The sequence below is a fragment of the Ranitomeya imitator genome, chromosome 6 (assembly GCF_032444005.1).
Source record: "Ranitomeya imitator isolate aRanImi1 chromosome 6, aRanImi1.pri, whole genome shotgun sequence".
NCBI lineage: Eukaryota > Metazoa > Chordata > Amphibia > Anura > Dendrobatidae > Ranitomeya > Ranitomeya imitator.
In genome coordinates this window covers 471169555-471241643 of record NC_091287.1, presented here as the reverse complement: position 1 = coordinate 471241643, position 72089 = coordinate 471169555, and the positions used below count along the sequence as shown (strand labels likewise).

Sequence of the window (72089 nt, the reverse complement as noted above, 5' to 3'; positions counted from 1 at the left end):
ATGCACCAGTTAGAGATGTGCTGGAAAATGTGGGGGGAGGTGGGGATTGTTAATAGTGTGTACTACAAATGTTGTTTTTGAAATCTCTTTACTTTACTGTTTATTTGTACTGTTAATGATTAATGTAAAGAGATGTGGTTCTGAGGGTTGCGGGAGCCAGTTGGAGGAGGTTACTTAGGTGAGAGTGTCTCAAACGGGCCGAGGAGCCCCACTCTTGATGAGAGGAAAATGCTTTATCTTGGGAGGATGGGAGGGCAACAGGTGGGGGGGAAGGGTTAGACAGCACAGGTTAGGGAGTAGGATTTCCTGGTTGACTGTTCCGCGTCATGATGGGGGACCGTATTAAAATACTAAGTTGGAACGTTAGAGGCCTAGCGGACAAAACCAGACGATCGGCGGTGCTGCAATACGCACGAGACCAAAGGGCCTCACTGATATGTCTGCTGGAGACACACTTGGTTCGTGAAAAGGTGAACGTCGTACGTAGTCGCTGGTTGCAAAAAACGTATCATTCCACCTTCTCTACATACTCAAGGGGAGTATCGGTATTGGTCCCAACAGGTGTGCGCTGTGAGGAGGTAAAGGTGTATGTTGATGTGGATGGACAATATGTGGTAGTGAAATGCAGAATGCAGCTTAGTGATAGAAAGCAGAGGGTGGTTATAAATGGTATAGTCTCTAACTGGGTCGCTGTGACCAGTGGGGTACCGCAGGGGTCAGTATTGGGACCTGTTCTCTTCAACATATTCATTAATGATCTGGTAAAAGGTTTACACAGTAAAATATCGATATTTGCAGATGATACAAAACTATGTAAAGCAGTTAATACAAGAGAAGATAGTATTCTGCTACAGATGGATCTGGATAAGTTGGAAACTTGGGTTGAAAGGTGGCAGATGAGGTTTAACAATGATAAATGTAAGGTTATACACATGGGAAGAGGGAATCAATATCACCATTACACACTGAACGGGAAACCACTGGGTAAATCTGACAGGGAGAAGGACTTGGGGATCCTAGTTAATGATAAACTTACCTGGAGCAGCCAGTGCCAGGCAGCAGCTGCCAAGGCAAACAGGATCATGGGGTGCATTAAAAGAGGTCTGGATACACATGATGAGAGCATTATACTGCCTCTGTACAAATCCCTAGTTAGACCGCACATGGAGTACTGTGTCCAGTTTTGGGCACCGGTGCTCAGGAAGGATATAATGGAACTAGAGAGAGTACAAAGGAGGGCAACAAAATTAATAAAGGGGATGGGAGAACTACAATACCCAGATAGATTAGCGAAATTAGGATTATTTAGTCTAGAAAAAAGACGACTGAGGGGCGATCTAATAACCATGTATAAGTATATAAGGGGACAATACAAATATCTCGCTGAGGATCTGTTTATACCAAGGAAGGTGACGGGCACAAGGGGGCATTCTTTGCGTCTGGAGGAGAGAAGGTTTTTCCACCAACATAGAAGAGGATTCTTTACTCTTAGGGCAGTGAGAATCTGGAATTGCTTGCCTGAGGAGGTGGTGATGGCGAACTCAGTCGAGGGGTTCAAGAGAGGCCTGGATGTCTTCCTGGAGCAGAACAATATTGTATCATACAATTATTAGGTTCTGTAGAAGGACGTAGATCTGGGTATTTATTATGATGGAATATAGGCTGAACTGGATGGACAAATGTCTTTTTTCGGCCTTACTAACTATGTTACTATGTTACTATGTTAGAATGCTTGGTGTTTTGATGTGTGTAGTGGCTATACCTCCCCCCCCCCCTTATTCGAGCAAACAACTTAGAAAAGTATTGGAATTGATTGGACAGGGAGATCTGATGCCGCTTTTAATTATTGGAGACCTCAACAACATATGTGATGATTTCTGGGATAGAAACAAAAATATACAGAACAGGTCGGAAAGCCATACTACGCTGTTTGAAACATATATTCTAGAGATTGGTTTGACTGATTTGGGGAGAGTGCGACACGTTGGGGAGAGGGGATATTCTTGCTATTCACTGGCTCATGATACTTTATCCAGAATAGATATGGCGCTCGGAAACAATGTTTGATTCTATGGTGGGAGAAGTGAGATACTTGCCACGGGCGTTCTCCGATCATAATCCAATAGAGGTAGAGTTACGGCCAATGGGGACACAAACACGACATACGGGAGAGTGGAAAATTCACCCTAATTGGCTGCATAGTGTGAGTTTGGAGGGCATACAGCGGGAGGTGTTTTTTGAGATTAACAAGGGCAGTTCGGACATACACACTATATGGGAGACTATGAAGACATATTTGAGAGGTTTGCTGTTCAGGGACATCAGTAGATGTAAGCGGCGATCAAAGCAGTCTGAGAATGCCGCAAGGGAAAGGCTGAGAGTTGCTGAAGATGAGTTGGCCAAACTGGGTACCCCTGAGGCTGGAAAACGGTTAAGAGAAGCCCAGAATAATATGGATAAAATTCTTTTGGAGAGGGCAGGGAGAAAGCGAGAGTTCCAATGACTAGCCTTTTACCAGGAGGGGGAGGTAGTGGGGCATATGCTCTCATTGGTGGCTTCTGCCCAGAGAGGTCCATCATTCGTTCATTCACTGGAACTTGTCAATGGTACAAAAGTATCAGAGACCTCTGAGGTCTTAAGGGTCTTTACGGACTTTTACGCAGATCTGTACTCCTCTGGTGTGGTCCCACCTAGGCTGAGTGAGGAGGATAGGGAAAGTTTGGAGGGACCTATCACGGATGAAGAACTAAGTCGTGTTTTAAGGGCAATGGCAAGAGGTAAGGAGCCAGGAGCACATGGACTGCCAGCTGAAATTTATAAGGAGATGGAAAAAGTGTTGCTACCCAGATTACGAGCAGTCTTAGAGGAGGCTAGGAATCGGGGGATTCTTCCAGCCACCATGAGGGAGGCCATAATAGTTGTAATCCCGAAGGAAGATAAAGATCTACGACTGCCTGAATCGTATGGCCCGATTTCTTTGCTCACCGCGGATGTTAAACTTCTGGCTGGGGTGTTAGCGACCAGATTGTCGGGTGTTATTTCTAAGTTGATTCATCCAGATCAGTCTGGCTTTATGCCTGACAGATCCACGGCAGTTAATCTTAGAAGGCTCTTTTTGAATTTACAATTGGGGGGTTGATAACGATGGGCATCTCGTTGTTGCTTCCTTAGATGCGCATAAGGCATTTGATAGTATGGAATGGGGATACTTGTGGCAGGTATTACAATGCTTTGGCTTCGGACCACAATGTGTGTCCTGGGTTCAGTACTGTACGCGCAACCATCAGCTAGAGTGATAGTGAATGGGGAGCTTTCTCATACGATAAGGCTACATAAAGGAGGACGAGACAGGGGTGTGCGCTCTCCCCTCTTTTGTTTGCTTTAGCCGTGGAGTCGTTGGCCACCAAGATTCGACAGTCCACTGAGGTCTCTGGGTTTAGATATGGATCGAGAGGAAAAGATAGCGCTTTACGCGGATGACATACTGCTGTTCTTGAGTGACCCACATAATTCATTGAGTAATGCAATTCAGCTCATCGAGGGATTTGGTGCTTTATCGGGGCTTAAAATAAATTGTAATAAATCAACTCTGCTCATGGAGGATGATGCAGGTGGTGAGCTGGGAGATTCCATGGAAGGGGGTAGACTTAAAGTAGCAGATTAATTCAAATATTTGGGGATACTAATCTCTTTGCCGATCACGAATTACTTGCATACAAATCTTACACCGGTGATGGGAACTCTTAAGGCAAAGGTAGGGGCTTGGTCTAAGTTGCATTTATCTGTTGTAGACCGAGTTAATCTCATTAAGATGATTCTGATGCCTAAGATAGTGCATGTTCTCCATAACTCACCTATCTGGATACCACGTTGGAAATTCAAACTGATTAACTCTTCATTTAGAAGCCTGGTATTGGGGAGGCAGCACCCACGAATCTGGTTGGAGACCTTTCAACACCCTAAGGATGCAGGAGGTTTGGCTCTAGCTAACCCTGAAATATACAGTTAGGTCCATATATATTTGGACAGAGACAACATTTTTCTAATTTTGGTCATAGACATTACCACAATGAATTTTAAACAAAACAATTCTGACGCAGTTGAAGTTCAGACTTTCAGCTTTCATTTGAAGGTATCCACATTAAAATTGGATGAAGGGATTAGGAGTTTCAGCTCCCTAACTTGTGCCACCCTGTTTTTAAAGGGACCAAAAGTAATTGGACAGATTCAATAATTTTAACCTTCGTCCGGCTGAGTAGGTACAATTGTAACTATTCCGTTTTAAAATTGCAATACCTTTTTTTTTTTCGAAAAGCCGTAGAGGGCAAAATTTCGTGACATCTCTGCAGTTTTGGTCCAGAATATAAATTTCAATAAAATGTATATGAAGGTACAATTGTACCTCTGCAGCCTGTTAACATTGTAAAATTATGCAGCCTGACGAAGGTTAAATAAAATGTTCATTTTTAGTACTTAGTTGAAAACCCTTTGTTGGCAATGACTGCCTGAAGTCTTGAACTCATGGACATCACCAGACGCTGTGTTTCCTCCTTTTTGATGCTCTGCCAGGCCTTCACTGCAGTGGTTTTCAGTTGCTGTTTGTTTGTGGGCCTTTCTGTCTGAAGTTTAGTCTTTAACAAGTGAAATGCATGCTCAATTGGGTTGAGATCAGGTGACTGACTTGGCCATTCAAGAATATTCCACTTCTTTGCTTTAATAAACTTCTGGGTTGCTTTGGCTTTATGTTTTGGGTCATTGTCCATCTGTAGTATGAAACGACGACCAATCAGTTTGGCTGCATTTGGCTGGATCTGAGCACACAGTATGTCTCTGAATACCTCAGAATTCATTCGGTTGCTTCTGTCCTGTGTCACATCAACAATAAACACTAGTGACCCAGTGCCACTGGCAGCCATGAATGCCCAAGCCATCACACTGCCTCCGCCGTGCTTTACAGATGATGTGGTTTGCTTTGGATCATGAGCTGTACCACGCCTTCGCCATACTTTTCTCTTTCTATCATTCTGGTAGAAGTTGATCTTGGTTTCATCTGTCCAAAGAATGTTCTTCCAGAACTGTGCTGGCTTTTTTAGATGTTTTATAGCAAAGTCCAGTCTAGCCTTTTTATTCTTGATGCTTATGAGTGGCTGCACCGTGCAGTGAACCCTCTGTATTTACTTTCATGCAGTCTTCTCTTTATGGTAGATTTGGATATTGATACGCCGACCTCCTGGAGAGTGTTGGTCACTTGGTTGGCTGTTGTGAAGGGGTTTCTCTTCACCATGGAGATTATTCTGCGATCATCCACCACTGTTGTCTTCGGTGGGCGCCCAGGTCTTTTTGCATTGATGAATTCACCAGTGCTTTCTTTCTTTCTCAGGATGTATCAAACTGTAGATTTTGCCACTCCTAATATTGTAGCAATTTCTCGGATGGGTTTTTTCTGTTTTTGCAGCTTAAGGATGGCTTGTTTCACCTGCATGGAGAGCTCTTTTGACCGCATGTTTACTTCACAGCAAAACCTTCCAAATGCAAGCACCACACCTCAAACCAACTCTAGGCCTTTTATCTGCTTAATTGAGAATGACATAACGAAGGGATTGCCCACACCTGTCCATGAAATAGCCTTGGAGTCAATTGTCCAATTACTTTTGGTCCCTTTAAAAACAGGGTGGCACATGTTAAGGAGCTGAAACTCCTAAACCCTTCATCCAATTTTAATGTGGATACCCTCAAATGAAAGCTGAAAGTCTGAACTTCAACTGCATCTGAATTGTTTTGTTTAAAATTCATTGTGGTAATGTCTATAACCAAAATTAGAAAAATGTTGTCTCTGTCCATATATATCTGGACCTAACTGTATGTCTTGGAGGCCCAATGTCAGCATTTAAAGGGCTGGGAGCACGAGTCGTCTGCCAATGTAGCACAGCTCTTGATAGAAAGGGTGGCAAAAGAAGTCCGGTGGTACAGTGCTTAGAAGATGGCTCCCTAGGGATACTGGGGAAAACATACCCAACATTATTTCTGATATATAAAGTATGGGGGAGAGTTAAACAAATTTGTGGTTTAATAATAATCTACTGGAGTTTTTGGCGATGGGATATATACCAGAATGGCAAGTCAGGGGGATGCAGTATGCCTGTCAGATTTTAGAACGGCGGGAGTTCAAACCCTTTTCCCAGCTACAGTCAGAGTATGGTCTTAGGATATCTGGGGGGTTCCAATATGCACAAGTACGGCATGCTTTTGTGGCTCAGAATGAGGGGGAATGTTTCCAAATTCGGACCCCATCAGTCAGACATCAATAACCTAGCCTAAGGGTCGTCCATCAATGTCAACCTCTTTAAAGTATATTGCCACCTGAACATCTTCGTCTGGGTTCATTCCTGACTTGTGGGAATGAGCACCCGGAGACATTTTAAGTTTTTATTATTATAATAGATGCCAGCAAATCTTTTTACCCATTGACTTCCACGGTAAATAACACGTCTTGTTTTTGGTCACGATTTGTGCTCGGCGGCTGTGACGTCGCCCATCTCTGCAGATCAAAAACACAACGACCTGCGCATTTCACCATTGAGAATACTCCCTCATTGTCTTGTCTCTTAATGTTTTATATCAGGAAAGTGTAATAAGTGCACGTAAAATAAATCCGCACACAATAAGAGTGTCTTTGGTTGTGAATTTCACTGATTGGGAAACTCATGGGAGAGAAGGAGAATTCCGAGGTTCTTACAGATTGTGGGAAAGTCTTCACATCTTGGCCCCGAGAGCTGGAAATACTAAAAGCCCTTAAGACTTTAGATATATTTAGTTCTGTTTACAAACCCTGTGAGAACGCGCTGTACAGAACGGCCACAAAGACCGAAACTCTGCGCTCTCTATACATATTTACTTCACCTAATCCCAAAATCAGCAATGGAGTTACTCACACCTAGAAGCTGAGCCTAGCGCACAGATACGCAGCACATCACGCACATGGACGTATCGGCCTATCGCTTTCTTTTAGCTTTAGGGATGGGACGAGTGCTCTCTGATGTTTTCTTATCAGAGTTTGAGCAGTGTCAATAACATAATCGACGTCCTTGTGAGCGAGCCCTTATACACGGGAAGTGTATTGTTATTGAGTATGAGATGCCATACTAAGGGCATTGGGATTGTCCACATCCGCCGTAATCGTCTTTGGTATATACAGAGATGAAGAATCAATTTAGTAAGTCTGTCTTCTCTTGATCCTCAGTAGCTAACTCCCTGATACCAATATTTAAGGGACCCCCCTGTTTGGCCCTCGGCTGTAAGCTAAATAATTTATTGGGACTTGTAGTGCTTGCCCTGGGGGGGTGCTCATACCCCTCTCTTGAGCTACTTTTTAAAAAAAAATATTTAATTTACATAGTAACATAGTTAGTAAGGCCGAAAAAAGACATTTGTCCATCCAGTTCAGCCTATATTCCATCATAATAAATACCCAGATCTACGTCCTTCTACAGAACCTAATAATTGTATGATACAATATTGTTCTGCTCCAGGAAGACATCCAGGCCTCTCTTGAACCCCTCGACTGAGTTCGCCATCACCACCTCCTCAGGCAAGCAATTCCAGATTCTCACTGCCCTAACAGTAAAGAATCCTCTTCTATGTTGGTGGAAAAACCTTCTCTCCTCCAGACGCAAAGAATGCCCCCTTGTGCCCGTCACCTTCCTTGGTATAAACAGATCCTCAGTGAGATATTTGTATTGTCCCCTTATATACTTATACATGGTTATTAAATCGCCCCTCAGTCGTCTTTTTTCTAGACTAAATAATCCTAATTTCGCTAATCTATCTGGGTATTGTAGTTCTCCCATCCCCTTTATTAATTTTGTTGCCCTCCTTTGTACTCTTTCTAGTTCCATTATATCCTTCCTGAGCACCGGTGCCCAAAACTGGACACAGTACTCCATGTGCGGTCTAACTAGGGATTTGTACAGAGGCAGTATAATGCTCTCATCATGTGTATCCAGACCTCTTTTAATGCACCCCATGATCCTGTTTGCCTTGGCAGCTGCTGCCTGGCACTGGCTGCTCCAGGTAAGTTTATCATTAACTAGGATCCCCAAGTCCTTCTCCCTGTCAGATTTACCCAGTGGTTTCCCGTTCAGTGTGTAATGGTGATATTGATTCCCTCTTCCCATGTGTATAACCTTACATTTATCATTGTTAAACCTCATCTGCCACCTTTCAGCCCAAGTTTCCAACTTATCCAGATCCATCTGTAGCAGAATACTATCTTCTCTTGTATTAACTGCTTTACATAGTTTTGTATCATCTGCAAATATCGATATTTTACTGTGTAAACCTTCTACCAGATCATTAATGAATATGTTGAAGAGAACAGGTCCCAATACTGACCCCTGCGGTACCCCACTGGTCACAGCGACCCAGTTAGAGACTATACCATTTATAACCACCCTCTGCTTTCTATCACTAAGCCAGTTACTAACCCATTTACACACATTTTCCCCCAGACCAAGCATTCTCATTTTGTGTACCAACCTCTTGTGCGGCACGGTATCAAACGCTTTGGAAAAATCGAGATATACCACGTCCAATGACTCACCGTGGTCCAGTCTATAGCTTACCTCTTCATAAAAACTGATTGGATTGGTTTGACAGGAGCGATTTCTCATAAACCCATGCTGATATGGAGTTAAACAGTTATTCTCATTGAGATAATCCAGAATAACATCCCTCAGAAACCCTTCAAATATTTTACCAACAATAGAGGTTAGACTTACTGGCCTATAATTTCCAGGTTCACTTTTAGAGCCCTTTTTGAATATTGGCACCACATTTGCTATGCGCCAGTCCTGCGGAACAGACCCTGTCGCTATAGAGTCACTAAAAATAAGAAATAATGGTTTATCTATTACATTACTTAGTTCTCTTAGTACTCGTGGGTGTATGCCATCCGGACCCGGAGATTTATCTATTTTAATCTTATTTAGCCGGTTTCGCACCTCTTCTTGGGTTAGATTGGTGACCCTTAATATAGGGTTTTCATTGTTTCTTGGGATTTCACCTAGCATTTCATTTTCCACCGTGAATACCGTGAAGAAGAAGGTGTTTAATATGTTAGCTTTTTCCTCGTCATCTACAACCATTCTTTCCTCACTATTTTTTAAGGGGCCTACATTTTCAGTTTTTATTCTTTTACTATTGATATAGTTGAAGAACAGTTTGGGATTAGTTTTACTCTCCTTAGCAATGTGCTTCTCTGTTTCCTTTTTGGCAGCTTTAATTAGTTTTTTAGATAAAGTATTTTTCTCCCTATAGTTTTTTAGAGCTTCAATGGTGCCATCCTGCTTTAGTAGTGCAAATGCTTTCTTTTTACTGTTAATTGCCTGTCTTACTTCTTTGTTTAGCCACATTGGGTTTTTCCTATTTCTAGTCCTTTTATTCCCACAAGGTATAAACCGCTTACACTGCCTATTTAGGATGTTCTTAAACATTTCCCATTTATTATCTGTATTCTCATTTCTGAGGATATTGTCCCAGTCTACCAGATTAAGGGCATCTCTAAGCTGTTCAAACTTTGCCTTCCTAAAGTTCAATGTTTTTGTGACTCCCTGACAAGTCCCCCTAGTGAAAGACAGGTGAAACTGCACAATATTGTGGTCGCTATTTCCTAAATGCCCAACCACCTGCAGATTTGTTATTCTGTCAGGTCTATTAGATAGTATTAGGTCTAAAAGTGCTGCTCCTCTGGTTGGATTCTGCACCAATTGTGAAAGATAATTTTTCTTGGTCATTAGCAGAAACCTGTTGCCTTTATGGGTTTCACAGGTTTCTGTTTCCCAGTTAATATCCGGGTAGTTAAAGTCCCCCATAACCAGGACCTCATTATGGGTTGCAGCTTCATCTATCTGCTTTAGAAGTAGACTTTCCATGCTTTCTGTTATATTTGGGGGTTTGTAACAGACCCCAGTGAGAATTTTGTTACCATTTTTCCCTCCATGAATTTCAACCCATATGGACTCGACATCCTCATTCCCTTCGCTAATATCCTCCCTTAAAGTGGACTTTAGACAAGACTTTACATAGAGACAAACCCCTCCTCCTCTCCGATTTTTACGATCCTTTCTAAACAGACTGTAACCCTGTAAGTTAACTGCCCAGTCATAGCTTTCATCTAACCATGTCTCGGTTATTGCCACTATGTCAAAGTTACCTGTAGATATTTCTGCTTCTAGTTCTTCCATCTTGTTTGTCAGGCTTCTGGCGTTTGCGAGCATGCAGTTTAGAGGATTTTGTTTTGTTCCAATCTCCTCACTGTGGATTGTTTTAGAAATGTTCTTACCTCCCTTCTGAGTATGTTTTCCTGGGTCGTCTTTGTTCGAGTCTAATGTTTTTCCTTCCCGTCCCCTCTTCTTCTAGGAAGAAATTTCTTGTATTTCATAAAGTTTGAAAGCTATGTGTTACGTTGTTCAGCCCCACCTTCCCTTTCTTTTTCATCAGTTTATTTATATTTTAAGTGGGTCTCCATTATTTCGCCTGGTTACACTGGCTGTAGGAATTTTGGGTGGTTTTTCTATTCAGCACTTTGACCCCGCACGTAGATTTATATATTTTTAATGCCCTTATTTGCCATTAATGTCCTAACAATAATTGTAAGCCATGTGGGGTATCATTTTTATTGTCTGTACATTTTGCAGTCTGATTGACCCATATAGATGTGAGGAGCGCCAAATTTATCCTATGTATCACTGTCGGACAGTAGCGGCTCCCAGTCAATGTCCTGAAGTGCAGCCATCAACATGGGAAAAAAATTTTTTATACGGTATGGCCATACACTGCCTCTAAGACGCCGCCATACAGGCCAAGTTTTTCACATAGAATACACTTCAGGAAACCGCTCGGTGTGTTTCTTGAAGCATCTACTTTGGCGTATTTTCTGCACTTTCTTGAGGTGGATTTGCCACCAGCTATTTTTTACTTTGTGTAGAAAGTAGTGAGCTGATATTCTCCCTATGGAGCAGAACCATGACCCCAGTCAATATCTTGGTTACAGTTTCCCATGATCACTACAACAGCAACCATCTGATCCTACAGCCGACGTCCCAACTCCATTTACGATTCCACCCAGAAGGTAACGTCACAATCGTGCCAGGTGGACTTGGCAGCAAATGATTCTATCTTTCCTCTTGGTCATATAATGCCTTGGTATTGTGCCTGGGGTGCGCTTGTCTTGCGAGATGTGCCTGGGGTGCGCGCTTGTCTTGCGAGACGTGCCTGAGGTGCGCGCTTGTCTTGCGAGACGTGCCTGAGGTGCGCGCTTGTCTTGCGAGACGTGTCTGAGCTGCGCGCTGTACTAGCGCGACGTGTCCAAGTTGCGTGCTGTGCCTGCAGCATTCATATGACAATGTCATAAGATCAGTGAGGAACACATCACTCAGAATGGAGCGGGTCTAGGAGGGCAGTTTAACTTTCTTTACTGGGCACATTATGGACATTGAAAATGGGCGCTCCAGTAGTGGACAACCTCATTATTGCCAATGCCTTGAAATTTTTAGAAGAAAAATAAAAGTCAGATAATGCTGACAATTGAACATCGCCTTTCTCTTCTGCCGTAAGCAACTACAATTTGGCAGTCACCGTACAAGTCTCTTTCATTCTTTCGACGAGAACTACTGAACTAAGGGTATGTGTCCACGGTCCGGAATCCCAGCACTTTGGACGCAGCGGATACCCCGCTCCGCCCAAGCGCTGCCCGCTTTTGTACACTCGGTGATTCCGCCTGTGTTCATTGAACACAGGTGGAATCACCACATCCTATACAGTGTTATTTATTTTGCAGAGACTGAGTATCTCCGAAAGATAAACAGACATGATGTGGTCTAGAAAGATGCGCCGCATGTCTGGTTATGCAGTTCTGCCGCCTGCGTGTTTGTATGCACAGTGGAGATGAGATTTCATAAAATCCCCTCCACTATGCTGTAAAATCTGGACGCTGCGGCTGTGCGTACCGTCCAATCCACAGCAAATACTGAAGGAATATGCCCCATGGAAACATACCCTAAGATTATGTGCAAACGATCAGGAATTGGCAACGCCTTGGATGCAGAGCATGTGCGCTGCATCCAAAGTGGTGCCGGCTATTGAACGCAGGTGACTCCGCATGTGTTCATTGAACCATGCGAATTTACCACGTACAATACATTGTATGTGTGACATTTCTCTTGTGAAAACTCTTGTCTCCACAAGAGAAATCGATATGCTGCAGTCTGAAGACGCGTCGCATGTTCGTCTCCGCAGGTGATCCGCAGGCATCTCTGGACGCAGTGGACATGGGATTTCTTTCTGTAACATCTGGCCACTACGGGTTGGATGCTGTACAAGTACGCAGCGTCCAACCAGCGTTTCCTGATCATGTGGACATACCATTAAAGGGGAACAGTCACAATTAATTTTGCTGAAACAATAGGGATAAATCACAGTCTGGATGCACAATTACAGCTGGGTGTGGTTTTGTCTGAAACTGGTCAGTGTTTCAGGGAAAACAGTTAGTTGAATCGGATAGGGCCCTTAGGCAGAGATAAGACTAGTTCACCAATCATTCCCGGCCATATTTTCCCCGGACAGTTCCAGGTGACTGTACAAACATGGGAGAGAAATGTCAATCACCTAGATAGCAGCGGGGAGAATCCGGACCAGATAAGTCTCCGACAATGGTCCCTGGACAGATCTCGCTGCAATCGTGCAATTCTGTCTCCATAGAGAATTCTCAGATGATGTTACCTTCTGTGCATCCTCCATCGCTGTATGCACAGCATTAACCCCTTAGTGACAGAGCCAAATTTGTACTTAATGACCAAGCCAATTTCTACAATTCTGACCACTGTCACTTTATGAGGTTAAAACTCTAGAAGGCTTCAATGGATCCCACTGATTCCAAGATTGTTTTTTCATGACATATTGTACTGTATGTTAATGGTAAAATTTCTTCAATATGACTTGCGTTTATCTATGAAAAAATGGAAATTTGACAAAAATTTAGAAAATTTTGCAATTTTAAAACTTTTCGTTTTTGTACCCTTAAATCGGAGTGTTGTCACACAAAATAGTTAATAAATAACATTTCCCACATGACTACTTCACATCAGCATAATCTTGTAAACATGATTTTTTTTTGTTAGGACGTTAAAAGGGATAAAGGTTGACCAGCGACTTCAAATTTTTCTAACAAAATTCACAAAGCCATTTTTTTAGGGACCACCTCACATTTGAAGTTAATTTTTTTGGGGGGGAGGTCAATATAACAGAAAATACCCGAAAGTGACTACATTCTAAAAACTGAACCCCTCAAGGTGCGCAAAACCACATTCAAGAAGTTTATTAACCCTTCAGGTGCTTCACGAGAACTACAGCAATGTGGGAGGAAAAAATGAACATTTTTTGTTTTTCACAAAAAAATTTACTTTGGAACCAAACTTTTTTATTTTCACAAGGGTAGCAGGAGAAAATGGACTACAAAATTTGTTGTGCAGTTTCCCCCAAGTACGCCGATTCCCCGTATGTTGGGGTAAACCACTGTTTAGGCTCATGGCAGGGCTCAGAAGAGAGGGAGCACCATTTGACTTTTTGAACGCAAAATTGGCTGGAATCAATGGTGGTGCCATGTCGCGTTTGGAGACCCCCCAGATGTTCCTAAACAGTGGAAACCCCCCCAATTCTAACTCCAACCCTAACACAGACCTAACCCCAACACACTTCTAACCCTAATCCCAACCCTAACCCTAGCCCCAACTCTAATGGAAAAAAAATACATTTTTATTACCTAAATAAGAGGGTAACAAAGGGGGGGGTTTGATTTACTATTGTTTTATTTTGATCACGGTGATAGGGTCTATCACAGTGATCAAAATTAACCAATAGGAAAAATCTCCTATTGTTACCATGTGCCGGTCAGCAGATCTTGACGTGCACACTGCGCATGCGTCCGCCATTTTCTTCCCAGAAGAAAATGTGGAAGGCCGGGGGAGAGAGCTGGAGGGACCAGGGACACCATTTCTCTCTTCTCTGATGTGCTAGATCATATCAGAAAGAGAAATAAATGGGAAATCGGAATTTTTTAAAAATTGAGGTTGCCGTTATACAGTAGAATAATGTCGATTGCAACAGTGAGGACTGTAAAAACCCACCCGAATCATTTTCCAACATTGGGGAAACACTATAACATTAATTTCTCAGCACCGTTGAAAAGTGAGTCTAGCCAGACCATCATGGATCTGGCTGTGCATGTAGCAGCCACCGCCGGTCTTAAGGCACCAGCTGACATTTCATATGTATATATATATATATATATATATATATATATATATTATATTATATTATATAATTGCCTAGAATACTACTTCCTGCAATTTGTGCCAACTTCCGTGGCTTTGTCCGGAGCTAATGTCCGGAGCTAATGTGCGGAGCTAATGTCCGGAGCTAATGTCCGGAGATAAGTGACGTCAACAGTGTCCAGTGTCTGATTGGTTGCCGCCTGCTGCGAGCGACCAATCAGAAACGTGCCGTACTGTGACACACTCCGCCCGCCATTTTGGTGTGATTTTTGAATTTTTACCTCACAGCAAGTTTCTACTGCGTGGAGGCGGGCCCAGTGACGTTGCTCTTCAAGCTCCTGCCGAATTTCGTCAAAAAAATGATAATACCATTTACCAAAACTATATATATTTAGTTGTGAAGTGGTTCAGTGACATTTTCACACCAATTTTGAACTTTTGTTTGGTGTTTTCTCCATATACTGCCTATTATTTTTGTTCTTTCTTACTATTATTTAATTGTATTATTCTTACATTTGAATAAAGTATATATGGATTCTAGACTCCCGATTCTTTAGAATCGGGCTGCCATCTAATATATATATATATATATATATATATATATATATATATATATATATATATATATATATATATATATATAAATAATCCGCGCTGGGTTCTCTAGTTTTGTGACCACTAAATACCTCCAAAAAACAATAAATATTTGCACCTTTTATATGACAATAAAAAAACTATTAAAAAATAATAAGTTTGTGCTGTGTTTTAAAATTGCTCCACCGTGGAGCACAACATTACCATAAGGAAATTCTGAGCGAGATAATAAATTGATTTTTTACCTAGTGCGGTATAGCACGGTGGACCAATTTCCTACTAGTTTCGGAATAGGACGTATTCCTTCATCAGGGATGATGATGATAATCCCTGATGAAGGAAATTGGTCCACCGTGCTATCTGTAGCAAGTCACGTGAGCAATCACATGACCGTGACGTCACGCAAGGTCCTGCAGAGGCAGAGAACCAAGAGCTGCACAACAGCGCTTAGTCGCTACTAGCAGGGAGCGAGCATAGGGCTGTTTGCCGCCGGCCGGGGCACTGCCTGGAGCCCGCTCACGTGAAAGCAAAAGAGGAAAATAACTCCACCGAAGCCGCATTTTTCCACATTTGGACTTTTACAAAGACCGACTAAAGGGAACTGTGGATATTATCGACTATACCGCACTAGGTAAAAAATCAATTTATTATCTCACTCAAAATTTCCTTATGGTAATGTTGTGCTCCACGGTGGAGCTATTTTAAAACACAGCACAAACTTATTTTTTAATAGTTTTTTATTGTCATATAAAAGGTGCAAATATTTTGTGTTTTTTGGAGGTATTTAATGGTCACAAAACTGGAGAACCCAGCGCGGATTATTTTTATATATATATCTGTTTATAGCTACTAATACAGAAGGGTGGCACTGTATTTGTATCCGCTGCAGGATTCACAGTTTCTGAAGCGCTACTGGTGTGCTTAATTATATCCCCTTCTTTGGACATTTCATATGTCCCTTTCAGAAATGAGTCCGCTTTCTTATCCAGCGGATCTTTTAAAGGAGGCCATATCATCAAACGGAATGGAGGATTTTTTCGGAGGCTTTAGCTACAGGTGCGTCCAGCTTTGGGGCTGTATCCAATCTATTCACCAAGGGGTCCTCGAAGGGATATCTCCGTTTGAAGGCTGGTGGTAAAGAGCCCTTTTTTTTAGCTTTTTCCACTATTTATCAAGCCCTGAACTTTGTCATTTAGCGGAAAAGATTTGTGTTTCCTAGGGTCAAGGCCGCCGAACATCTGATCTTGGGGAAAGATCCGGTTTTGTGTCATTCACCCCCATAGTGGACCTTACTGATTTGACCAATTTGTCCATCTGATCTAGGGGGAAGCAAAAACGGTTGGCGTCCTCTTCTGAAGATGATGCAGAAGAAGAGGCAGAGGCCTCTGAAGAATTATTGCCTTTCCTAGGGACAGCTGAGGACTCTGACCCTTAGAAACTCCCTCCTCTTTTCTTCTTAGAAGATTCCCCTTGAGATAGGGACTTTAGGGAATCCTTAATTTCCATCCTAATAATTTACCTTAGGCTTGCGGTGAAGTCAGCGGTTTCTTCCGCCACCTGTATTAGTGGGGGAAAGAGTAAGGGTATGTGCACACGCTGCGGATCCGCAACGTTTCCGCAGCTGCGGGTCCGCAGCAGTTTCCCATGAGTTTACAGTTCAATGTAAACCTATGGGAAACAAAAACGCTGTGCACATGCTGCGGAAAAAACGGCGCAGAAACATTCCGAAGCATGTCACTTATTTCTGCGGATTCCGCAGCGGTTTTACAGCTGCTCCAATAGAAAACCGCAGTTGTAAAACCGCAGTGAAATGCGCAGAAAAACCACGATAAATCCGCAGCGGTTTTGCACTGTGGATTTATCAAATCCGCTGCAGAAAAATCCGCTGCAGAAAAATCCGCAGTGGACCTGAATATGTGTGCACATAGCCTAAAGGACTATGTCTTATCTATGGACTACCGCTCCCCTTTATTTAACCCACCGTCTGTCGCAAACATGACTGACACAACTATTTAGGGCAGTCCATCCCACCGTGCTCCGCCACCCCCCGCCGCGCCCGCAGCCACACTGCCGCGACCCGGCAGTGCCCACAAGTATGTCCCCGGGGTCCGTCCTGGTCCTCCTGGGGTGTGGTCCGGCCATCTTGGGCCTGCACGGCTCAGAACCCACGCGCGCCGCCACGCTAGCCGGACCACACCCCAGGAGGACCAGGAAGGACCCAGGGGCATACTTATGTACCGGCGCTGGCTCTGAAGACGGCTATCCTCCGGACCCCGCTCCACCTGCTCCGCACACTGTTGTGGACCCTGCCCGGGCCCACTGTGGTGCTTCCATGGACCCCGCACTGACCGAGGTAGGAGACCAGGGATTCAAGCTTCAGGAGGCTAATTTGCATATTCCAGGTGCCTTCTGGGAGAAGCGAAGTCTCCCTAAGCTAGAAGATCGTTGGGTACAGCCGGGACCAGCTGCTTCGAAAGCATCACCAAACCAGGGATTCAAGCTTCAGGAGGCTAATTTGCATATTCCAGGTGCCTTCTGGGAGAAGCGAAGTCTCCCTAAGCTAGAAGATCGTTGGGTACAGCCGGGACCAGCTGCTTCGAAAGCATCACCAAACCAGGGATTCAAGCTTCAGGAGGCTAATTTGCATATTCCAGGTGCCTTCTGGGAGAAGCGAAGTCTCCCTAAGCTAGAAGATCGTTGGGTACAGCCGGGACCAGCTGCTTCGAAAGCATCACCAAACCAGGGATTCAAGCTTCAGGAGGCTAATTTGCATATTCCAGGTGCCTTCTGGGAGAAGCGAAGTCTCCCTAAGCTAGAAGATCGTTGGGTACAGCCGGGACCAGCTGCTTCGAAAGCATCACCAAACCAGGGATTCAAGCTTCAGGAGGCTAATTTGCATATTCCAGGTGCCTTCTGGGAGAAGCGAAGTCTCCCTAAGCTAGAAGATCGTTGGGTACAGCCGGGACCAGCTGCTTCGAAAGCATCACCAAACCAGGGATTCAAGCTTCAGGAGGCTAATTTGCATATTCCAGGTGCCTTCTGGGAGAAGCGAAGTCTCCCTAAGCTAGAAGATCGTTGGGTACAGCCGGGACCAGCTGCTTCGAAAGCATCACCAAACCAGGGATTCAAGCTTCAGGAGGCTAATTTGCATATTCCAGGTGCCTTCTGGGAGAAGCGAAGTCTCCCTAAGCTAGAAGATCGTTGGGTACAGCCGGGACCAGCTGCTTCGAAAGCATCACCAAACCAGGGATTCAAGCTTCAGGAGGCTAATTTGCATATTCCAGGTGCCTTCTGGGAGAAGCGAAGTCTCCCTAAGCTAGAAGATCGTTGGGTACAGCCGGGACCAGCTGCTTCGTAAGCATCACCAAACCAGGGATTCAAGCTTCAGGAGGCTAATTTGCATATTCCAGGAGCCTTCTGGGAAAAGCAAGGAGTCTCCCTAAGCTAGAAGATCGTTGGGTACAGCCGGGACCAGCTGCTTGGAAAGCATCACCAAACCAGGGATTCAAGCTAGAGGAGGCTAATTTGCATATTCCAGGAGCCTTCTGGGAAAAGCAAGGAGTCTCCCTAAGCTAGAAGATCGTTGGGTACAGCCGGGACCAGCTGCTTGGAAAGCATCACCAAACCAGAGATTCAAGCTAGAGGAGGCTAATTTGCATATTCCAGGAGCCTTCTGGGAAAAGAATTTTTGCCTGTAGGACATTATTGCAAGAGAGCTTGGCTGAGTAGATTACACAAGAAGGAAAACACACAGCAAGTCAGCAGGATCTAGGAGCAACATGGCAGATGTGACAACCTACATGGTGAGCTGCAGCATGTGCTACATGTTCACAGATCGACCAGAAGAAGAATCCAATTTCACCTGTCAGAAGTGTAGACTAGTGGCCCTTTTAGAAGAAAAGGTGCGGGGTCTGGAAGAAAGAATAGCAACTTTGAAACTCATCAAAGAGAATGAAGACTTTCTAGACAGAACAGAAGCATCTCTACTGGTCACAGAAGGTGCAAAAAGTGTCAGAGAACCTCCAAAAGCAGATGAGTGGAAGCATGTGACCAAAAGAAGCAAGAAGACCATGGAGAAATCACCAACCACACAACTGAAGAACCGATATCAAATCTTTGTAGAGGATGAAGATGGCACACCTAAGAATGAAGCAATACCAGCAAGCAAAAAAGAAAAGGGCACACAGCAACAAGTGACAGCAAAAAGTACAGCCAAGAAGCAACGAAGAGTGGTGGTGGTGGGAGACTCACTACTGAGAGGCACCGAAGCAGCCATCTGCAGACCGGACATAACTGCAAGAGAAGTATGCTGCCTTCCAGGTGCGATGATCAAGGATGTGACCGATAGGATACCAAAGCTCTTCAGCTCCAAGGACGTCCACCCATTTCTTCTGATACATGTTGGCACCAATGACACGGCAAGGAAGGACCTACCGACAATCTGCAAGGACTTTGAAGAGTTGGGGAAGAAAGTAAAGGAACTGGATGCACAGGTAGTTTTTTCTTCTATCCTTCCAGTAGACGGGCATGGCACCAGGAGATGGAACAGGATCCTTGATGCAAACAACTGGCTAAGACGATGGTGCAGACAACAAGGATTTGGATTCCTGGACCACGGTGTGAATTACTGGTATGATGGACTCCTCGCCAGAGACGGACTACACCTCAACAAACCTGGGAAACACACATTCGCCAGAAGACTCGCTACACTCATCAGGAGGGCGTTAAACTAGAAGAGGGGACGGGAAGAAAAACATTAGACTCGAACAAAGACGACCCAGGAAAACATACTCAGAAGGGAGGTAAGAACATTTCTAAAACAATCCACAGTGAGGAGATTGGAACAAAACAAAATCCTCTAAACTGCATGCTCGCAAACGCCAGAAGCCTGACAAACAAGATGGAAGAACTAGAAGCAGAAATATCTACAGGTAACTTTGACATAGTGGGAATAACCGAGACATGGTTAGATGAAAGCTATGACTGGGCAGTTAACTTACAGGGTTACAGTCTGTTTAGAAAGGATCGTAAAAATCGGAGAGGAGGAGGGGTTTGTCTCTATGTAAAGTCTTGTCTAAAGTCCACTTTAAGGGAGGATATTAGCGAAGGGAATGAGGATGTCGAGTCCATATGGGTTGAAATTCATGGAGGGAAAAATGGTAACAAAATTCTCATTGGGGTCTGTTACAAACCCCCAAATATAACAGAAAGCATGGAAAGTCTACTTCTAAAGCAGATAGATGAAGCTGCAACCCATAATGAGGTCCTGGTTATGGGGGACTTTAACTACCCGGATATTAACTGGGAAACAGAAACCTGTGAAACCCATAAAGGCAACAGGTTTCTGCTAATAACCAAGAAAAATTATCTTTCACAATTGGTGCAGAATCCAACCAGAGGAGCAGCACTTTTAGACCTAATACTATCTAATAGACCTGACAGAATAACAAATCTGCAGGTGGTCGGGCATCTAGGAAATAGCGACCACAATATTGTACAGTTTCACCTGTCTTTCACTAGGGGGACTTGTCAGGGAGTCACAAAAACACTAAACTTTAGGAAGGCAAAGTTTGAACAGCTTAGAGATGCCCTTAATCTGGTAGACTGGGACAATATCCTCAGAAATGAGAATACAGATAATAAATGGGAAATGTTTAAGAACATCCTAAATAGGCAGTGTAAGCGGTTTATACCTTGTGGGAATAAAAGGACTAGAAATAGGAAAAACCCAATGTGGCTAAACAAAGAAGTAAGACAGGCAATTAACAGTAAAAAGAAAGCATTTGCACTACTAAAGCAGGATGGCACCATTGAAGCTCTAAAAAACTATAGGGAGAAAAATACTTTATCTAAAAAACTAATTAAAGCTGCCAAAAAGGAAACAGAGAAGCACATTGCTAAGGAGAGTAAAACTAATCCCAAACTGTTCTTCAACTATATCAATAGTAAAAGAATAAAAACTGAAAATGTAGGCCCCTTAAAAAATAGTGAGGAAAGAATGGTTGTAGATGACGAGGAAAAAGCTAACATATTAAACACCTTCTTCTCCACGGTATTCACGGTGGAAAATGAAATGCTAGGTGAAATCCCAAGAAACAATGAAAACCCTATATTAAGGGTCACCAATCTAACCCAAGAAGAGGTGCGAAACCGGCTAAATAAGATTAAAATAGATAAATCTCCGGGTCCGGATGGCATACACCCACGAGTACTAAGAGAACTAAGTAATGTAATAGATAAACCATTATTTCTTATTTTTAGTGACTCTATAGCGACAGGGTCTGTTCCGCAGGACTGGCGCATAGCAAATGTGGTGCCAATATTCAAAAAGGGCTCTAAAAGTGAACCTGGAAATTATAGGCCAGTAAGTCTAACCTCTATTGTTGGTAAAATATTTGAAGGGTTTCTGAGGGATGTTATTCTGGATTATCTCAATGAGAATAACTGTTTAACTCCATATCAGCATGGGTTTATGAGAAATCGCTCCTGTCAAACCAATCTAATCAGTTTTTATGAAGAGGTAAGCTATAGACTGGACCACGGTGAGTCATTGGACGTGGTATATCTCGATTTTTCCAAAGCGTTTGATACCGTGCCGCACAAGAGGTTGGTACACAAAATGAGAATGCTTGGTCTGGGGGAAAATGTGTGTAAATGGGTTAGTAACTGGCTTAGTGATAGAAAGCAGAGGGTGGTTATAAATGGTATAGTCTCTAACTGGGTCGCTGTGACCAGTGGGGTACCGCAGGGGTCAGTATTGGGACCTGTTCTCTTCAACATATTCATTAATGATCTGGTAGAAGGTTTACACAGTAAAATATCGATATTTGCAGATGATACAAAACTATGTAAAGCAGTTAATACAAGAGAAGATAGTATTCTGCTACAGATGGATCTGGATAAGTTGGAAACTTGGGCTGAAAGGTGGCAGATGAGGTTTAACAATGATAAATGTAAGGTTATACACATGGGAAGAGGGAATCAATATCACCATTACACACTGAACGGGAAACCACTGGGTAAATCTGACAGGGAGAAGGACTTGGGGATCCTAGTTAATGATAAACTTACCTGGAGCAGCCAGTGCCAGGCAGCAGCTGCCAAGGCAAACAGGATCATGGGGTGCATTAAAAGAGGTCTGGATACACATGATGAGAGCATTATACTGCCTCTGTACAAATCCCTAGTTAGACCGCACATGGAGTACTGTGTCCAGTTTTGGGCACCGGTGCTCAGGAAGGATATAATGGAACTAGAGAGAGTACAAAGGAGGGCAACAAAATTAATAAAGGGGATGGGAGAACTACAATACCCAGATAGATTAGCGAAATTAGGATTATTTAGTCTAGAAAAAAGACGACTGAGGGGCGATCTAATAACCATGTATAAGTATATAAGGGGACAATACAAATATCTCGCTGAGGATCTGTTTATACCAAGGAAGGTGACGGGCACAAGGGGGCATTCTTTGCGTCTGGAGGAGAGAAGGTTTTTCCACCAACATAGAAGAGGATTCTTTACTGTTAGGGCAGTGAGAATCTGGAATTGCTTGCCTGAGGAGGTGGTCATGGCGAACTCAGTCGAGGGGTTCAAGAGAGGCCTGGATGTCTTCCTGGAGCAGAACAATATTGTATCATACAATTATTAGGTTCTGTAGAAGGACGTAGATCTGGGTATTTATTATGATGGAATATAGGCTGAACTGGATGGACAAATGTCTTTTTTCGGCCTTACTAACTATGTTACTATGTTACTATGTTACCACCCTGCCACCTGAGTCAGACAGCCGGACTGGGAATCCTGACGATCGAAAAATGGACGATGTGTAGGGAGAGCGTGGGAGAGGTGCCGCCCTTTTGTGTCTGTAGGTATCCTATTCCTGAAGGGTGGATCCCCTCTCTCAGGTGGTGCTGTCATTGACGTTCGAATAAATAAAATGTAGCAGGTCGGAAAAAAATTATATAATTGCCACTGTCAATCCAATTTGCTGTTACTTGAGCTGCCCATAAAACAAAAAATAAGTGTCTGATACATAACAATAACTGTTACAGAATATGGAACACATTTTTAAGTATATTTACCGTGAGAAATATAAAAGGGAAAGGTTTCTATATTTCCACTCGTATATTTAAGCAGGAAGGATTCAAAGCTAGAAACTCAAACTTCCGAACATTTGGAAAATGAACGCAGGAATGCCTGGCTGTGATAAGTGACAACTCCTTTATATTTACTTAGCATTTTTTATTTTGTAATTTTTTTTAAAATATTTTTTAATAACAAAATTCCAATCTAATTGCAGTATAAACATAAGGGGAGTCCTACATGTTGGTCTGAGTCCCATACAGAATAAATAACTAATAGTAATGGCTCCTGTACATGCTGTGGAGAGGCTGCCGCTTATTTCTTCTCCTTGGCCTGCTGGTCTTTAGTGGAGCAGACGGCGCTCAGTTTCGCCAACATCTCCTTACAGGTCACGTTCTCGGATTTAATCACCAGCCGCTCACCGTCACCTGCAATCAGAAGAAACATCAGTCAGGTTTAGAAATAGGATTTTACATAGGACCAACCTACAGCGTATACAAAGCTGGATTTAAAGGGGTATTCCAATGTGGGGCAGTGACCACTGGGACACACACTGATCACCAGGATTGGGGTCTTGGACCCCTCGTTGAATGAAGCATGGCTGACAGAGAACCAAGTCCTGGGCTGTCAATACCACATTGACCACTACTGAGGGAAAACAGGATAATAGGAGGTCTTCATTGTGACAATGGGTGGAGGTTTTAGGCTATATTCACACTTTGCGGATTTTGCTGCGGATCCGCAGCGGATTTGACCGCTGCGGATCCGCAGCAGTTTCCCATGAGTTTACATTTCAATGTAAACCTATGGGAAACAAAAAACGCTGTGCACATGCTGCAGAAAAATCCGCGCGGAAACGCTGCGGATTACATTCCGCAGCATGTCACTTCTTTTCTGCGGATTTTCACCTGCTCCAATAGAAAACTGCAGATGAAAATCCGCAGAAGAAAACGCAGTAAAAACCGCGATAAATCCGCAGTAAAAACCGCGATGGGTTTTCACTGCGGATTTTGCAATTCTGCTGCGGAAAAATCCGCAGTGGAATCTGCAGAGTGTGAACATAGCCTCAGAGGTCGGACTCGGACTCCTAACAATCTAGCAGTTATGATCTAAGTAGTAGATAGGTGATAATTACCTGAGTGGTTTTGTTTTTTTCTTAGACTGGATCCTCTCAAAAATCCTTATCAGAAACCATTAAAAAAATGACTTGAAAACATTTCCCATCCACTTTTGCTGTTAATATTAGTTTTTTTTAATTTTTTTTATAGGGTTTATTTTCTCCTTTTCTGAAAGTACATTTTCTGCTTTTGGCGTGCATGAGCTTTTAACAGCTCATAAAAAAAAATTAAATTCTGGGATAATCAAATAATTTGTGCCTCATTGTAGGCGATACACGGGGGCTTCAATTTTATGACATTTTTCTATATATTTTTTTTTACCTTTATCTCACACAGTGCCCTCCATACAGAGGACCTTTGAGGGGCATTTTAACATATGAATACATTATTTTCATTGCCGGTTTCCAATGTAACTAAGGCTGGAATATTAGCCACAGGTACAGGGGACATTCAGCCTTCTAGCTGCAGAGGTCTCCTGGGACCCTGCAGCTCCTGCTCCCTCCCTGCACCTGTTGCTGAGCTTCAGTGCTTCCAAATTTGTATATACAAGCACTGTCTACAACGAGAAGGCAAGCATGGCAGCAAACCACATTAACCTTTTCTATTGAGAGTCTGGCTGTGTCTGACTGACAGCTGCCCACCTTTACAAGAGCTGGTTCAGTGGCATGTACAGGTCCTTCTCAAAAAATTAGCATATAGTGTTAAATTTCATTATTTACCATAATGTAATGATTACAATTAAACTTTCATATATTATAGATTCATTATCCACCAACTGAAATTTGTCAGGTCTTTTATTGTTTTAACACTGATGATTTTGGCATACAACTCCTGATAACCCAAAAAACCTGTCTCAATAAATTAGCATATCAAGAAAAGGTTCTCTAAACGACCTATTACCCTAATCTTCTGAATCAACTAATTAACTCTAAACACATGCAAAAGATACCTGAGGCTTTTATAAACTCCCTGCCTGGTTCATTACTCAAAACCCCCATCATGGGTAAGACTAGCGACCTGACAGATGTCAAGAAGGCCATCATTGACACCCTCAAGCAAGAGGGTAAGACCCAGAAAGAAATTTCTCAACAAATAGCCTGTTCCCAGAGTGCTGTATCAAGGCACCTCAATGGTAAGTCTGTTGGAAGGAAACAATGTGGCAGAAAACGCTGTACAACGAGAAGAGGAGACCGGACCCTGAGGAAGATTGTGGAGAAGGACCGATTCCAGACCTTGGGGAACCTGAGGAAGCAGTGGACTGAGTCTGGTGTGGAAACATCCAGAGCCACCGTGCACAGACGTGTGCAGGAAATGGGCTACAGGTGCCGCATTCCCCAGGTAAAGCCACTTTTGAACCATAAACAGCGGCAGAGGCGCCTGACCTGGGCTACAGAGAAGCAGCACTGGACTGTTGCTAAGTGGTCCCAAGTACTTTTTTCTGATGAAAGCAAATTTTGCATGTCATTCGGAAATCAAGGTACCAGATTCTGGAGGAAGACTGGGGAGAAGGAAATGCCAAAATGCCTGAAGTCCAGTGTCAAGTACCCACAGTCAGTGATGGTGCGGGGTGCCATGTCAGCTGCTGGTGTTGGTCCACTGTGTTTCATCAAGGGCAGGGTCAATGCAGCTAGCTATCAGGAGATTTTGGAGCACTTCATGCTTCCATCGGCTGAAATGCTTTATGGAGATGAAGATTTCATTTTTCAGCACGACCTGGCACCTGCTCACAGTGCCAAAACCACTGGTAAATGGTTTACTGACCATGGTATTACTGTGCTCAATTGGCCTGCCAACTCTCCTGACCTGAACCCCATAGAGAATCTGTGGGATATTGTGAAGAGAAAGTTGAGAGACGCAAGACCCAACACTCTGGATGAGCTTAAGGCCGCTATTGAAGCATCCTGGGCCTCCATAACATCTCAGCAGTGTCACAGGCTGATTGCCTCCATGCCACGCCGCATTGAAGCAGTCATTTCTGCCAAAGGATTCCCGACCAAGTATTGAGTGCATAACTGAACATTATTATTTGATGGTTTTTTTGTTTGTTATTAAAAAACACTTTTATTTGATTGGATGGGTGAAATATGCTAATTTATTGAGACAGGTTTTTTGGGTTATCAGGAGTTGTATGCCAAAATCATCAGTATTAAAACAATAAAAGACCTGACAAATTTCAGTTGGTGGATAATGAATCTATAATATATGAAAGTTTAATTGTAATCATTACATTATGGTAAATAATGAAATTTAACACTATATGCTAATTTTTTGAGAAGGACCTGTATATAGCAATCGAGAAGGCAAACAGTAATAAACCAGGTTTCCCTTTTTCTCAGGGGAGTCTGGCTGTGTCTGTCAGTCAGCTCTTCGCTCCTGAATGTTTTGCAGTCTCTTGGAAGCAGCTTTCTGCACTTACATTTTATAACGTCACTGCAAAGTGTGGACCACGCAGACATTGATAGGCTATGGATGCTATAGAAGTAGTTAAAAAAAAAAAAAACCCTAGAGAAAAGTGAAGGTCACTTCTCTGAAGGAGATCCTGATGGAATCTGCTCCAAACTAGCACTGTCAAATCAAAAGAATGCAAAAACACTTCAGAAAAGAAAATCTGTTCCAAAACTATTTAAAGAGAGACCTTTTATTTGATTTTTTCATCTAAACCGATTACTTTCTCCAACTGGTGCCGATTCACTGACTTTGGAACAGATTTTCTCTGTGCCCATTGCTCCAAAGTTACGTCCGTCCTGGTCATGAAGATGCACATTTTTCCACCAACTAAGGCTACTTTCACACTTGCGTTTTTCATCTTCCGTCACAATCCGATTTTTCCTGTAAAAAAATTTGCAGGATAATGCATTTTCAAATAGACTTGTATTAGCGACGGATGGCCATACGTTTCATCCGTCGTGCACTGGATCCGTCAGAAAATAGCGGTCCGTCGTGCGGAGAAAACATTCATAGGGGTCATTCCACATCACGTGGACCAGTTTTAAAAATCATCCCCACTTGACCTTCTCCGATTTTGCTGAACATTTATAAGGATGTACATGTATGTTTGAAAAGAGGTTCTGTAAATTTTTAGGGCCAGATCTCAAATACATTGGGCACTGTTGACCTTTCACTGGAGGTTCCACCAAGCCTGCAGCTTCAGCTAAGAGGATTTTGCAAACTTTGGCACATAGCCATTAGAGTTCTATACTGCTATGATGCTGAAATTTGGCATACTAGCTCAACTTTTGCTGCTAAACACAATAAAATTATTACCGGCTATGACAAAACAATATTTCGGCCGCAATTTTGTGTCAAAGTAGCTTGAAAAACGCGTCGCATAAAATTTATGCCAAACTTTGCCCATATATAACTCAAGACCAAATACCAATAGTAACTGGTGCTGGTGCTTTGCCCTGTACACCAAACATCTACATGACTTTGCATTGCTGCAATATCACGGTCAAAGCATATGTATTTGTGGAAATATTCACACCCACATATGATGAAAAACTTTAAAAAAAAAAAACGAATTTTACCTATTCTTAAGTCAAATTTCTCAAAAAGGGTACCCCTAAAATATATTAATTCTGATATCATTAGAAAGAGCACATTTTTCTCTACAAGGATCATTGTTTTTTTTTTGGAGTCTCTCAGTTTAAGAAATGAAAAATGCCACTGAACATGGTGTTATTTATTAATACGCAATGAATGGTAACTGCACTATTCAAACCCTTGCGTTGGTCCATGGTGGTTATACCACAACCAATTCCCTAAGAATTGGTATTATAATCCTATTAAGAATTGTAATAATGCTGTCTTTTGAGAACTGGCAGCCCCATCGCCTAGGAGCCATGGCCGATAGCCGTGCAATGCGAGCCTTGGGCGGTCTCTTTATCGCAGGTTCCGAAGCCTGAGGGTGGGTGTCTTTGCCTAGGATCCCAAGCCTAATATTAGGTATCTTTTGTTGGTTCCCAAGCCATAATGTTCAGTCTAAGTGGTCTGGAATTGTTGCTGAATTTGCAACATAATCGGTTCAGAAGCTGTATTGTCGTTCCACTGCTGTTGCAGCTGGTGCTGGAATTATTGCAATGATTGACTGCTCGGGAATCCAGCATGTATCATTTCTCACAGGCCAGTGAAAGAAGCTAGCTGGTCCATGAGGATGCATAAAATTTATTAATGCATCAGTACTAGCTGAAGAGCCCGGCGTTGCCTGGGCATAGTAAATATCTGTGGTTAGTTATAGCACCTCACTTCTCTTATTTTCCCATCACGCCTCTCATTTTCCCCCCTCACATCTCTCATTTTCTCCCTCACATCTCTCATTCCCCCCTAACACTTGTCATTTCGACCTCACATCTGTCATTTTCCGATCACTCCATGATTTTCCCTCACTCCTCTCATTTTGCACTCACACCTTTTAATTTTCACCTCACACCTATCATTTTCCCCTCAGTATATACGTTTGTCATCTACCTTAAATATAGTATACACCTGTATGTCGTATGGACGCGGTACATTGATAACATATTGATTATCTGGCAGGGATCAGGAGAACTATTACAGGACTTCATGTCATCACTGAATAACAATGATCGTAATATTTTTCTAACATATACGAGTAACAGTGATGGCGCTGAGTTCCTTGATGTCCGTCTTATACGTAACACTAGTGGCGAGCTGCAGACAAATATATACCGTAAGCCAACATCCACAAACTCTTTGTTGCATGCCTCCTCATCTCACCCCAGCTACATGATTCAATCTGTACCAACTGGGCAGTTCCTACGACTTCGGAGACTGTGCTCTACGGAGAGTGATTTTCTGGCGCAGGCACAGGAACTGAAAGGTAGGTTAGTAGAACATGGGTATAGTAACCGCATGATAAAAAAGGCCTTTAATAGGGCCAAACATGCATCCAGGCATGGGCTCTTATATGAGTCTAAAGTCCAAAAAAGATCAGGAGATTGTCAGATTCGTTACTAACTTCCACTCTCAATTTCCCATGATGAGGAGAATCTTGGATAGGTCCTGGCATATTTTAAAAGCGGACCCAATAATCTCTCGGTTTATTCCTGAGAGGGCAGGCATTGCGGCCAGGCGGTCCAAGAACCTACGTGATCTGTTGGTTCATAACCACTATTCTAGTGAGCCGTGAACCACATTCTTGGATAAAATGTCGGGTAGGAATGGATGTAGGCCCTGTGGGCATTGTGTCGCCTGCGCTAATATTGATCAGTATGACACCTTCTCTAACTCAGATGGATCTCGCCAATTTTCCATAAGTAAACGTATTACCTGCTCTAGCAGGAATGTCATCTATTATGCACTGTGTCCGTGTGACAAAATTTACGTCGGAATGACGACACGGCAGTTTAAAGTGCGGGTTAAGGAACATGTCAGAGGGATCATGGCGGCAGGCGACAATGGGGATACATCCATATTAAAAATTATACCCTGGCATTTTTTAAATATCATGGTAGTGATGCCAGCCTCCTCAGAATTAGAGGAATTGATATGTTTGAGGTTGGGATGCGTGGTGGTGCAAACTTTAAAAGACTGGCTCAAATAGAGTCCAGGTGGATCTGGACCTTGGACACCGTCCACCCAAAAGGACTGAATGAGAATATTAGATCACAGGTTCTGACTGGTGTGTTGGGTACCATGGTCCTCTAGGATGCTGTTGCTTGTTTTTTATTGTCTTTACATTGTTCTTATTTTTTATAGCATATATGTGTATATAGATGTTTTGTCGGTGCCGAGCCCGGATAGAGCCGTATCTACGAAGGACGAAGAGTTCATTTGGAATGTTATCTTCGGCTGATCATCAGAAGAACTATACCCACATAATTTCTCCCCCCCCCCCCCCCCTTCTTTCCTATATGGGATTCTGATTTTATGGAGACTCAACGAGGGAGGCCAAGCCTGAAGATGAAGGACATATAATGTTATTCTTCCACTGTGAGAGTCCTCTCTTATTTTGTATGCATAATATTGACAATGTCGTGTTGCAGGTCTCCTAGAAATTTGTTGTTTGGGGTCAGCATATGAAGAGGGTATCTTTTAATTCCATATTTGGACATCATGGGGGGGATGTGAATTTGTCGTCCGCTGCTGTACGGTGTTTACATCGAGGGTTTGATACTTGCCTATATACTTGCCTGTATTATGAAATGTCCCGGTTGCAACTTGATATGTTGCCAAATCATGCCCTAATTGGGGTGAAATAATTATGGTATTAATCATGGATTGTTCATACTACTCTTGGGGACTATTGGGGTGCAATATCTGAACCGGTTATAAATTTCTTTGGACACATACCGGCAGTGTTTTTTCTCTCTCCAGATATTTTGATACTGCGGTGCCTTCTCTGTGCGCCACCTAGCGTCCGGATGTTGTCGTCACGTGTTGCCCCAGTGACCACTTCTCCGGCGCGTGTGGGCTGTGTCGGCTGGCATCATGGTTGTCATGGATACCTTACGTCACTTCCAGCCATGCGTACTAGGCAGTATGGACGCCATTTACATTTACATTCATCACCACGGTGTGTGGCCGGCTTCCGTGCTTGAGAGGGGGATGGTGACCACGTTGGGCTCCAGTGTTGGCCTCCCCTTCACCTGCTGCGATCCCGGGCTTGCGCTGCGGTTGCCATGGATACGGAACAACACTTCCGGTTTTCGTGTGTTACGTACTTCCGGTCTCGGCCTTTTTAAACTCACGGTTTATGCATTATGGTATGCCCCCTGACGAAGGTGCTTCACCGAAACGCACGTTGGGGCGGGCGCACATCCCCTGGATACCCTGACCGCATCAGTTGTAAGTAATTACTACTATTATGCATTTATGAGATGTAGAAACTGCTGGTAATTATGGTAACTATGATATATATGGGGAGATCCCTGCAGTTCTGGCCCCTTAGCTCTTTTTTCAGCGGCAATTGCTTTTGATATAATGGTGGCCACATACCAATTTGGTATGGAGTGGGTGTGTCCAGGGTCTGTGCTCCCCTGCTTTTTCTTTGCATAGCATTTTTTAGGATATGGTTCACATACTTAATTTCTGTCCACGAGTGTCTGTCATATTTTATTAACAAAGTGGATTTATATTTTTTGCATATAATCTTGACTGTAGCATCGTTCTTTTTGTGGTGTGTGGTTTTCAACATTGACGATTAGTCATATTGTCCTCCGCTATTTGGGTCTTATTTGAGGACTACCTTTATAATGTGGTTATGCCTTATGAGCTATTGTTTTCATGTCCTGTATATAGTATATACCTGTATGTCATCTCCCCTGTATATAGTATATACCTGTATGTCATCTCTCCTGTAAATAGTATATACCTGCTGTATGTCATCTCCTCTTGTATATTGTATATACCTGTATGTCATCTCCTCTAATATATAGTATATCCCTGTATGTCATCTCCTCCTATATATAGTATATTCCTGTATGTCATCTCCTCCTATATATAGTATATCCCTGTATGTCATCTCCTCCTATATACAGTATATCCCTGTATGTCATCTCCTCCTGTACATAGTATATACCTGTAAGTCATCTCCTCCTGTATATACCTGTGTCATCTGCTCCTGTATATAGTATATACCTGTATGTCATCTCCTCCTGTATATAGTATATACCTGTAAGTCATCTCCTTCTGTATATAGTATATACCTGTAAGTCATCTCCTTCTGTATATAGTATATACCTGTAAGTCATCTCCTCCTGTATATAGTATATACCTGTATGTCATCTCCCCTGTAAATAGTATATACCTGCTGTGTGTCATCTCCTCCTGTATTAGACCTTGTTCACACGTTATTTGGTCAGTATTTTTACCTCAATATTTGTAAGCTAAATTGACAGCCTAATAAATCCCCAGCTAACATACACATAATAGACAGGTCATGTGACTGACAGCTGCCGTATTTCCTATATGGTATATTTGTTGTAATTTGTCTGCTTATTAATCAGATTTTTATTTTTGAAGGATAATACCAGACTTGTGTGTGTTTTAGGGCGAGTTTCATGTGTCAAGTTGTGTGTGTTGAGTTGCATGTGGCGACATGCATGTAGCGACGTTTGTGAGATGAGTTTTGTGAGGCGACATGCGTATAGCAACTTTTTGTGTGTCGAGTTGCATGTGACAGGTTAGTGTAGCAAGTTGTGTGCAGCAAGTTTTGCGCGTGGCGAGTTTTGTGTGGTGCTTGTTGCGTATGTGCAAGTTTTGTGTGAGGCAACTTTTCCATGTGTTACAAATTTGGGCATGTGGCAATTTTTCCGCATGTGCAAGTTTTGCATGTGGCGAGTTTTCCATGAGGTGAGTTTTGCACGTGTGGCGAGTTTTGCATGTGGCGAATTTTTCGCATGGCGAGTTTTGAGCGGTGACTCTTGTGTTTTGACTTTTATGTGGCGAGGTTGGTGCATGTGTGGTGAAATGTGTGCTGAGGGTGGTATATGTGTTCAAGCACGTGGAAGTGTGTGGCGCATTTTGTGTGTGTGTTCATATCCCCGTGTGTGGTGAGTATCCCATGTCGGGGCCCCACCTTAGCAACTGTATGGTATATACTCTTTGGCACCATCGCTCTCACTCTTTAAGTCCCCTTTGTTCACATCTGGCAGCTGTCAATTTGCCTCCAACACTTTTCCTTTCACTTTTTCCCCCCCATTATGTAGATAGGGGCAAAATTGTTTGGTGAATTGGAACGCGCGGGGTTAAAATTTCGCCTCACAACATAGTCTATGACGCTCTCGGGGTCCAGACGTGTGACTGTGCAAAGTTTTGTGGCTGTAGCTGCGATGGTGCAGATGCCAATCCCGGACATACACACACATATACTTCCTTACTGACCAAAATCCCACAATGTCTGTCTGCTATTTCATCCTTCTTTTCTGCTCTTTTTCTAAAACTGAAGATGGACAAAACAGAATCCATTATCTTTCCCCCACCTCACTCTACCCCTCCACCCGACCTATCCACCAATGTCAATGGCTGCTCACTTTCCCCGGTCCCGCACGCTCAGTGCCTCGGGATGCTCCTTGACTCTACCCCTCTCTTTCAAGCCACATATCCAAGCCCTTGCCTCCTCTTGCCGATTCCAACTCAAAAACATTTCCTGGATCCGTACATTCCTTGACCATGAAACCACAAAAACACTAGTACATGCCCTTATCTCCCGCCTCGCCTACTGCAATCTGCTACTCTCTGGCCTCCCCTCTAGCACTCTGACACCACTCCAATCCATCCTAAACTCTGCTGCCCGACTAATCCACCTGTCTCCCCGTTACTCCCCAGCCTCTCTTCTCTGCCAGGCCCTTCACTGGCTTCCTATTGCCCAGAGGCTACAGTTCAAAACACTAACAATGACATACAAAGCCATTCACAATCTGTCTCCTCCATATATCTGCGTCATGGTCTCCCGGTACCTACCTACACGCAACCTTCGATCATCTCATGATCTCCTTCTCTACTCCCCTCTCATCTCTTCCTCCCACAACCGTATCCAAGACTTCTCCCGTGCTTCCCCTATACTCTGGAACTCTCTACCCCAACACATCAGGCTCTCACCTACCACGGAAACCTTGAAAAGGAACCTGAAGACCCACCTCTTACGACAAGCCTACAACCTGCAGTGATCCCCAGTCTACTGAACCGCCACATGACCAGCTCTACCGTCACCTAGTGTATCCTCACCCATCCCCTGTAGACTGTGAGCACTTGCGGGCAGGGTCCTCTCTCCTCCTGTACTTGTGTGTGCCTTGTTTTACTCATGTTTATTGTTCTTGTCAATATTTGCCCCATTCACATGTAAATCGCCATGGAATAAATGGCGCTATAAAAATGAATAATAACATACATACACACATTCAGCTTTATATCTATATACATAATTGCCTACGGGTCACTTCCGTCTGTGTCAGTCCTTCTGTCACTGTTATTCGTTCGCTGATTGGTCTCGGCAGCTGCCTGTCATGGCTGCCGCGACCAATCAGCGACGGCCACAGTTCGATTAGTCCCTCCCCTGCACTCACTGCCCGGCGCCCGCTCCGTAATCCCCTCCACTCACCGCTCACACAGGGTTAATGGCAGCGGTAACGGCCCGCGATGTAACGCACTCCGTTACCGCTGCTATTAACCCTGTGTGTCCCCAACTATTTACTATTGATGCTGCCTATGCAGCATCAATAGTAAAAATAGGTCATGTTAAAAATAATAAAAAAAACAAAAAACCTGCTATACTCACCCTCCGCCGCCTTTGCCGCTCCTCGCCACGCTCCCGGGACAGCTCCATTGCAAGTGGCAGCTTCCGCTCCCAGGGCTGGTGTGCGACAAGGACCTGCCGTGATGTCACGGTCATGTGACCGCGACGTCGTTATAGGTCCTGCTCACACCAGCCCTGGGACCGGAAGCTGGCGCTTGCAATGAAGCGGTCCAGGGAGCGTGGCGAGGAGCGGGAAAGGCGGCGGATGGTGAGTATAGCAGGACTTCCAACTGGCCTTCGGAAGGTGAGTATATGTTTATTTTTTATTTTAGGTCTCTATACTATGTGGCTCTGTGCTGGGCAATATACTACGTGGCTGGGCAATATACTACGTGGCTGGGCAATATACTACGTGGACATGCATATTCTAGAATACAATAATGCGTTAGAATCGGGCCACTATCTAGTGTTAGATAATACCCCAATATACAGTGATCGCTAGAGGGACACTATGGTTCTATACTATTCTAATACATGATGTGTGTGCTCTATATAGAAGGGTTTTTTGGATAATTATTGTGTCTTGTTGTAATGAGCTTTCAGGTAAACGCACAACACTTCCACCAGGATAAGTCGTCATTATCTTATGAAACTTACCAAACAAAATGTCTACTACAGGCTCGGAGTTGTCATGTCTCACATCAACATCTATCTTACAATTTGTGTTGGTGGTGCGGATTTTTTTGATGTTGATAACTTCCAAAAATTCTCTGCAAAAAAAACATTAAGACATACAGATAAATATACCAGGCAGAATCTGACTACATAAATCAGGACATTACCAGCCATGTCATTCCATAAGGCCACGTCTACACTATGCAGATTTCTGCCATGACCCGAGATCTGACGGAAATCAATGACAGAAAACGCTCAGTGTGGGTGCGATGATCATGGCATTTCCCTAGGTCACACAGTATGCTCAGAACAGGGAAAAATAACTAAATGCTCTCCCTCTCCTGGGCTGGCATCACTCCTCCTCCTCACTGCTGTATCGCCTGCCAGTCTGCTGGGACCAATAACCGAGGGACGAGTGAGTGGTGACTCGGAACTGCTGCAGCCAATCAGCATCTGCAATCTTCACTTTTTGGCCAAGTCAGAATAGGCCTAGGACCACACGGCCACATGTGTCACACGACTGCAGTTCTCAGAAAAGTTATAACCTGCTGTGACTCTTTCAAAGTTACTATTTTGCTATAAAAAAAAAAAAAGGTCAAATCACAGTTGTCACCCACTGGAGCCCTTCATGTACAGTAGTGGCGCACCGCCATGGATATGAGGCAGCCGTGCTCCATATAGAGAAGGCAGAGAACGACTCCACCTTCCTGATCGCTGTAAATACAGCTCTACATAAGCAGTGTATTATTATTATTATTATTTATTAATATAACACCATTTATTCCATGGCACTTTACATGTGAGGAGGGGTATACATAATAAAAACAGGTACAATAATCTTAAGTAGAAACGTCAAAAAAAGAGATAAATAATAGGGGAATAGGTCTGCCTAGGTATCAGGGCACCTGTATCTCTGACCTCCGGTTCATTATCTTTGCCCCGAGGAACCGAATGACGGGGAAACGCGTCGGGGCGTTGGCTGACAGCTAAGTGTCTCTTTTTTGGGGGGCTAACACCCTTTCTGCTTGCTGTCTTTGGAACCATCTATCTCTGTCTATCTGACTGTGCATGAGTATAAGTACCTACCACTTGTCATCAGTGTTTATCTATTGTTGTCAGCCTTTATTATATTATCTTATTTTATCAGATTGCGGCTGAGTGCATTCTACCATTTTCATTTCCTGTATAGCATTATGAGTTTATATATTATTATGGATGTTGGCTGCTATGCTGGAGCATTTAAACATCACTGAATGCTGTGAATACACTGATTACTGTTAATGGTTATCTATGAGGTGCTGCCGTGCACAATTTTTATCCTAGACTGAACCAGGTCTTTTGTTTATATATCTCCCTTGCTACTATCATCCCGTTGACTATGCACATGGCTCTATCTTTGTGGGGTGTATAGTAAGACTAGAATATCAAACGCTGTGAACATATAGGTGTATATCTTTGCTTGGTTTTCTTAGCGTTTTGATTGTCCTATACCTAATCTTTAATGCAGGATTTTGATATATACAGGTCCTTCTCAAAAAATTAGCATATAGTGTTAAATTTCATTATTTACCATAATGTAATGATTACAATTAAACTTTCATATATTATAGATTCATTATCCACCAACTGAAATTTGTCAGGTCTTTTATTGTTTTAATACTGATGATTTTGGCATACAACTCCTGATAACCCAAAAAACCTGTCTCAATAAATTAGCATATCAAGAAAAGGTTCTCTAAACGACCTATTACCCTAATCTTCTGAATCAACTAATTAACTCTAAACACATGCAAAAGATACCTGAGGCTTTTATAAACTCCCTGCCTGGTTCATTACTCAAAACCCCCATCATGCGTAAGACTAGCGACCTGACAGATGTCAAGAAGGCCATCATTGACACCCTCAAGCAAGAGGGTAAGACCCAGAAAGAAATTTCTCAACAAATAGGCTGTTCCCAGAGTGCTGTATCAAGGCACCTCAATGGTAAGTCTGTTGGAAGGAAACAATGTGGCAGAAAACGCTGTACAACGAGAAGAGGAGACCGGACCCTGAGGAAGATTGTGGAGAAGGACCGATTCCAGACCTTGGGGAACCTGAGGAAGCAGTGGACTGAGTCTGGTGTGGAAACATCCAGAGCCACCGTGCACAGGCGTGTGCAGGAAATGGGCTACAGGTGCCGCATTCCCCAGGTAAAGCCACTTTTGAACCATAAACAGCGGCAGAGGCGCCTGACCTGGGCTACAGAGAAGCAGCACTGGACTGTTGCTAAGTGGTCCCAAGTACTTTTTTCTGATGAAAGCAAATTTTGCATGTCATTCGGAAATCAAGGTGCCAGAGTCTGGAGGAAGACTGGGGAGAAGGAAATGCCAAAATGCCTGAAGTCCAGTGTCAAGTACCCACAGTCAGTGATGGTGTGGGGTGCCATGTCAGCTGCTGGTGTTGGTCCACTGTGTTTCATCAAGGGCAGGGTCAATGCTTTATGGTGATGAAGATTTCATTTTTTCAGCACGACCTGGCACCTGCTCACAGTGCCAAAACCACTGGTAAATGGTTTACTGACCATGGTATTACTGTGCTCAATTGGCCTGCCAACTCTCCTGACCTGAACCCCATAGAGAATCTGTGGGATATTGTGAAGAGAAAGTTGAGAGACGCAAGACCCAACACTCTGGTTGAGCTTAAGGCCGCTATTGAAGCATCCTGGGCCTCCATAACATCTCAGCAGTGTCACAGGCTGATTGCCTCCATGCCACGCCGCATTGAAGCAGTCATTTCTGCCAAAGGATTCCCGACCAAGTATTGAGTGCATAACTGAACATTATTATTTGATGTTTTTTTTGTTTGTTATTAAAAAACACTTTTATTTGATTGGATGGGTGAAATATGCTAATTTATTGAGACAGGTTTTTTGGGTTATCAGGAGTTGTATGCCAAAATCATCAGTATTAAAACAATAAAAGACCTGACACATTTCAGTTGGTGGATAATGAATCTATAATATATGAAAGTTTAATTGTAATCATTACATTATGGTAAATAATGAAATTTAACACTATATGCTAATTTTTTGAGAAGGACCTGTAATTGTTTTTCATTTGCTCATTGTTTTCCCTCCTATAGTTTTGCCAGTGATTTAACAGGGTGAGCAGGTGTTAGCCGCCGTGGAGTGGGGGCGCCAAATACTCTATCAGGGTGCCAACCTCCACTGTTAGGAAGGGACAGCAGGCAAGCATAGGGGCAGTATATTAGGTTAGGTGCACAACTAAATTCTTTTTGTATGTATTTTTGTCTGTCTCACTGGGAACTGGTATTCTTATGGATATTTCACGCCGACGGGGGGGGTTTACGGGCGATCACGCCGACGGGGGGGGAGGTGACGGGCGATCACGCCGACGGGAGGGGGGGGGGTGACGGGCGATCACGCCGACGGGGGGGGGGGGGGGGGGTGACGGGCGATCACGCCGACGGGAGGGGGGGGGGGTGACGGGCGATCACGCCGACGGCGGGGGGCGACGGGCGATCACGCCGACAGGGGGGGGGGGGGTGACGGGCGATCACGCCGACGGGGGGGGGGGGGGGTGACGGGCGATCACGCCGACGGGGGGGGGGGTGACGGGCGATCACGCCGACGGGGGGGGGTGGGGGTGACGGGCGATCACGCCGAAGGGAGGGGGGGGGGTGACGGGCGATCACGCCGACGGCGGGGGGGGCGACGGGCGATCACGCCGACGGGGGGGGGGGGTGACGGGCGATCACGCCGACGGGGGGGGGGGGGGTGACGGGCGATCACGCCGACGGGGGGGGGGGGGGGGGTGACGGGCGATCACGCCGACGGGGTGACGGGCGACCACGCCGACGGGGGGGGGGAGGTGACGGGCGATCACGCCGACGGGGGGTGGCACAAATTGATAAAACTACAACACTGTAACCAAAAACCAGAATAATAAAACCATGGGACAACTGCTCCGTCTGATTCATGGGTTTCAGGTACAAAAAGAATAAAAAGCAATTAAGGAACCCCATGCTGTATGAAATGGAGGCAATGAAGGCAGCAAAGACCCATCTTCCAAAGAAAAAAAGGAAACTCAAGCTTTGCAGAAATTGCTGTCACCCAGAAAGAGTCAATGACAGTGAACTGAAAAGTGACAAGACCCCAAAACCAGCGGCGCTGCCCCCTGCACACAGCCCCGGCCTCACCTGGTGGACTGCACGTTGGGCCGGAGGGGACACAGGCGGACACTGATGCTCCGCACCGACTTCAGCACCACGTTCATGCCCTTGGCGGCCGCCATAGTAGCTGCAAACCGGGCAGCTGAGCTGCAGACTACAACTCCCAGAACTCCCCGCTCATGCCCATAGAGGAAGCTGCTCGGTAGTGAGGCATGCTGGGAAATGTAGTAAGTGGCGCAGTAGAGGAGGCGGGGACATGGCTGGAGGTGGGCGTGCAACATGCTGCTCCGTAGACAGCAGTGAGCCAGCGGTGCCGCGGGGTCTCTCAGTCATGTGATCACGGAGTATATAAACCGCTCACCTGTGTGACCTGCGGCAGAGCTCCAGGACTGGTTGCTTTCTCACTCTCCTCTCTCACTTGGGTGTATACATATCTTTTTAACCCCTTCACGCTGCAGCCCTTTTTCGTTTTCGTGTTTCAGTTTTTGGCTCCCCTTCTTCCCACAGCCGTAACTTTTCTCGTTTTCTTTCAATATGGGCATGTGAGGGCATGTTTTTTGCGGGACGAGGTGTACCTTTCAATTACATCATTGGTTTTACCATGTCGTGTACTAGAAACCGGGAAAAAAATTCCAAGTGCGATGAAATTGCATAAAACTGCAATCCCTTAACAGGTTTTTTGTTTTTTTTTACCACATGAAAGCTAAAACTGACCTGCTAGTATGATTCTCCTGGTTATTATGAGTTCGTAGACACCAAACATTGTATTTTATTTACATTTTTTTAACCCTTTTACCCCCAAGGGTGGTTTGCACGTTAACCCCTTCCCGACCCATGACGCCACGTAGGCGTCATGAAAGTCGGTGCCATTCCGACCCATGACGCCTATGCGGCGTCATGGAAAGATCGCGTCCCTGCAGGCCGGGTGAAAGGGTTAACTCCCATTTCACCCGATCTGCAGGGACAGGGGGAGTGGTAGTTTAGCCCAGGGGGGTGGCTTCACCCCCTCGTGGCTACGATCGCTCTGATTGGCTGTTGAAAGTGAAACTGCCAATCAGAGCGATTTGTAATATTTCACCTATTATAACGGGTGAAATATTACAATCCAGCCATGGCCGATGCTGAAATCTCATCGGCCATGGCTGGAAATACTAATGTGCCCCCACCCCACCGATCGCCCCCGCAGCCCCCCGATCTGGCCGGTACACTGCTCCGGCTCCCCTCCGTCCAGTGCTCCGCTCCCCCCCGTGCTCTTGTCCGCTCCCCCGTGCTCCAATCACCCCCCCGTACTCCAATCACCCCCCCTGCACTCCGATCCACACCCCCCGGTGCTCCGTTCCACCCCCCCGTGCTCCATTCCAGCCCCCCCGTGCTCCATTCCAGCCCCCCCGTGCTCCGTTCCACCCCTCCCGCGCTCCGATTCCCCCCCCCCCGTGCTCCGATCCCCCCCCCGTGCTCCGATCCCCCCCCGCCGTGATCCCCCCCCAACCCCATCATACTTACCGATCCAGCCGGGGTCCCGTCCGTCTTCTCCCTGGGCGCCGCCATCTTCCAAAATGGCGAGCGCATGTGCAGTGCGCCCGCCGAATCTGCCGGCCGGCAGATTCGTTCCAAAGTGCATTTTGATCACTGAGATATAATCTATCTCAGTGATCAAAATAAAAAAAATAGTAAATGACCCCCCCCTTTGTCACCCCCATAGGTAGGGACAATAAAAAAATAAAGAAATTTTTTTTTTCCACTAATGTTAGAATAGGGTTAGGGTTAGGGGTAGGGTTAGGGCTAGGGGTAGGGGTAGGGTTAGGGGTAGGGTTAGGGCTAGGGTTAGGGTTTCGGTATGTGCACACGTATTCTGGTCCTCTGCGGATTTTTCCGCTGCGGATTTGATAAATCCGCAGTGCTAAACCGCTGCGGATTTATGGCGGATTTACCGCGTTTTTTTCTGCGCATTTCACTGCGGTTTTACAACTGCGATTTTCTATTGGAGCAGTTGTAAAACCGCTGCGGAATCCGCACAAAAGAAGTGACATGCTGCGGAATGTAAACCGCTGCGTTTCCGTGCAGTTTTTCCGCAGCATGTGTACAGCGATTTTTGTTTCCCGTAGGTTTACATTGAACTGTAAACTCATGGGAAACTGCTGCGGATCCGCAGCATGTGCACATACCTTTAGAATTAGGCTATGTGCACACGGTGCGGATTTGGCTGCGGATTCGCAGCAGTGTTCCATCAGGTTTACAGTACCATGTAAACATATGAAAAACCAAATCCGCTGTGCCCATGGTGCGGAAAATACCGCGCGGAAACGCTGCGTTGTATTTTCCGCAGCATGTCAATTCTTTGTGCGGATTCCGCAGCGTTTTACACCTGTTCCTCAATAGGAATCCGCAGGTGAAATCCGCACAAAAAACACTGGAAATCCGCGGAAAATCCGCAGGTAAAACGCAGTGCCTTTTACCCGCGGATTTTTCAAAAATGGTGCGGAAATATCTCACACGAATCCGCAACGTGGGCACATAGCCTTAGGGTTAGGGTTGGAATTAGGGTTGTGGTTAGGGTTAGGGGTGTGTTGGGGTTAGGGTTGTGGTTAGGGGTGTGTTGCGGTTAGGGTTGTGATTAGGGTTATGGCTACAGTTGGGATTAGAGTTAGGGGTGTGTTGGGGTTAGTGTTGGAGGTAGAATTGAGGGGTTACCACTGTTTAGGCACATCAGGGGTCTCCAAACGCAACATGGCGCCACCATTGATTCCAGCCAATCTCGTATTCAAAAAGTCAAATGGTGCTCCCTCAATTCTGAGCCCCGACGTGTGCCCAAACAGTGGTTTACCCCCACATATTGGGTACCAGCATACTCAGGACAAACTGCGCAACAATTACTGGGGTCCAATTTCTCCTGTTACCCTTGTGAATCTAAAAAAATGCTTGCTAAAACATAATTTTTGAGGAAAGAAAAATGATTTTTTATTTTCACGGCTCTGCGTTGTAAACGCCTGTGAAGCACTTGGGGGTTCAAAGTGCTCACCACATATCTAGATAAGTTCCTTGGGGGGTCTAGTTTCTAAAATGGGGTCACTTGTGGGGGTTTCTACTGTTTAGGCACACCAGGGGCTCTGCAAACGCAACGTGACACCCGTAGACCATTCTATCAAAGTCTGCATTTCAAAAGTCACTACTTCCCTTCTGAGCCCCGACGTGTGCCCAAACAGTGGTTTACCCCCACTCATGGGGTATCAGCGTATTCAGGAGAAACTGGACAACAACTTTTGGGGTCCAATTGGGAACCCTTGGGAAAATAAAAAATTCTGGGCTAAATAATTATTTTTGAGGAAAGAAAACGTATTTATTATTTTCACGGCTCTGCATTATAAACTTCTATGAAGCGCTTGGGGGTTCAAAGTGCTCACCACACATCTGGATAAGTTCCTTTCGGGGTCTAGTTTCCAAAATGGGGTCACTTGTGGGGGGTTTCTACTGTTAAGCCACATCAGGGGCTCTGCAAACGCAACGTGACGCCCACAGAGCATTCCATTAAAGTCTGCATTTCAAAACGTCACTACTTCACTTCCGAGCCTCGGCATGTGCCCAAACAGTGGTTTACCCCCACATATGGGGTATCAGCGTACTCAGGAGAAACTGGACAACAACTTTTGGGGTCCAATTTCTTCTGTAACCCTTGGGAAAATAAAAAATTCTGGGCTAAATAATTATTTTTGAGGAAAGAAAACGTATTTATTATTTTCACGGCTCTGCATTATAAACTTCTATGAAGCACTTGGGGGTTCAAAGTGCTCACCACACATCTAGATAAGTTCCTTTGGGGGTCTAGTTTCCAAAATGGGGTCACTTGTGGGGGGTTTCTACTGTTAAGCCACATCAGGGGCTCTGCAAAAGCAACGTGACGCCCACAGAGCATTCCATCAAAGTCTGCATTTCAAAACGTCACTACTTCACTTCCGAGCCCCGGCATGTGCCCAAACAGTTATTTACCCCCACATATGGGGTATCAGCGTACTCAGGAGAAACTGGACAACAACTTTTGGGGTCAAATTTCTCCTGTTACCCTTGGGAAAATAAAAAATTGCAGGCTAAAAGATCATTTTTGAGAAAATAATTTTTTTTTTTTTTTTCATGGCTCTGCGTTATAAACTTCTGTGAAGCACCTGGGGGTTTAAAGTGCTCAATATGCATCTAGATAAGTTCCTTGGGGGGTCTAGTTTCCAAAATGGGGTCACTTGTGGGGGAGCTCCAATGTTTAGGCACACAGGGGCTCTCCAAACGCGACATGGTGTCCGCTAACAATTGGAGCTAATTTTCCATTCAAAAAGTCAAATGGCGCGCCTTCCCTTCCGAGCCCTGCCGAGTGCCCAAACAGTGGTTTACCCCCACATATGAGGTATCGGCGTACTCGGGAGAAATTGCCCAACAAATTTTATGATCCATTTTATCCTACTGCCCATGTGAAAATGAAAAAATTGAGGCGAAAATAATTTTTTTGTGAAAAAAAAGTACTTTTTCATTTTTACAGATCAATTTGTGAAGCACCTGAGGGTTTAAAGTGCTCACTAGGCATCTAAATAAGTTCCTTGGGGGGTCTAGTTTCCAAAATGGGGTCACTTGTGGGGGAGCGCCAATGTTTAGGCACACAGGAGCTATCCAAACGCGACATGGTGTCCGCTAACGATGGAAATAATTTTTCATTCAAAAAGTCAAATGGCGCTCCTTCCCTTCCGAGCCTTACCATGTGCCCAAACAGTGGTTTACCCCCACATGTGAGGTATTGGTGTACTCAGGAGAAATTGCCCAACACATTTTAGGATCCATTTTATCCTGTTGCCCATGTGAAAATGAAAAAATTGAGGCTAAAAGAATTTTTTTGTGAAAAAAAGTACTTTTTCATTTTTACGGATCAATTTGTGAAGCACCTGGGGGTTCAAAGTGCTCACTATGCATCTAGATAAGTTCCTTGGGATGTCTAGTTTCCAAAATGGGGTCACTTGTGGGGGAGCTCCAATTTTTAGGCACACGGGGGCTTTCCAAACGTGACATGGTGTCGGCTAAAGAGTGGAGCCAATTTTTGATTCAAAAAGTCAAATGGCGCTCCTTCCCTTCCAAGCCCTGCCATGCGCCCAAACAGTGGTTTACCCCCACATATGAGGTATCAGCGTACTCAGGACAAATTGGACAACAACTTTCGTGGTTCAGTTTCTCCTTTTACCATTGGGAAAATAAAAAAATTGTTGCTAAAAGATAATTTTTGTGACTAAAAAGTTAAATGTTCATTTTTTCCTTCCATGTTGCTTCTGCTGCTGTGAAGCACCTGAAGGGTTAATAAACTTCTTGAATGTGGTTTTGAGTACCTTGAGGGGTGCAGTTTTTAGAATGGTGTCACTTTTGGGTATTTTCAGCCATATAGACCCCTCAAACTGACTTCAAATGTGAGGTGGTCCCTAAAAAAAATGGTTTTGTAAATTTCGTTGTAAAAATGACAAATCGCTGGTCAAATTTTAACCCTTATAACTTCTTAACAAAAAAAAATTTTGTTTCCAAAATTGTGCTGATGTAAAGTAAACATGTGGGAAATGTTATTTATTAACTATTTTGTGTCACATATCTCTCTGGTTTAACAGAATAAAAATTCAAAATGTGAAAATTGCAAAATTTTCAAAATTTTCGCCAAATTTCCGTTTTTATCACAAATAAACGCAGAATTTATTGACCTAAATTTACCACTAACATGAAGCCCAATATGTCACGAAAAAACAATCTCAGAACCGCTAGGATCCGTTGAAGCGTTCCTGAGTTATTACCTCATAAAGGGACACTGGTCAGAATTGCAAAAAACGGCAAGGTCTTTAAGGTCAAAATAGGCTGGGTCATGAAGGGGTTAATGACCGGGCCAATTTTTACAATTCTGACCACTGTCCCTTTATGAGGTTACTAGATAGTGGCCCGATTCTAACGCATCGGGTATTCTAGAATATGCATGTCCACGTAGTCTATTGCACAGCCACATAGTATATTGCACAGCCCACGTAGCATATTGCCCAGCCACGTAGTATATTGCCCAGCCACGTAGAATATTGCCCAGCCACGTAGTATATTGTCTAGTGACGTAGTATATTGCACAGCCCACGTAGCATATTGCACAGCCACGTAGTATATTGCCCAGCCACGTAGAATATTGCCCAGCCACGTAGAATATTGCCCAACCACGTAGTATATTGTCTAGAGACGTAGTATATTGCACAGCCCACGTAGTATATTGCACAGCGACGTAGTATACAGCACAGAGTCACGTAGTATATTGCCCAGCTACGTAGTATATTGCCCAGCCAGGTTTGTCACAGGTTAAAAAATAAACATATACTCACCTTTCCAAGGGCCCCTTGTAGTCCACCGCAGCTTCCGGTCCCAGGGTTGGTATGAGCGCAGGACTTGTGATGACGTCGCGGTCACATGACCGTGACGTCATTGCAGGTCCTTCTCCCATACAATCTTTGCCACCAGAACCTGCAACGGAAGATGGCGGCCGGCACGAGTGACTACGGAGAGTGAGTATAGCAGGTGTTTTTTTTTTAAATTATTTTTAACATTACATTTTTTACTATTGATGCCGCATAGGCAGCGTCAATAGTAAAAAGTTGGGGACACACAGGGTTAATAGCGGCGGTAACGGAGTGCGTTACCCGCGGCATAACGCGGTCCGTTACCGCCGGCATTAACCCTGTGTTAGCGGTGGCCGGAGATGAGTATGCGGGCGACAGGCACTGACTGCGGGGAGTAAGGAGCGGCCATTTTCTTTCGGACTGTGCCCGTCGCTGATTGGTCGCAGCAGCCATGACAGGCAGCTGGCGAGACCAATCAGTGAATGAATAACCGTGAGAGAAGGATAGGCAGACGGAAGTGACCCTTAGACAATTATATAGTAGATAACTCTGGAACGCTTCAACGGATCCTGAGGATTCTGACATTGTTTTTTCGTGACATATTGTACTTCATGTTAGTGGTAAAATTTCTTTGCTATTATCTGCGTTTATTTGTGAAAAAAACGGAAATTTGGAGATAATTTTAAAAATTTCGCAATTTTCCAACTTTTAATTTTTATGCCCTTAATTCACAGAGATATGTCACACAAAATACTTAATAAGTAACATTTCCCACATGTCTACTTTACATCAGCACAACTTTGGAACCAACATTTTTTTTTTGTTAGTGAGTTATAAGGGTTAAAAGTTGACCAGCAATTTCTCATTTTTACAACACCATTTTTTTTAGGGACCACATCACATTTGAAGTCACTTTGAGAGGTCTATATGATAGAAAATACCCAAGTGTGACACCATTCTAAAAACTGCACCCCTCAAGGTGCTCAAAACCACATTCTAGAAGTTTATTAACCCTTCACGTGTTTCACAGGAAATTTTGGAATGTTTAAAAAAAATGAACATTTACGGTAACTTTTTTTCACAAAAAATTTACTTCAGCTCCAATTTGTTTTACTTTACCAAGAGTAACAGGAGAAAATGGACCCCAAAAGTTGTAAAGTTTGTCCTGAGTACACTGATACCTCATATGTGGGGGTAAACCACTGTTTGGGCGCATGGCAGAGCTCGGAAGGGAAAGAGCGCCATGCTCATTGAAACCCCCACAAGTGACACCATTTTGGAAAGTAGACCCCCTAAGGAACTTACAGTGCCTACAAGTAGTATTCAAGCCCCTGCAGATTTAGCAGGTTTACACATTTGGAATTAACTTGGCATTGTGACATTTGGACTGTAGATCAGCCTGGAAGTGTGAAATGCACTGCAGCAAAAAAGAATGTTATTTCTTTGTTTATTTTTTTTTTTAATTGTGAAAAGTCTTTTCAGAGGGTCATTTATTATTCAACCCCTCAACCCACCAGAATTCTGTTTGGTTCCCCTAAAGTATTAAGAAGTAGTTCAGGCACAAAGAACAATGAGCTTCACATGTTTGGATTAATTATCTCTTTTTCCAGCCTTTTCTGACTATTTAAGACCCTCCCCAAACTTGTGAACAGCACTCATACATGGTCAACATGGGAAAGACAAAGGAGCATTCCAAGGCCATCAGAGACAAGATCGTGGCGGGTCACAAGGCTGGCAAGGGGTACAAAACCCTTTCCAAGGAGTTGGGCCTACCTGTCTCCACTGTTGGGAGCATCATCCGGAAGTGGAAGGCTTATGGAACTACTGTTAGCCTTCCACGGCCTGGACAGCCTTTGAAAGTTTCCTCCCGTGCCAAGGCCAGGCTTGTCCGAAGAGTCAAGGCTAACCCAAGGACAACAAGGAAGGAGCTCCGTGAAGATCTCATGGCAGTGGGGACATTGGTTTCAGTCAATACCATATGTAACGTACTCCATCGCAATGGTCTCCGTTCCAGACGAGCCCGTAAGGTACCTTTACTTTCAAAGCGTCATGTCAAGGCTCGTCTACAGTTTGCTCATGATCACTTGGAGGACTCTGAGACTGACTGGTTCAAGGTTCTCTGGTCTGATGAGACCAAGATCGAGATCTTTGGTGCCAACCACACACGTGACGTTTGGAGACTGGATGGCACTGCATACGACCCCAAGAATACCATCCCTACAGTCAAGCATGGTGGTGGCAGCATCATGCTGTGGGGCTGTTTCTCAGCCAAGGGGCCTGGCCATCTGGTCCGCATCCATGGGAAGATGGATAGCACCGCCTACCTGGAGATTTTGGCCAAGAACCTCCACTCCTCCATCAAGGATCTTAAGATGGGTCGTCATTTCATCTTCCAACAAGACAACGACCCAAAGCACACAGCCAAGAAAACCAAGGCCTGGTTCAAGAGGCAAAAAATCAAGGTGTTGCAGTGGCCTAGTCAGTCTCCTGGCCTTAACCCAATTGAAAACTTGTGGAAGGAGCTCAAGATTAAAGTCCACATGAGACACCCAAAGAACCTAGATAACTTGGAGAAGATCTGCATGGAGGAGTGGGCCAAGATAACTCCAGAGACCTGTGCCGGCCTGATCAGGTCTTATAAAAGACGATTATTAGCTGTAATTGCAAACAAAGGTTATTCCACAAAATATTAAACCTAGGGGTTGAATAATAATTGACCCACACTTTTATGTTTAAAATTTATAAAAATTTAACTGAGCAACAAAACTTTTTGGTTTGTAAGATTTATGCATCTGTTAATAAATCCTGCTCTTGTTTGAAGTTTGAAGGCTCTAACTTATTTGCATCTTATTAAACCTGCTAAATCTGCAGGGGGTTGAATACTACTTGTAGGCATTGTATCTAGATGTGTTGTGAGAACTTTGAACCTCCAAGTGTTTCACTGCAGTTTATAACGCAGAGCCGTGAAAATACAAATAATTTTTTTCCCGCAAAAATTATTTTTTAGACCCCAGTTTTGTGTTTTCCCTTCCCCATGACAGCACCTATACACGAGAGATGGCCCCAGCCCCCAGGAACAGGAAACCTGCAGTGGAGATAAAGATGGGGGAGGCACCTCTCTCCTCAGTTTAGTTTCCTGTTCCTGCGGGGAGCTTGCGACACCGGTCCGGAGGGATCTCTCTCTAGCAGTGCCGGTCTGGAGACCAAGGTCCGCGACGGGAGCAGCTGGGGGCATACGCGCACGCACTACTCACGGACAGAGGCGCAATGGCTGTGTCAGGTGGCATCCGTCCCGCTGCGGACTCCCCGGCGTCCACTCCTGGCCGGAGGCTGGGCCAGGGTAGGGGGTATGCCCTTCACCAGGCTGGTGTCGAGGTGAATGGGATGACTTCCAGTTCAGACCGGAAGTGACGTCGCACGCCGGGGGAAGCGATGTGCTGACACTCCCGGAGGGAGAATGTTCAGGGACGCTCACACCGCTCTCACCCTATACTACTGAAAGAGGCAGAGCACAAGTAACGGTGGCGTTAGCCTCTGACTATGGCGGACCCGACTGCGGAATTGCCGGTTCCGGTGCACATCCCACAGACTCCCGTGGTACTGAGGTTCTGGTGGTTGAGTGCCTTTTTAAGGCAAAAACACATCAGTAACGGTGTCTTTCTGTATCATATTATGCAGGGAAAAAAAGGGTGTGCACTCTGTGATAAAGCTCTCCTTAGAGCTTATGAGTAGCGGATTTGCCGGCTATGCATAGAAAAAACTGTGGCCGAGGAGTCCTCATCATTACTCCAAAACATAAAGGCGTTAGGGATGAAGTCAAAATCACAGTAAAAGAGCAGATGAAACAGCATGGGTTACATAGTTCTGAAAATCCACCTCCTAGACCTGCCCAAACCTCTGACGTGAAATCAGAAGGTGAATCGGGGGAATTACAACCCGGTGATGACTCAGATTTAGACTCTTCAGATGAAGAGTGTGGTCGGCCGTATGTATTATCTGAAGACGTGGGGAAACTACTTAAGCTAGTTAGATCCACTTTGGGGGTCGAAAGACCAAAAGAACATAAATCAACCCAAGATTCTATGTTTAGTAATCTAGAGGGGAAAAAAATGAGAGTTTTTCCTTTCCACGAGAATGTATTAAATCTAAGTAAAAGAGAGTGGAAAAAAATAAAAAAAATGTCAGTCCCTCAGGCCCTTAAGCGAAAATATCCGTTTGATGAAGAAATTTGTGACGAATGGGAAAAAGCACCTAAACTGGATTCCGCAATTGCGAGTACCTCCAAGGGCGTAGCACTTCCCTTCGAGGACATGGGAGCTTTAAAAGATCCTCTTGACAAAAAGGCAGATGCCTTCTTAAAATCGGCATGGGAAGCATCGACATGGGCATTTAAGCCGGGGGTGGCCGCCACTTGTACAGATCGGGCCATGATAAAATGGTTAGAGGAACTGAGCGAGCAAATAAGAGACATAGAAGTAATACCCTCACTACAAAATGCGGCAGGATTCCTGGCGGATGCCGCCATTGACAAGGTATGGTTTTCTGCCCGTGCTGGACTCAATTATCAAGTTTGCATCCTTCCGGACAGGAAAATCGAAGCCATAAAACAAAAAATAAAACAAACAATCCGGCCGGTCCATCTTGATAAGAGAAGCCATGTCCCTACTAGGGATGTTGACAGCCACAATTCCGGCGGTTCAGTGGGCACAATTGCATTCAAGAGAGTTACAGTGGCAAATCCTGACCGAACAGGCAAAAAATCCCTACAATTTAAATTGAAAAATCGTCCTATGGCCAAAAGTTCAGGACTTTTTAAATTGGTGGCTAAAATTAAGAGAATTTAAAAAAGGAGGTGCCATGGTCGGTCCAGAATCCAGTGATACTAACCACGGATACAAGCCCTCTCGGCTCGGGGGCCCACTTAAAAGATCAGATTCTGCAAGGCAGATGGGATCCTCAAATGGAGTCAGCATCCTCCAACCTACAAGAACTAACAGCAATAAGGCAAGCAGTTCTGCAAATAGAAGGGATTATCAAAGGAAAACACCTGGTGGTATTGTCCAACAACAGCACAGCAGTCTCTTACATAAATCGACAAGGGGGAACAAGGTCGAGATCTCTGTGAGAAGAGGCCAAAAGACTGTTTTCTTGGGCAGAAAATCACCTCTTATCATTGACAAGCACACATCTAAAAGGGACAGACAACCTTGTTGCAGAGGCACGTGCTACACCAGAACGAATGGTCCCTAAATCAGGAAATATTTGGGGAAATCTGCACCATTTGGGGTACTCCACAGGTAGATCTCTTTGCTACAAAACAAAACCGGAAGGTAGAAAGATTCTATTCCCTAAACCCAGGAGAGAACCCAGAAGGAGTGGATGCGCTGTTGCACCTACGCGTTTCCCCCTATCCCGCTAATCCCAACAGTGTTGAAAAAAATCAGAGAAGATGGGACACGAATAATACTGATCGCACCCTTCTGGCCAAAGAGGGCATGGTTCACCTGGCTCAGACGTATGTCCATATCAGACCCATGGATCCTTCCGGATGTTCCAAATCTACTACACCAGGGTCCAGTATCCCATCCTCAAGTACACAGCCTACATCTCACTGCCTGGAACTTGAGAAGGATTCTCAGCTCCGTTAATTGCTACTCTGCTATCTAGCAGGAAAAAAATTACAACCGATAAATATCAGAGAATATGGGAAAAATTTCTAGAGTTTTCAGGACAACGCCTGACAAATACCAATCAAAAAGTCCCAATAAGTGAGGTCTTGGAGTTCCTCCAAAAAGGGTTGGAACAGGGTCTATCTACCAGCACCCTAAAGGTGCAAGTTTCTGAGCTTAGCGCTTTATTTGATCAAAAATTGGCTGATCACCCCAGGGTGTATAGGTTCATCCGAGCCTCGTTCACAGCCAGGCCATTTAAACCTTGGCCAAAGGTAGCTCCCTGTCATCTAAATTTAGTGCTTCAGGCCTTAACTTCTCCTCCTTTTGGGCCTCTTAACTCCATCTCAGTAAAAACTCTAAGGCCGGGATCACACATGCGAGAAACACGTTCGTGTCTCGCATGTGAAATCCAAGCTCTGGTGCCGGCACTCCAGAGCGGAGCGTGCGGCTCCATGTGTTGCTATGCGGCCGCACGCTCCGCTCCACAGTGTCGGCGCCAGAGCTTGGATTTCACATGCAAGAAACGGACGCGTTTCTCGCATGTGTGATCCTGGCCTAACCTTAAAAACGGTTCTCCTGGTTGCAATTACGTCGGCTCGACGCATTAGTGAAATTCAAACTATCTCTGTAGATCCTCCATACACTACCTTTTTGGAGGACAGAGTAATAATTAAAACTGACCCGGCCTTCTTAACAAAGGTCAATTCAAAATTCCATAGGGACCAGGAGATAGTTTTACCCTCATTTTGTGCCAACCCAAAATCCCAGGGAGAACAAACCTTTCATTGCCTTGATGTCCGACGTTGCCTAATTCAATACCTAGAAGTAACAAAACCACGGCGACAGTCTTCAGCCCTTTTTGTCTCCTTTCAGGAAGCAAACAGGGGAAAGAAGGCCACAAAAATCTACTATTGCACGGTGGCTCCGCATGTCTATTGCACTCTCCTACTCCTCTTCAGGGCAATGTCCTCCACTATTTGTAACGGCACACTCCACAAGAGCTATCGCCACATCCTGGGCGGAAAGGGCAAATGCGTCGATAGAGCAAATTTGTAATGCGGCAGTATGGTCTTCACCCTCTACCTTCTTTCATCACTAAAGATTGAACCTGGAGCTTTCAAGTCTTAACTTTGGGAGAAAAGCTTTATCAGCTATTTTCCCACCCTAGGAGTTTTCTTCTATTTCTTTCTCTCGTGTATAGGTGTTGGGGAAGGGAAAAAATGATAATTACTTACCGGTAATTTGATTTTCCAGATCCATGTCAGCAGCGCACTAATTCCCGCCCTATCTTGCTGATGGTTGTGTGTTGCACACAAAAAAAATAATATATATATATATTTATATATGTATATATATATATATATATGTATATATATATATACAGTGGGGCAAAAAAGTATTTAGTCAGTCAGCAATAGTGCAAGTTCCACCACTTAAAAAGATGAGAGGCGTCTGTAATTTACATCATAGGTAGACCTCAACTATGGGAGACAAACTGAGAAAAAAAAATCCAGAAAATCACATTGTCTGTTTTTTTAACATTTTATTTGCATATTATGGTGGAAAATAAGTATTTGGTCAGAAACAAAATTTCATCTCAATACTTTGTAATATATCCTTTGTTGGCAATGACAGAGGTCAAACGTTTTCTGTAAGTCTTCACAAGGTTGCCACACACTGTTGTTGGTATGTTGGCCCATTCCTCCATGCAGATCTCCTCTAAAGCAGTGATGTTTTTGGCTTTTCGCTTGGCAACACAGACTTTCAACTCCCTCCAAAGGTTTTCTATAGGGTTGAGATCTGGAGACTGGCTAGGCCACTCCAGGACCTTCATATGCTTCTTACGAAGCCACTCCTTCGTTGCTCTGGCGGTGTGCTTTGGATCATTGTCATGTTGAAAGACCCAGCCACGTTTCATCTTCAATGCCCTTGCTGATGGAAGGAGGTTTGCACTCAAAATCTCACGATACATGGCCCCATTCATTCTTTCATGTACCCGGATCAGTCGTCCTGGCCCCTTTGCAGAGAAACAGCCCCAAAGCATGATGTTTCCACCACCATGCTTTACAGTAGGTATGGTGTTTGATGGATGCAACTCAGTATTCTTTTTCCTCCAAACACGACAAGTTGTGTTTCTACCAAACAGTTCCAGTTTGGTTTCATCAGACCATAGGACATTCTCCCCAAACTCCTCTGGATCATCCAAATGCTCTCTAGCAAACTTCAGACGGGCCCAGACATGTACTGGCTTAAGCAGTGGGATACGTCTGGCACTGCAGGATCTGAGTCCATGGTGGCGTAGTGTGTTACTTATGGTAGGCCATGTTACATTGGTCCCAGCTCTCTGCAGTTCATTCACTAGGTCCCCCCGCGTGGTTCTGGGATTTTTGCTCACCGTTCTTGTGATCATTCTGACCCCACGGGGTGGGATTTTGCGTGGAGCCCCAGATCGAGGGAGATTATCAGTGGTCTTGTATGTCTTCCATTTTCTAATTATTGCTCCCACTGTTGATTTCTTCACTCCAAGCTGGTTGGCTATTGCAGATTCAGTCTTCCCAACCTGGTGCAGGGCTACAATTTTGTTTCTGGTGTCCTTTGACAGCTCTTTGGTCTTCACCATAGTGGAGTTTGGAGTCAGACTGTTTGAGGGTGTGCACAGGTGTCTTTTTATACTGATAACAAGTTTAAACAGGTGCCATTACTACAGGTAATGAGTGGAGGAAAGAGGAGACTCTTAAAGAAGAAGTTACAGGTCTGTGAGAGCCAGAAATCTTGATTGTTTGTTTCTGACCAAATACTTATTTTCCACCATAATATGCAAATAAAATGTTAAAAAAACAGACAATGTGATTTTCTGGATTTTTTTTTCTCAGTTTGTCTCCCATAGTTGAGGTCTACCTATGATGTAAATTACAGACGCCTCTCATCTTTTTAAGTGGTGGAACTTGCACTATTGCTGACTGACTAAATTCTTTTTTGCCCCACTGTATATATACATACAGTGCAAAAAATATCTTTACACTTGCGCAGCAAAAAAAAACTTTAAATATAAAATCCACATCATAATTTCACTTTTTAAAAGTGTACACAATGGGGGAGATAATAAAAAACTGTCTAGTATTAAAGCTGGCTTTGTTGCAAATATCAACCAATCAACGCTCAGTTTTCACTTCTCTGGTTAAGCGAAAGCTGCACTCTGATTGGTTGTTATGTGCAGCTCAGCCAGTTTTGCTATTAGGCAGTCTTTTATTATCTCCCTCAGTTTTTTATTATCTCCCACAATGGGTCGAAAGAAGCTTATGGAAGAGAAATCCCGTGCCTTGACTCTGCTCGAGAAGGGGGATTCGGTGATTGCTGTAGCTAGAGATCTGGGAGTGTCAAGAGAAGCAATTTATCAACTGAAGCGGTCGGCGGTATCATTGCTTCCTGGGATGGTACCGCAGAGGAAGTCAGGCTCTGGCGCACCTAAGAAGACTTCACCAAGGACTGATAAGCTTCTGAAGCGTGAAGTGATGTCATATCCTTCTATAACTGCTGTTGAACTTAAAAACAAGTACCCTATGCTCCTCCAGAACATCGCAACTAGGTCAATTCGTCACCGCCTGCTGAAGGACCTTGGTCTACCAAGTTGCCGTGCCGCAAAGAAGCCCCTGCTCACAGCAGCAATGAAGACGAAAAGGCTTGCCTTTTGTAAGAAATATCAAGATTGGACATCTGAAGAGTGGAAGAAAGTGATGTTTAGTGATGAGAGCACTTTCAGGCTGGTCAGGGGAGGCTCAAAGGTTGTGCGTCGTCCGAGTACCGTGTCACGGTATGACCCAAAATATACAGTACTAAAGGAGGTGCTGAAGACACTGTGGGTAAACATGGACTCCACATACTTAGCCAGCCTTGCTGAATTCATGCCTAAACGACTGCAGATGGTGATAAAATGTAAGGGTGACATGATAAAATACTAATTGTAATAAAATATCCAGAATAAAACACTTGAATCCACTTGAATATTAAGATTTTGTGGTTTCATTGAACTTGTAAAGATTTTTTTTGCCGGCACTGTATATAAATGACAAAAAAATGATGGGGATATGTAACTATATCAGGTGACAACCTATAGAAATAAATGTAATATGCATAAAACCCGAAATAACAAAGCGGTTACCTTGCATACTCTGTAAACAAACTGAGGAGAGAGGTGCCACCCCCATCTTTTATCTCCACTGCAGGTTTCCTGTTCCTGGGGCTGGGGCCGTCTTTCGTGTATAGGTGCTGTCATGGATCTGGAAAATCAAGTTACCAGTAAGTAATTATCTTTTTTCCCAAGGGTAGCAGGAGAAATTGTACCCCAAAAGCTGTTGTCCAATTTGTCCTGAGTACGCCGATATCCCATATGTTTGGGGGGGACCACCGTTTGGGCGCATGGCAGAGCTCGGAAGGGAAGGAGCGCCATTTGGAATGCAGTCTTGGATGGATTGGTCTGCAGGTGTCATGTTGCATTTGCAGAGCCCCTGATGTACTTAAACAGTAAAAAAAAAACCACAAGTGACACCATTTTGGAAACTAGACCCCCAAGGAACTTATCTAGATGTGTTGTGAGAACTTTGCACCCCCAAGTGCTTCACTACAGTTTATAACGCAGAGCCGTGAAAATAAAAAATCTTTTTTTCCACAAAAATTATTTTTTAGCCCCCGGTTTTGTATTTTCCCAAGGGCAACAGAAGAAACTGGACCCCAAAAGTTGTCCAATTTGTCCTGAGTTTGCTGATACCCCATATGTTGGGGTAATCCCCTGTTTGGGTGCACGGGAGAGCTCGGAAGGGAAGGAGCACTGTTTTACCTTTTCAACGTAGAATTGGCTGGAATTGAGATTGGACGCCATGTCGCGTTTGGAGAGCCCCTGATGAGCCTAAACAGTGGAAACCCCCCAATTCTAACTGAAACCATAACCCAAACACGCCCTTAACCCTAATCCCAACCATAACCCTAACTACGCCCCTAACCCTAATCCCAACCGTTAATGTAATCCAAACCCTAACTTTAGCCCCAACCCTAACCCTAACTTTAGCCCCAACCCTAACTTTGGCCCCAAACCTAACCCAAACTTTAGCCCCAACCCTAATGGGAAAATGGAAATAAATACATTTTTAAAAATTTTAAAAATTTTATTATTTTTCCCTAACTAAGGAGGTGATGAAGGGGGGTTTGATTTACTTTTATAGCGGGTTTTTTAGCTGATTTTTATGATTGGCAGCCATTACACACTAACAGACGCTTTTTATTGCAAAAAATAGTTTTTGCGTCTCCACATTTTGAGAGCTATAATTTTTCCATATTTTGGTCCATAGAGTCATGTGAGGTCTTGTTTTTGGCGGGATGAGTTGATGTTTTTATTAGTACCATTTTCGGGCACGTGACTTTTTTTATCGGTTTTTATTCCGATTTTTGTGAGGTAGAATGAACAGAAACCAGCAATTCATGAATTTCTTTTGGGGGGGGCGCTTATACCGTTCCATGTTTGGTAAAATTGATGAAGCAGTTTTATTCTTCGGGTCAGAACGATTACAGTGATACCTCATTTATATCATTTTTTAATATTTTGGCGCTTTTATACAATAAAAACTATTTTATATAAAAATAATTATTTTTGCATCGCTTTATTCTGAGGACTATAACTTTTTTATTTTTTCGTTAATGACGCTGTATTGTGGCTCGTTTTTTGCCTGACAAGATGGCGTTTTCAGCAGTACCATGTTTATTTATATCAGTCTTTTTGATCGCGTGTTATTCCACTTTTTGTTTGGCGGTATGATAATAAAGTGTAGTTTTTTGCCTAGTTTTTTTTACGGTGTTCACTGAAGGGGTTAACTAGTGGGACAGTTTTATAGGTCGTGTCGTTACGGAAGTGGCGATACTAGAAAGAAATTTATTAATTGGAACTTTTTTTTTTTGTTTATTTAGGAATTATTTTTTTTTACACATGTAAATATTTTTTTTTACTTTGTCCCGGGGGGACATCATACTATAGTCAAAGCCACCTCCCTGCAGGACCCGGAAGGCCCCCCGCGGCCATTTTGGATCTGGACCTGCAGGGAGGAGGAGGTAGGAGACCCTCAGAGCAACGCGATCACATCACGTTGCTCCGAGGGTCTCAGGGAAGCACGCAGGGATCCCCCTCCCTGCGCGATGCATCCCTATGCCGCCGGAACGCTGTGATCATGTTTGATCGCAGTGTTCCAGGGGTTAATGTGCCAGGAGCGGTCCGTGACCGCTCCTGGCACATAGTGCCGAATGTCAGCTGCGATAGTCAGCTGACACCCGGCCGCGCTCTCCCCGTGAGCGCGGCTGATCGCGTTAGACGTACTATCCCGTCGGTGGTCATACTGGCCCATACCTGTTATGATCAGGTGGCCTTGGAGCAGCATGAAAACTTTCTCTGGAGTAGGTGGTAACTATACGGACCGCAAACCCTGATCTTATCACCGCAACTAGAAGTAACCGTGGGGTGTGCCTAACAAAACCTAGACACCTCGACACAGCCGGAGAACTAAATACCCCTAAAGATGGAAATAGGAAAACTATCTTGCCTCAGAGTAGACCCCCAAAGGATAGGCAGCCCCCCACAAACAATGACTGTGAGTTGGAGAGGAAAAGACACACGCAGGCAGAAAACAGGCTTAGCAAAGGAGGCCACTTCTAGCTAAATAGGAAAGGACAGGATACTAAGCGGTCAGCATAAAAACACTACAAAAATATCCACAGCAGAAAATACAAAACTCCACCATCTAACTAAAGATGTGGAGAGTATATCTGCAACTCCAGAGAATCCAACCAGACTGAGAAAAACAACTGACACAGTCTAAGCTGGACAAATAGAAACAAAAGATCAGCACTGAAAATAAGCACACAGCATATGTGCTTCAGAAAAAGAAACAGACACTTATCTTTGCTGAACTGGCAGCTAAGCAGGTGAGGCCAGGCAGAGATCCAATACTTCCAAAGAAACATTGACAACTGGCAAGGGCTAATGAATCCTGCACACTTAAATATCCCAGTCAGAACAGCAATTAGTAGATACACCTGGCCAGGACTGTGACTCAGAGACAACTGCATTCCCACCTACCACCACTGGAGGGAACCCAAGAGCAGAATTCACAACACATACCACCTCAACGGGATAGTACGTCTCACGTCAGAAAGGGGTTAAAAACTTTTTTTGCTTTTCACTTGCTTCAATAGTCTTCATGGGAGACTAGAAACTGCGATCATCCGATCACCTCTGCTACATACAGGCGATGATGAGATCGCCTGTATGTAGCAGAATTACTCACTTGCTATGAGTGCTGACCACCGGGTGGCACTCATAGCAATCCGGCTATGACAGCTATAGAGGTCTGCTGGGGACCTCAGGTTGTCATGCCGATCCATCGGTTACCCGCAATCACGTGATGGGGTCACCAATGGTTGGGATTAGTGACACACTTCCGGCGTGATCACATTAAATGCCGTTGTCAAAGATTGACAGCGGCATTTAACAGGTTAACAGCCATGGGTGGATTGTGATTCCACTCGCAGTTGTTAGAGGCACATGTCAGCTGTTCAAAACAGCTGACGTATGCTGAGAAAGATGTGGGCTCAGCGCCGGAGCCCACATCGAAGGGAGGGACACAACATGCACAGTACATGTACGGCGCATGTCGTGAAGGGGTTAAATGCATGAATTTGGGCTAAAAATATTTTTGCAGTTGGGTTCCATTAACAATTTTTCACTGTTTGACAAGAGTTTTGGGTTCATTTTACAAGACATTTTCATTTTTCCAACTATTAATATGGGCATACAGGTAATAGAAATTGTCACAATCCATTTTTGGATTTGTAGCAGCTCTGGTTCCACTATAATTTAAATGTAGCTTTTTTCCTTTCAGGCCAGCAGGGGTTAATGTCAGTTTTCCCTGCTGGCAGCTTGCTGTAGCTGATTAATTGCTAGGTCGGCTGATGTGGGTGGGGACCATTTCCACCATCTTTTAAATAGTCACCTGATGCATCAGCTGACTGCAGTTGCAGGTCTCTGGTGTCAGCTACTTCTGGAGTTCGGGGTTCTGTTTCCATGTCCTCTGCGGTGTGGAGCGTGGCAGCAGAGTCTGGAAGCTAAGTGTTGTGTTTTTACCTTGTCTGGTGCTTGTCACTACTTCCTGTGTTTGTACCATCTGCAGTGGTGAGGCTAGCGCCCTTGCCAGCCATGGCAGTGCGAGGTAACAGCGAGGGACGAGGTTTGTGAAATTGGTGGGGGGAAGGACCCGCTTAGGGTGTTAGGGGAGTGCAGGGACAGGCTCAGGTTGGAGCTCAGGTAGTGTCCCAGTCCTCATTCCCTATCAGTAGGGCCTTCCTCTCCCCTTTTCCATCCTGTTGAGTGTGTGTTGTGCCGTCCGCTGGTCTACCCCCTTGTTGTATTGTGACATTATCACCAACCAGTACTTTTCCAGTGAACCTATGGCTCAAGCACAGGCTTTTACTCACCTGATCCAGACCCTCACCAATGAGGTTAAGGAGCTGCGGTGTCAGGTGGCACAGCAGCTTCAGCAGGTGTCGGGGTTCTTGGTCTCGGCTCATGTCCAGGCTCAACCGGAACCTAAAATACAGCTCTGGCAAAAATTAAGAGACCACTGCAAAATGTTCAGTTTGTCTGATTTTTCTCTTGTATGAGAGAATCAATGCTCTTGTGACCCCCATCCTTAGACATGGACAGCGGAATTTAAATAGTAAACAGTTGCAGCTATAGATTAACTTCTGAGCCATCTTCGCATGCCATCACCCCCGCAATCACGTACATGTAGGAGATATCGCCTTGAAGGGAATCTGTCAGCAGACATATTTTCTAACAGTGCGTACTTTATTTTGTATTTCCTGGTTTATTTTACTCACTGTTGGTTCTTTTCTTTTTTTCAGCACACTTTTCCTTCTGTAGGTAATTTGCCCTCTGCTCTGCCCTCCCGTTTTTTAGGAAGAATGTAATATACTCAACGGCCTTTTAGGCATAGTAACATAGTAACATAGTTATTAAGGTTGAAGGAAGACTTTAAGTCCATCTAGTTCAACCCATAGCCTAACCTAACATGTTGATCCAGAGGAAGGCAAAAAAAAACCCATGTGGCAAATAGTAAGCTCCACATTGGGGAAAAAAATCCCTTCCCGACTCCACATACGGCAATCAGACTAGTTCCCTGGATCAACGCCCTATCAAGGAATCTAGTGTATATACCCTGTAACATTATACTTTTCAAGAAAGACATCCAGTCCCCTCTTACATTTAAGTAATGAATCACTCATTACAACATCATACGGCAGAGAGTTCCATAGTCTCACTGCTCTTACAGTAAAGAACCCGCATCTGTTATTATGCTTAAACCTTCTTTCCTCCAGACACAGAGGATGCCCCCTTGTCCCTGTCTCAGGTCTATGATTAGAAAGATCATCAGAAAGGTCTTTGTACTGTCTCCTCATATATTTATACATTAAAATAAGATCACCCCTTAGCCTTTGTTTTTCCAAACTAAATAGCCCCAAGTGTAATAACCTATCTTGGTAGTGCAGACCCCCCAGTCCTCTAATAACCTTGGTCGCTCTTCTCTGCACCAGCTCTAGTTCAGCTATGTCTTTCTTATACACCGGAGACCAGAACTGTACACAGTATTCTAAGTGTGGTCGAACTAGTGACTTGTATAGAGGTAAAATTATGTTCTCCTCATAAGCATCTATGCCTCTTTTAATGCATCCCATTATTTTATTTGCCTTTGTTGCAGCTGCCTGACACTGGCCACTGAATATGAGTTTGTCATCCACCCATACACCCAGGTCTTTTTCATTGACGGTTTTGCCCAGAGCTTTAGAATTAGGCCGGCGTCACACTGGCGCTTTAAACGGCCGAGTGCAATGCGATAAAAAATCGCATTGCACTCGGACCAATGATAAGTTATGGGGCAGCTCCCAGCAGCCGACTTTTTGTCAGCTGTTTTCCTCGGTCCGAGACAAACGCAGCATGCTGCAATTGTCTCGGACCGAGGAAAACTCTCAGCTCACTCGCACCCATATAAGCCTATGGGTGCGAGTGAGACAGCGCACACCACTCGGATAACATCCGAGTGATGTGCGCTATAAGCGGACCCCAGCAATGGAGGAGATGGAGAAATTCATTTCTCCGCCTCCTCTGCAGCTGTGCTCCGATCCTCCCTGTGCGAGAGAATCGGAGCACAGACGCATGACACTCGGCTACTGCTCTGCTGCGAGCAGGAGCTGAGTGTCATTAGCATATCGCATCCGATGATCTCGCATCGGATGCAATATGCCAGTGTGACGCCGGCCTTAAGCGCATAATTATACATCTTATTACTTCTACCCAAGTGCATGACCTTACATTTATCCCCATTAAAACTCATTTGACATTTATCAGCCCACGCTTCTAGTTTACATTAATCATCCTTTAATATAAAATTGTCCTCCTCTGTATTGATTACCCTGCAGAGTTTAGTGTCATCTGCAAATATTGAAATTCTGCTCTGAATGCCCCCTACAAGATCATTAATAAATATGTTAAAAAGAAGAGGGCCCAGTCCGAGTGTGCTCCATTAATAACCACCCTTTGTTGCCAGCTCTTAACCCACTTACACACATTTTCCCCTATCCCCATTATTCTCATTTTATGTATCAACCTTTTGTGTGGCACCGTATCAAAATCTTTTGAAAAGTACATATACACTACGTCCACTGGGTTCCCTTGGTCCAGTCCGGAACTTACCTCTTCATAGAAGCTGATCAGATTAGTCTGACATGAACGGTCCCTAGTAAACCCGTGCTGATACTGGGTCATGAGGTTATTCCTCTTCAGATACTCCAGTATAGCATCCCTTAGAATACCATCCAGGATTTTACGCACAGTAGAGGTTAAGCTTACTGGTCTATAATTACCGAGTTCAGTTTTTGTCCCCTTTATGAATATTGGCACCACATTTGCTATACACCAGTCCTGTGGTACAGACCCTGTTATTATGGAGTCTTTCAAGATTAAAAATAATGGTCTATCAATGACTGTACTTAATTCCTGCAGTACTCGGGGGTGGATCCCATCCGAGCCCGGAGATTTGTTAATTTTAGGGATTTTCAGATGCCGACGTACTTCCTGCTGGGTTAAGCAGGTGACACTTAATGGGGAATTTTTGTTATCACTGATCATATTGTCTGCCATGGAATTTTCTTGTGTAAATACTGATGAAAAAAGTCATTTAGCATATTGGCTTTTTCCTCATCCTCATCCACCATTTCACCCAGACTATTTTTAAGGGGGCCAACACTATCATTTTTTAGTTTCTTACTACTTACGTAGTTAAAGAATATTTTTGGATTATTTTTACTCTCTCTGGCAATGAGTCTCTCTGTCTCAATCTTTGCTGCCTTGGATTGCTTTTTACAGAATTTATTTAATTTTCTGTATTTATTTAATACCTCGTCATCACTACCTACTTCCTTTAATTCTCTAAATGCTTTCTTTTTGTCACTTATTGCGCCCCTTACAGCTCTATTTAGCCATATTGGTTTCATCCTATTTCTAGTATGTTTATTCCCATACGGTATATACTGTGCACAGGTCCTATCCAGGATGCTAATAAATGTCTCCCATTTTCTTTGTGTATTTTTATGTCTCAGGATATCGTCCCAGTTAATTGCACCAAGATCCTCTCTCATCCGTTGTAAATTTGCCCTCCTTAAGTTTAGTGTCCTTGTAACCCCTCTACTACACATCTTATTATAGGATACATGAAAACCTATTATTTTGTGATCACTATTCCCCAAGTGACCCCCAACCCTTATATTTGATATGCGGTCTGGCCTGTTGGTTAATATTAGGTCTATCAGTGCCCCCCTTCTTGTTGGGTCCTGAACAAGTTGTAAAAGGTAATTGTCTCTCATTGTTGTCAAAAAACGATTATCTTTGCTGGAATTGCAGATTTCCATTCCCCAATCAATTTCAGGGTAGTTGAAGTCCCCCATAATAATGACTTCCCCTTGAGTCGCAGCTTCATCTATTTGCTTTACGAGGATATTCTCCATTGCTTCCATTATTTTTGGAGATTTATAACAAACCTCTATCAGTAATTTATTATTTTTTCCCCCTCCCCTTATCTCCACCCACAGTGACTCTACATTTTCATTAGATTCACCTATATTATCAAGCAGGATGGGTTTTAAGGATGATTTTACATATAGACACACCCCTCCCCCTCGCTTATCCGTTCAGTCATTTCTGAACAGACTATAGCCCTGTAAGTTTACAGCCCAGTCATGGCTCTCATCCAGCCATGTTTCAGATATCCCACCATGTCATAATTATGCTCCAACAACATTAATTCTAATTCGTCCATTTTGTTGGCGAGGCTTCTGGCATTAGTATACATGCACTTGATGTTCCTCTCTGCACCTCTATTCTTTCTTAAATTATTAACTGTTCTAACCCCACCCCCCATGCCACCGCCACCCCCATCTTCCTTATTTGTGCCCAGGTCTCTATCTGCACTATCTTCCCCTCCTATAAAATGAATACCCTCTGTTGTGAATTCTGTTTTCGAACTCCCTCCTGTGGTCATGAATGGTACTTCGGCGAGCTCTGTCCATGGACTCCCTCTGGTGGCTGTGAGTGGAGCTGCTGCTTCTGAGGTTCCTTCCACAGGTGATGTAGTTTATTCTTTGGCTGGCTGTTCTATTTAACTCCACTTAGATCATTACTCCATGCCAGCTGTCAATGTTCTTGTACTGGTTCAGTTCGCTCTTGGATCTTTCTGGTGACCTGTCTACTCCAGCAGAAGCTAATTCCCTGCTAGTTAATTATTTGTTCATTGTGTCCTTGTCCAGTTGGCTATCATGATTTTGTCTTGCTAGCTGGAAGCTCTGGGATGCAGGGTGGCACCTCCGCACCGTGATTCGGTGCGGAGGTCTTTTTGCACACTCTGCGTGGTCTTTTGTAGTTTTTTGTGCTGACCGCAAAGATACCTTTCCTATCCTCAGTCTGTTTAGTAAGTCTGGCCTCCCTTTGCTGAAACCTGTTTCATTTCTGTGTTTGTGACTTTCATCTTAACTCACAGTCAATATATGTGGGGGGCTGCCTTTTCCTTTCTAGTTGTGTGATAGGATTAGGGGCTGCGGTCAGCAGAGCTCCCACTTCCCAGAGCTTGTCCTGAGTGAGTTTAACCATCAGGTCGTTCCGGGTGCTCCTAACCACCAGGTCCATAACAACCCTCCCCCCCAATCCCTAGTTTAAACACTCCTCCAACCTTCTAGCCATTTTCTCCCCCAGCACAGCTGCACCTTCCCCATTGAGGTGCAGCCCGTCCCTAGCGTAGAGCCTGTAGCCACCTGAGAAGTCGGCCCAGTTCTGCAAGAACCCATACCCCTCCTTCCTACACCAATTCTTGAGCCACTTATTAACCTCCCTAATCTCCCGTTGCCTCTCTGGCGTGGCACGTGGTACAGGCAGTAGTTCGGAAAATACCATGTTGGAGGTCCTTGCTTTCAGCTTGCAGCCTAATTCCCTGAAATCATCTTTAAGGACCTTCCACCTACCTCTAACTTTGTCATTTGTGCCAATGTGCACCATGAACGCTGGGTCCTCACCAGCCCCTCCCAGTAATCTGTCCACCCGATAAGCGATATGTTGGACTCGAGCGCCAGGAAGGCAGCACACCGTTCGACGATCCCTGTCTTTGTGACAGATTGCCCTATCTGTTCCCCTAATAATTGAGTCACCCACTACCAGCATCTGTCTGATTTGCCCTGCTCTCCTATTTCCCTCCTTACTGGAGCAGTCACTCCTCCGGCTTTCAGAAGACATGCCTGGCTGCAGCAGTGCTACCCCTGTACTGGCACCCCCTCATCTGCCAACTTAGCAAACTTATTGGGGTGTTCCAGATCAGGACTAGCCTCCCTGGCACTCTTCCCTCTACCCCGCTTCCTAACTGTCACCCAGCTTGCTACTTCACCGTCCTGCAGCTCCATCCTACCATCCCCCACCTCATCTATCCCATTGAGCGTCTTCCCAGTGAGCAGAAGACTCCTTTCCATATTGTCAATGTATCTCAGTGTTGCCAGCTGCACATTTAGATCCAGAATCTGGGCTTCCAAATGCACAACGTGCTCACATCTCGCACAGCAGTATGCACCCTCGACCGACTGCTCAAGGATTGCATACATGTGGCAAGATGTGCACTGGATGGCATTAAGAATAGTGGCGCACATTTCCTAATGGGGATTGCACCAGACAGAACCGGTAAATAAAAAAACAAAAAAACAAATGCAAAGTATTAATAAGAGACAGACAGCAATTCAGTAAATCCTCCCTTGGAAACTCCCTGAATCCAAAGTCACTGAATCACAAGTCACACTTACCGCCGTTCACACTTACGCTCAGGTCACACTCAGCTCGTTCACACTCGCTAAGCTGAAGATTTAAAGATTTTTTTTTTCTTTTTCCCCTCAGCTGCAATCCGCCTTGCTGTTCAATGCACTTCCAATAAGTGTCAGGAAAGGTTCAAGTTACCATCGTCTAGTGTATAGTTAGGACGATCTCTGCTTATGCAGGAACTACTATCGACTGCGGGATCAGGATATCTAGTCTGTACAGAAACCGTCAGGATCAATTGCAGTATGTAGAGTTACATATTATCCCGAGTTAGTAGTTACACTGGCATAACAGTCACTGGGTGAGTTAGGGTTCTATCCTAGCCACGATACAAATTTAATAAATTTAAAAAGTTGTCCACTATTCCTAGGAAAGATCATCAGTGTCTTATTTGTGGTGGTATGACATCGGGCACCTCCGCCGATCGGGTGTTATTGGTGGAGATGACGGCCATAACTGCACAGCACAGCTCCGTTTACTGTAGTGGCTGTGGCCGGCTACTGCACGATCACCACCTATTCAAATCAATGAGGGGCAGATGTGAAGTACCCAGTTGTGGCCACTAGGGTTGAGCGAAATGGGTTGGCCAGATTCAGAAGTCGCCGACTTTTGGCAAAGTCGGGTTTCATGAAACCCGACCCGACTCCTGTGTGGGGTCGGCCATGAGGTCGGCGATCTTCTGAATCTGGAATCGGAATTCCGATACCGATTCCCGATATGTTTAAGATATCGGGAAACGGTATCGGAATTCAGATTTAAGTGTAAAATAAAGAGTAAAAATAAAAAATATTGCTATACTCACCCTCGGACGCGCCCTGGTTGTAAGCGGGAGCCTTCCTTCTTAAGAATGAAGGAAGGAAGGAAGGCTCCCGCTTACAACCAGGGAGCGTCCGAGGGTGAGTATAGCAATATTTTTTATTTTTATTCTTTATTTTACACATTAATATGGAGTTTCCTCTCCTTCAGACCCTGGGAACCATTAGAAACCCAATGCACTGCATTGGGTTTCGTGTTTCGGCCGACCGCGACCCCGACTTTTCTATAGGATCGGCTGATTTCACTCGACCCGACTTTTGAAAAAGTCGGGTTTCGTGAAATCCGACCCGATCCTATAAAAACAAAAGTCGCTCAACCCTAGTGGCCACTATACAGTGGACAGAGCTGTGCTGTGCAGTTCCCGCCGACACCCAGAACAGCTGACCGGTGGGGTATCGGGTGTCACACTAATCAGACATTGATGACCTATTCTAAGGATAGGTCATCAATGTTTAAGTGTTGGAAAACCCCATTAAATATCCATGTTTCCCTCCTCTGGTCCAAAACTGACCTGTGGGTGACTTTTGGGGTTGATAATAATTACGGTATATTATCCCGCTACTAAAAAAGGGCCAGTCCTTCAGCCAGTTTTGCACCAGGAGCTTATTTGGCCAAGAATATATTATTTCTATAGGGACTGGTTGTCCAGCTCCTATGGAAGTCAGCCCATACAAAGGTCACTTCAGGCCCCAATATTTTTTTGATGCTATAGTCAGTGATAGGGGTGGGGTCAGAGAAGGAATAAAGCAGAATGTAATGTTCAGATTTGGTTTACTAGGCGGTTTAAGCAGTTGTCACATGACCATAAGTACAGTATGTGACCTGCCAAACACATTCTCATCTGCTTCTCTGAAAATTAAAGGGAATCTGTCACCACATTTCACCTATCTAAACTATTAATATGGGCATACAGGCTACAGAATGCTGAGGAGAGTAATGCCTGTGTGTCTCATATCAGATGCCTGGTATTGAATAAATCATCTTTTATCACTATGTAAATTACCTCTTCCAGGCTCTGGGGAGGACGCTGCCTGCAGATAACTCTGCCCCCAGAGATTATTACATGAAGGGGAATTACCAGTGTGATGGCCGCTCTCTGCTCTCTTGTTCTCACTGCAGAGCTGTGAGTGATTATACCTGACACATCTCCAGGTTTCCCCAGAGCCTGGAAGAAGTCATTTATTTAAAGTGATAAAAGATGATTTAGCCACAAGGCTTTTGATAGGAGACACAGGTATCACTCTCCTCAGCATTCTATAACCTGTATGCCCATATTAATAGTCTAGATGGGTCAAATGTGGTGACAGATCCCCCCTTTAAGAGAAATGGATGAGAATGTGATTGCAGGTCACATACTAATGGAACTTATGTGACAACTGCCTGAGCCACCTGGTAAAGCCAAATCAGAACATTGCACTCTATTAGTGGTCAACACGTTGCACTGCTGACTAAGAATGTGCACTGAGTGTAAAACCCCTTTAACAATGTAGGAGGATGAGCTGAGAGTATAAATTATCATTATTATAATATGCACTGACCTTAGGTCCTCCTGTAGCTAGAGACGTACATAGAAATTATCAGCCCCATAGCAGAATTCCTAATCCTGATTCCCCCCTCCAAAACCATAAATTGTCAGTGGGGTCACGGGGCATAGGTGCAGTTACAGAATGGCGTATGTCCCAAATTTGAAAGCCGGAGAAATTGTATTGTGATTTTTCACTTCTTATCTCTCTTAGTGTTCTCACCCGCAAACTGTACAGAAATGGTTTTATAGAGAAGATACACTCCTATTTAAGGACAGCAATTTGCATGTGGGCCGCTTTGGTTTGTGTGCTAGGGATGATTTTCAGGCCCAGCCCGTCCCTGCCCTACAGCGTGCTGTCTTCAGATTACATAGCACAAACCTGCTGACAGATTCCCTTGAAGGAGTTAAAACGTTTCAAAAACGCTCAAAAAGATGCCAGAGCCCCATTGTGGCATTTCTGTAGCCTTCCCATAGACTTCTCTTGTAACCTATGGAACTACATCTTCGCAGAAGACACCTGAAGAATTAACAGATCACTTGTTTTAACCACCCGGCGTTTCTGGAAACCTGAAGTTAATTAAAAATTATCAAATTGTTTTTTAATAATAAAAAAGAACAAGAAAAGTCTTTCAATTATTTTAATCATTTTTCACACATTCTTTCAGACTCAAAAAAATCCTAAAAAAATTCTCATACACACATCCCTTATAAGGCTATGTGCACACGTAAGAAAAGAGGTGCAGAATTTTCTGCACAAAATCCACATCTCCTGGCAGAATCCACAGCTGCAGATTTGCTGCGGTTTTAGTGCGTTTTTTGTGCAGAATTGATGCGGATTTTACCACTGCGGATTTCTATTAATGGAGGGGTGCAGAAACGCTGCAGAACTGCCCAAAAGAAGTGACATGCACTTCTTTGAAATCCGCAGCGTTTCTGCGCGGATTTTTCTGCACCATGTGCACAGCTATTTTTTTTCACATTGATTTACATTGTACTGTAAATCACAGTGCGGTTCTGCAGCGTTTCTGCGCGGAAAAATCTGCTGCAGTTCAGCACTAAATCTGCACTAAATCTTCATCGTGTGCACATAGCCTAAGGGTATGTGCACACGTCAGGTTTTTTTCCTGACAAAATCCTGAGAATTCTGCCAGAAATCCGCGTTTTTTTCAGCGCGGATTTCTCGCGGAATTTGCGCGGTTTTTGCGCGGATTTTTTGCGGATTTTTAGCGTTTTTTTTTTCCCTGAATGTCCTTTTTGCCATGGAATCCGCAAAAAATCCGCAAAAAGAATGAGCATGTCCGTTCTTTTTGCGGAATGCGTTTTTTTTTGCGGAAAAAAACGCTAGCATATGCACAAAAAATGCGGAATGCATTCTAAAAGATAGGATGCATAATGTTAGCTTTTTTTACCGGATTTATAGCGTTTTTATAGCGAAAATCCGCAAAAAAAAAACGCTAAAAATCCGGACGTGTGCACATACCCTAAGGGTATGTGTCCACGTTCAGGCTTGCTTCAGGATGAAGTCACTGGCAGGTCACCTGCGGTGTTCTTGCGTGTTTTGCTCATTGTAACAACATGCTGCGTTCTGAAAAAACGCGCCGCATGTGCGTTTTTGCGGCAAAAATGCATGCATTTTTTCCTGCATAGTGGAGACGGGATTTCATTAAATTCCCTCCACTATGCTGTAACATCTGGACGCTGCGTTTTTGATGCTGCGGAAAAATGCAGCGTCAAAAACGCAGCGTTTCCTGACCGTGGAAACATTCGCTGACAGACTCCTCTCGTGGTGGCTTGTCTTGGAGAACAAAGTGATCCAGTCCAAAATCAGAAATGCCGCATCCTTCTTTCCCACCAACCTTGTCTGTCCGGAGGCCGCCATACACATAAGGCTGCAGTCACACTAGCAGTATTTGGTCAGTATTTGACATCAGTATTTGTAGCCAAAACCAGGAGTGGAACTAATAGAGGAAAAGTATAATAGAAACATATGCACCACTTCTGCATTTATCACCCACTCCTGGTTTTGGCTGAGAAATACTGAGGTAAAATACTGACCAAATACTGCTAGTGTAACGGCAGCCTTAGACCCGTGATCCTGGTCATATCGGCGGGCTCGGACTAAGGCTACTTTCACATTAGTGTCGGCCCGACGTACCGACGCATACTGTGCAACGGGGGCAGCGGATGCATTTTTCCAGCGCATCCGCTGCCCCATTGTGAGTTGTGGGGAGGTGGGGGGGGGGAGTTCCGGCCGTGCATGCGCGGTCGGAAATGGCAGACACAACGCAGAAAAAAAGTTACATGTAACGTTTTTTGCTGCTGACGGTCCGCCACAACACGACGCAACCGTCGCTAATGTTAGTCAATGGAGAAAAAATGCATCCTGCGAGCAATTTTGCAGGATGCGTTTTTTTCTCCTAAACGACGCATTGCGACGTGCAGTGCACGACGCAAGTGTGAAAGTAGCCTAATGTGTACAGAGGCGTTTCCAGTAATTATAGGACTCCTGCTGAAGTAACCTCAGGTTTGTGTGTGATATAAAACTCCACCAACAGAGGGCAGCAGAGCACAACAAACGCCGTCATACAGACCCCATCATGTCCACACTGCAGCATTCACCTGCTGGTCATGGCACATTGGAGAGATTTCAGAATGTATGGTTGGTAGTGTGATCCATAAGCTGGCGTTTCTCAGCTGGGAACCCAACCATGACAGTTTTCTAAGCTATGTTACCTATTACAGACCCAGGGGTGTACATAGAAATCATGGGGCCCATAGAAAAAGTTCTAATTGAAGCAAAAAAAGGCCAAGAAAGCAAAAATTCTGCCGGGGTGTGTAAACTTTTGAGCACAAGTGTATGTAAAGCACAAATGTACTAAAGCATTACTACAAGTTTATATCTCAACCATTAGGTGTTTGACAGCCACCTTACAGCCCGCATTCACCACCCATGTTCTCTTTGCCTCCGTCTGGTGATGCCACCATCAGAAGGTGCCTCATGGGTGCATATGGCCATCAGTAACCGCACAGCCTAAGCTGATCCCTGTTGTAAATGTTCTATATTTTATGAAATCCATGACATCTCTATTACTGAGCCACACGTTGTACCTCTGGCTATAATGTATAGGATGATTAAAGTTGAACCTAGATTTTTGTAAAGTTCATGGCCTATTTTCCTATTTTGCCTTCACACTTGTTCTGTTCTCAATCTGATGGAGCCCCAAATAGATATAAGGAAGTTCAGACAGGAAGGTCCAATCATTAGGAGCCTTCCTTTACAGTACATTTTCATTATATCAGGGCTTTGAGTGCTGGATTACTGGAAGTCCTCACTATTGGAAGTCACATGGATAATACAATAAGCCTTGATGGTGGGATGTGAGTCCTGGTTGGACCTTCATTATATGTTTCATCAGAGTCTGTGCAGTGCAATGCGATTCTCGCACGAGAAATACGGCAGTCTGTCTCTGCCCTTAGAAGTAGAATATCCGCATATAAAATATGCAGGTAATCCGCACATGACTGTATTAATAAAGTTTTTTCAAAGCCAAATACAGAGAGGTAACAAAAACCAAAACAGCGTCCATATCTACTATATAATTGTCTAAGGGTCACTTCCGTCTTTCTGTCTGTCCTTCTGTCGCGGATATTCATTGGCCCCGTCTGTCATAGAATCCAAGTCGCTGATTGGTCGTGGCAAAACGCCCACGACCATTGCTTTGACCAATCAGCGTCGGCCGCAGTCCAGCGGCAATATGGCCGCTCTTTCCTCCCCGCAGTCAGTCAGTGCCCGCTCCATACTCCCCTCCAGTCAGCCCTCACACAGGGTTAATGCCAGCGTTACCGGAGCACGGTGTAACGCACTCTGGTTACGCAGCTATTAACCCTCTGTGACCAACTTTTTAACTTGATGCTGCGTATGCAGCATCAATAGTAAAACGATCAAATGTTAAAAATAATAATAATAATAATAATAAAAAACGTTATTCTCACCCTCCGCCGTCGCGTCCTGTCCTCGGCACTGCAAGCGGCAGGTTCCGGTTCCAAAGATGCTTGCTATGGGAGAAGGACCTTCCATGACATCACGGTCATGTG

General features: G+C 44.3%; 1 protein-coding gene across 1 annotated transcript; it reads right to left on the bottom strand.

The window, feature by feature from the left end:
• Nucleotides 1–23141: 23141 nt before the first annotated feature.
• Nucleotides 23142–39360, bottom strand: MRPL53 (mitochondrial ribosomal protein L53). The gene is made up of 3 exons (XM_069731528.1): nucleotides 39189–39360; nucleotides 34974–35086; nucleotides 23142–23431 (listed from the first exon to the last, which is right to left on the bottom strand). Exons 1-3 carry the CDS (start codon nucleotides 39281–39283, stop codon nucleotides 23319–23321), a joined length of 321 nt encoding a protein of 106 aa, XP_069587629.1. The 5' UTR covers nucleotides 39284–39360; the 3' UTR covers nucleotides 23142–23318.
• Nucleotides 39361–72089: the final 32729 nt, after the last annotated feature.

What these genes read in the sequence shown, in the direction of transcription:
- MRPL53 (XM_069731528.1), bottom strand. Translation starts at nt 39,283, where the DNA reads ATGGCGGCCGCCAAGGGCATGAACGTGGTGCTGAAGTCGGTGCGGAGC. An exon ending in CCCAACGTGCAGTCCACCAG is followed by an intron (nt 35,087 to 39,188) that starts GTGAGGCCGGGG and finishes TTTTTTTTGCAG; the next exon opens with AGAATTTTTGGAAGTTATCA. An exon ending in TGTAGTAGACATTTTGTTTG is followed by an intron (nt 23,432 to 34,973) that starts GTAAGTTTCATA and finishes TTCTGATTGCAG; the next exon opens with GTGACGGTGAGCGGCTGGTG.